The sequence below is a fragment of the Arachis hypogaea genome, chromosome 6, assembly GCF_003086295.3.
Source record: "Arachis hypogaea cultivar Tifrunner chromosome 6, arahy.Tifrunner.gnm2.J5K5, whole genome shotgun sequence".
NCBI lineage: Eukaryota > Viridiplantae > Streptophyta > Magnoliopsida > Fabales > Fabaceae > Arachis > Arachis hypogaea.
In genome coordinates this window covers 14150606-14214876 of record NC_092041.1, presented here as the reverse complement: position 1 = coordinate 14214876, position 64271 = coordinate 14150606, and the positions used below count along the sequence as shown (strand labels likewise).

Genomic DNA, 64271 nt, shown 5'->3' with positions numbered 1-64271 from the left:
TGGGGAGGTTCCTATAGGAGTCTTGAATGCTGTTCTGTATGCCCACAGAGCATCATCCAAGCTCTTTGCCCAATCCTTTCTTCGGGCTATCACAGTCCGTTCCAGGATTCTTTTTAGCTCTCTGTTAGAGACCTCAGCTTGCCCATTTGTCTGTGGATGATACGGAGTTGCCACTTTGTGGCTAATTCCATATCTAACCATAGCAAGGTGTAGCTGTTTATTGCAGAAATGAGTGCCCCCGTCACTGATTAGCACTCTGGGAACGCCAAACCTGCTGAAAATGTTTTTCTGGAGGAATTTCAGTACGGTCTTGGTATCATTAGTGGGTGTAGCAATTGCCTCTACCCACTTAGATACATAGTCCACTGCCACCAGAATGTAAGTGTTTGAGTATGATGGTGGGAATGGCCCCATGAAGTCAATTCCCCATACATCAAACAATTCTATCTCTAATATCCCTTGTTGAGGCATGGCATATCCATGAGGCAGGTTACCAGCTCTTTGGCAACTGTCACAGTTACGCACAAACTCTCGGGAATCTTTATAGAGAGTAGGCCAGTAGAAGCCACATTGGAGGACTTTAGTGGCTGTTCGCTCACTTCCAAAATGTCCTCCATACTGTGATCCATGGCAGTGCCATAGGATCCTTTGTGCTTCTTCTCTGGGTACACACCTGCGGATCACTCCGTCAGCACATCTCTTAAAGAGATATGGTTCATCCCAGAGGTAGTACTTGGCATCTGAAATTAATTTCTTTCTCTGCACGTAGCTGTACTCTTTGGGAATGAACCTCACAGCTTTAAAATTTGCAATATCTGCAAACCATGGAGCTTCCTGAATGGCAAATAGTTGCTCATCTGGGAAAGTCTCAGAGATCTCAGTAGAAGGGAGGGACGCCCCAGCTACTGGTTCTATTCGGGACAGATGATCAGCTACTTGGTTCTCTGTCCCTTTTTTGTCTCTTATTTCTATATCAAACTCTTGCAGAAGCAACACCCACCTTATAAGCCTGGGTTTTGAATCCTGCTTTGTGAGTAAGTATTTAAGAGCAGCATGGTCAGTGTACACAACCACTTTGGACCCCACTAGATAGGATCTAAACTTGTCAATGGCATAGACCACTGCAAGTAACTCTTTTTCTGTGGTTGTGTAGTTCTTCTGTGTGTCATTTAGAACACGGCTGGCATAGTAAATGACGTGTAGAAGCTTGTTATGCCTCTGTCCCAACACTGCACCAATGGCATGGTCACTGGCATCACACATTAGTTCAAATGGCAATGTCCAATCTGGTGCAGAGATGACTGGTGCTGTGACCAGCTTAGCTTTCAGGGTCTCAAACGCCTGCAGACACTGTGTGTTAAACACAAATGGTGTGTCAACAGCTAACAGGTTACTCAGAGGTTTTGCAATTTTTGAAAAATCCTTTATAAACCTTCTGTAGAACCCTGCATGGCCCAGAAAGCTTCTGATTGCCTTAACATTGGCAGGTGGTGGTAATTTTTCAATTACCTCTACCTTTGCCTTATCCACCTCTATTCCCTTGTTTGAAATTTTGTGCCAAGGACAATTCCTTCAGTCACCATAAAGTGACATTTCTCCCAGTTTAAAACCAGGTTAGTCTCTTGGCATCTTTTCAAGACAAGTGCTAGGTGATTAAGACAGGAGTTAAATGAGTCTCCATATACTGAAAAGTCATCCATGAAGACTTCCAGAAATTTCTCTACCATATCTGAGAAGATAGAGAGCATGCACCTCTGAAAGGTTGCAGGTGCATTGCACAGACCAAAAGGCATCCTCCTATAGGCAAACACGCCAGAAGGACAAGTGAATGCTGTTTTCTCTTGGTCCTGAGGATCTACTGCAATTTGGTTGTAGCCTGAATAGCCATCCAAAAAGCAGTAATAGTCATGACCAGCTAGTCTTTCTAGCATTTGGTCTATGAATGGTAAAGGAAAATGATCCTTTCTGGTGGCTGTATTGAGCCTTCTGTAGTCAATACACATGCGCCACCCTGTGACTGTCCTTGTAGGAACCAGTTCATTTTTTTCATTATGAACCACTGTCATGCCTCCCTTTTTGGGAACAACTTGGACAGGGCTCACCCAGGGGCTGTCAGAAATAGGATAAATAATTCCAGCCTCTAGTAATTTAGTGACCTCTTTCTGCACCACCTCCTTCATGGCAGGATTTAGCCTCCTCTGTGGTTGGACCACTGGTTTGGCATTATCCTCCAACAGGATCTTGTGCATGCATCTAGCTGGGCTAATACCCTTAAGATCACTTATGGACCACCCAAGAGCTGTCTTGTGTGTCCTTAGCACTTGAATCAGTGCTTCCTCTTCCTGTGAATCTAAAGCAGAGCTTATAATCACTGGAAAAGTGTCACCCTCTCCCAGAAATGCATATTTCAGGGATGGTGGTAGTGGTTTGAGTTCAGGCTTGGGAGGCTTATCCTCCTCCTGAGGAATTTTTGAAAATTCCTTTACCTCCTCTAGTTCTTCTTGATCAGGTTGAGTATCTTTGAAGATGTCCTCAAGCTCTGATTCTAGGCTTTCAGCCATATTGATCTCTTCTACCAGAGAGTCAATAATGTCAGCGCCCATGCAGTCAATTGGTGTGTCTGGATGCTGCATAGCTTTTACAGCATTCAACTTGAACTCATCCTCATTGACTCTCAAGGTTACTTCCCCTTTTTGTACATCAATGAGAGTTCGCCCAGTTGCTAGGAAGGGTCTTCCCAGAATGAGAGTTGCACTCTTGTGCTCCTCCATTTCCAGCACCACAAAGTCAGTTGGAAAGGCAAATGGCCCAACCTTGACAATCATGTCCTCAATTATGCCTGATGGGTATTTAATGGAACCATCAGCAAGTTGGAGGCATATCCGGGTTGGTTTGACTTCTCTAGTCAACCCAAGCTTTCTGATAGTGGATGCAGGTATTAGATTGATGCTTGCTCCAAGATCACATAGAGCTGTCTTGGTGCAAGCACCTTCTAATGTGCATGGTATCATAAAGCTTCCTGGATCTTGAAGCTTTTCTGGTAAGCTCTTTAAAATGACTGCACTGCATTCTTCAGTGAGAAACACTTTTTCAGTTTCTCTCGAATCCTTCTTATGACTTAAGATCTCTTTCATGAATTTAGCATAAGAAGGTATTTGCTCAAGTGCCTCTGCAAACGGAATCTTTATTTCAAGAGTCCTTAGATAGTCTGCAAAGCGGGCAAATTGCTTATCCTGTTCCGCTTGGCGGAGTTTTTGAGGATAAGGCATTTTGGCTTTATATTCTTCAACCTTAGATGCTGCAGGTTTATTCCTTACAGAAGTGGTTGAAGAAGCCTTGTTAGAGGGATTACTGTCAGCACTCTCAGGTGTCTGAACGCCAGGATTGGGAGGAAATTGGGCGTTTAACGCCAACTTTTCTCCCTTTTCTGGCGTTTGAACGCCAGAACTGGGCAAGGAATGGGCGTTTAACGCCAGCTTTCCTTCCCTTTCTGGCGTTTGAACGCCAATGACATTCCTCTCTGGGCTCTTTCTGTCCTCAAAGGGATTTTGAACAGTGGTTTGGTTGTCCTCTGTCAATTGTTCCTTGTTTGGCTTTTTACTCTTTTGAGCAGTGTTATTCAGGGTCTTCCCACTCCTCAATTGAACTGCTTGACATTCCTCTGTTATCTGTTTAGATAATTGCTGTTTTGCTTGATTCAACTGCAGTTCTATGCTCTTGTTAGCAACTTTAGTCTCATGGAGCATCTCTTTAAAGTCTGCTAACTGTTCTGTCATCAGGAGCAATTGTTGATTAAGCTCAGTTATTTGTTCTTGAGGACTAGGGTCAGTGACTACTGTCATGACTTCCTCTTTTGGAGAGAACTCATTGCTAGAGTACAAATATTGGTTTCTAGCAACAGTGTCTATAAGCTCTTGAGCTTCTTCAATTGTCTTCCTCATGTGTATAGATCTACCAGCTGAGTGGTCTAAAGACATCTGAGCTTTTTCTGTAAGCCCATAGTAGAAAATGTCTAACTGTACCCACTCTGAAAACATTTCAGAGGGACATTTCCTTAGCATACCTCTATACCTCTCCCAGGCATTATAAAGGGATTCATTATCCTCTTGTTTAAAGCCTTGGATGTCCAGCCTTAACTGTGTCATCCTTTTTGGAGGGTAAAAATGATTCAGGAATTTGTCTGACAACTGTTTCCATGTTTTTATGCTTGCTGTAGGTTGGTTATTCAACCACCTTTTAGCTTGATCTTTTACAGCAAATGGAAACAGTAATAGTCTGTAGACATCTTGATCTACCTCTTTATCATGTACTGTGTCAGCAATTTGTAAAAACTGTGCCAGAAACTCAGTAGGTTCTTCCTGTGGAAGACCGGAATACTGGCAGTTTTGCTGCACTATGATAATGAGTTGAGGATTTAGTTCAAAGCTGCTTGCTTTGATGGGGGGTGTACAGATGCTACTCCCATATGCAGCTGTAATGGGGTTAGCATATGACCCCAGAGTCCTTTTGGACTGATTGATCCCACTTAAGTCCATAATGGACAAAAGGGAAATGATAATGATTGCAAAGAGATAAATTTTGTTTATTTTATTTTTTTTATTTTTTTTTGAATTAACGAAAAAAATAAAATAAAATAAAATAAAATAAAGTAAAATTAAAATAAAAATTCGAAAATCAAAAAGAAAATAGAATCAAAGCAAATTGAAAACTGAATCAATTAGTTAATTAAAAAGATTTTGAAAACAGCAATTAAAAAGATATGATTGAAAAATTTTTATGAAAAAGATTTGATTTTTAAAAAGAGGAAAGAGAAAAACAACAAAAAGACACCAAACTTAAAATTTTAGAAAATCAAACACAAAATTTTCGAAAATCTTTAAGGGAAAAACACAAAGAGGACACCAAACTTAGAATTTTTATGAATCAAAAAGGGACTAAGAACATGCAAAAAAAATCGAAAATTAAAAGAAAAACAAAAGCATGCAATTGACACCAAACTTAGAATATGAAACTAGACTCAACTAAAAGACTCTAAACCAACAAAAATAAAACAGTCCTAATCTAAGCAACAAGATAAGCCGTCAGTTGTCCAAACTCAACAATCCCCGGCAACGGCGCCAAAAACTTGGTGCACGAAATTGCAATCACACTTTTGCAATCCCGCACAACTAACCAGCAAGTGCACTGGGTCGTCCAAGTAATACCTTGCGTGAGCAAGGGTCGATCCCACGGAGATTGTCGGCTTGAAGCAAGCTATGGTTATCTTGTAAATCTTAGTCAGGATATCAGAAATTATCAGGATTGATTGTGAAAAGCAAAAGAACATGAAATGATTACTTGTTTTGCAGTAATGGAGAATAGGTTGAGGTTTGGAGATGCTCCATCTTCTGAATCTCTGCTTTCCTACTGTCTTCTTCTTCAAACACGCATGTCTCCTTCCATGGCAAGCTGTATGTAGGGTTTCACCGTTGTCAATGGCTACCTCCCATCCTCTCAGTGAAAGCGATTGCATATGCTCTGTCACAGCATAGCGGAATTCATCTGTCGGTTCTCAATCAGGCCGGAATAGAATCCAGTGATTCTTTTGCGTCTGTCACAGTCATTCAATAACGCCCTGCCTTCAGGAGTTTGAAGCATGTCACAGTCATTCAATCATTGAATCCTACTCAGAATACCACAGACAAGGTTTAGACCTTCCGGATCCTCTTGAATGCCGCCATCAATTCTAGCTTATACCACGAAGATTCCGGTTAAAGAATCCAAGAGATAACTACTTAATCTAAGGTAGAACGGAGGTGGTTGTCAGGCACACGTTCATAGTTGAGAATGATGATGATTGTCACGGATCATCACATTCATCCGGATTAAGAACAAGTATTATCTTAGAATGGAAGCAAGCATGATTGAATAAGAAACAGTAGTAATTGCATTAATCCATCAAGACACAGCAGAGCTCCTCACCCCCAACCATGGGGTTTAGAGACTCATGCCGTGGAAAGTACACAAAGAAAGGTGTAAAATGTCATGAGGTCATAAGGTACTGATACAATGTCAAAAGATCCTATTAATAGTAAACTAGTAACCTAGGTTGTACAGAAATGAGTAAATGACGTAAAAATCCACTTCTGGGTCCACTTGGTGTGTGCTTGGGCTGAGCAATGAAGCTTTTATGTGTAGAGACGTTTTCTGGAGTTAAACGCCAGTTCTCATGCCAGTTTGGGCGTTTAACTCCAAGTTTTATGCCAGTTCCGGCGTTTAACGCTGGAATTTCTGAGGGAGACTTTGAGCGCCGGTTTGGGCCATCAAATCTTGGGCAAAGTATGAACTATCATATATTGCTGGAAAGCCCAGGAAGTCTACTTTACAATGCCGTTGAGAGCGCGCCAATTGGGCTTCTGTAGCTCCAGAAAATCCGCTTCGAGTGCAGGGAGGTCAGAATCCAACAGCATCTGCAGTCCTTTTTGGTCTCCGAATCAGATTTTTGCTCAGGACCCTCAATTTCAGCCAGAAAATACCTGAAATCACAGAAAAACACACAAACTCATAGTAAAGTCCAGAAAAGTGAATTTTAGCTAAAAACTAATAAAAATATACTAAAAACTAACTAGATTATACCAAAAACATACTAAAAACAATGCCAAAAGCATACAAATTATCCGCTCATCAAGCACTTGAGCAAATACCCTCTTATGCTAAGTTCATGAAAGTGATCTTAAGTCATAAGAAGGATTGGAGGGAGACTGAAAAAGTTTACCTCACTGAAGAATGCAGTGCAGTCATTCTGAAAAGCTTACCTGAGAAGCTTAAAGATCCCAGGAGCTTTATGATACCATGTACATTAGAGGGTACTTGTACCAAGCAAGCTTTATGTGATCTTGGGGCAAGTATCAACCTAATACCTGCATCTACTATCAGAAAGCTTGGTTTGATTGAAGAAATCAAACCAACCAGGATATGTCTTCAACTTGCTGATGGCTCCATTAAATACCCGTCAGGCGTGATTAAAGACATGATTGTCAAGGTTGGGCCATTTGCCTTTCCTACTGACTTTGTGGTGCTGGAAATGGAGGAGCACAAGAGTGCAACTCTCATTCTAGGAAGACCTTTCCTAGCAACTGGCCGAACCCTCATTGATGTCCAAAAAGGGGAAGTAACCTTGAGAGTCAATGAGGAGGAGTTCAAGTTGAATGTTGTCAAAGCCATGCAACATCCAGACACCCCAAATGACTGCATGAGCGTTGATATTATTGACTCTCTGGTAAGAGAGGTCAATATGACTGAGAGTCTCGAATCAGAGCTAGAGGACATCTTTAAAGATGTTCATCCTGATCTGGAGGAATCAGAGAGAATAGTAGAACCTCTGAAAATCCCTCAGGAAGAGGAGAAACCTCCTAAACCCGAGCTCAAACCATTTCCACCATCCCTAAAATATGCATTCTTGGGAGAAGGTGATACCTTTCCTGTAATCATAAGCTCTACCTTAGAGCCACAGGAAGAGGAAGCACTAATTCAAGTGCTAAGGACACACAAGACAGCTCTTGGGTGGTCCATCAGTAACCTCAAGGGCATTAGCCCAGCCAGATGCATGCACAAGATCTTACTGGAGGGTGACGCCAAGCCAGTGGTTCAATCACAAAGGCGACTGAATCCAGCCATGAAGGAGGTGGTGTAGAAGGAGGTCACTAAGTTACTAGAGGCTAGGATTATTTATCCTATTTCTGATAGCCCCTAGGTAAGCCCTGTCCAAGTCGTCCCTAAGAAAGGTGGCATAACAGTGGTTCATAATGAAAAAAATGAACTGGTTCCTACAAGAATAGTTACTGGGTGGCGTATGTGTATTGGTTATAGAAGGCTTAATACAGCTACCAGAAAGGATCATTTTCCTTTACCATTCATAGACCAAATGCTAGAACGACTGGCAGGTCATGAATACTACTGCTTCCTGGATGGATATTCAGGTTATAATCAAATTGCAGTAGATCCAAAAGATCAGGAAAAAACGGCATTCACATGCCCATCTAGAGTATTTGCATACAGAAGGATGCCATTTGGCCTGTGCAATGCACCTGCAACCTTCCAGAGGTGCATGCTCTCAATTTTCTCTGATATGGTGGAAAAATTTCTGGAAGTCTTCATGGATGACTTTTCAGTATTTGGAGACTCATTCAGCTCCTGTCTTGACCATTTAGCTCTTGTTCTAAAGAGATGCCAAGAGATTAACCTGGTTTTAAACTGGGGAAAATGTCACTTATGGTGACTGAAGGAATTGTCCTTGGGCACAAAATTTCGAACAAGGGAATAGAGGTGGATCAAGCTAAGGTAGAGGTAATTGAAAAATTACCACCGCCTGCCAATGTTAAGGCAATCAGAAGCTTTCTGGGGCATGCAGGATTCTATAGAAGGTTTATCAAGGATTTCTCAAAAATTGCAAAACCTCTGAGCAATCTGCTAGCTGCTGACACGCCATTTATCTTTGATAAGGAGTGTCTGCAGGCGTTTGAGACCCTGAAAGCTAAATTGGTCACAGCACCAATCATTTCTGCACCAAACTGGACATTGCCATTTGAACTAATGTGTGATGCCAGTGACCATGCCATTGGTGCAGTGTTGGGACAAAGGCATGACAAGCTTCTGCACGTCATTTATTATGCCAGCCGTGTTCTAAATGACGCACAGAAGAATTACACAACCACAGAAAAAGAACTACTTGCAGTGGTTTACGCCATTGACAAATTCAGATCCTATTTAGTAGGATCAAAAGTGATTGTGTACACTAATCATGCTACTCTTAAATATCTACTCACAAAGCAGGATTCAAAACCCAAACTTATAAGATGGGTGTTGCTTCTGCAAGAGTTTGATATAGAAATAAGAGACAGAAAAGGGACAGAGAATCAAGTAGCAGATCACCTGTCCCGAATAGAACCAGTAGAAAGGGCGTCCCTCCCTCTTACTGAGATCTCTGAAACTTTTCCAGATGAGTAACTCTTTGCCATCAAGGAAGTGCCATGGTTTGCAGATATTGAAAACTATAAGGCAGTGAGGTTCATACCCAAAGAATACAGTAGGCAGCAATCAAAGAAATTGATCACAGATGCAAAGTACTATCTTTGGGATGAACCATATCTCTTCAAGAGATGTACAGACGGAGTAATCTGTAGATGTGTGCCTAAAGAAGAAGCGCAGAAGATCCTTTGGCACTGCCATGGATCACAGTATGGAGGACATTTTGGAAGTGAGCAAACAGCCACAAGAGTCCTCCAATGTGGTTTCTACTGGCCTACTCTCTATAAAGATTCCCGAGTGTTTGTACTTAATTGTGACAGTTGCCAAAGATCTGGCAATCTGCCTCACAGTTATGCAATGCCTCAACAAGGGATCTTGGAGATTGAGTTGTTTGATGTATGGGGTATTGACTTCATGGGACCTTTCCTACCATCATACTCAAATACTTATATTCTGGTGGCAGTGGATTATGTATCCAAATGGGTGGAGGCTATTGCAACACCCACTAATGACACTAAAACAGTGTTAAAATTCCTCCAGAAACACATCTTCAGCAGATTTGGTACCCCTAGAGTATTAATCAGTGATGGGGGCACTCATTTCTGCAATAAACAGCTTTACTCTGCTCTGGTTCGCTATGGAGTTAGCCACAGGGTAGCTACTCCATATCACCCACAGACTAATGGGCAAGCTGAAGTCTCAAATAGAGAACTCAAAAGAATCCTGGAACGGACTGTAAGTAACCGTAGAAGGGATTGGGCAAGAAGCTTAGATGATGCTCTGTGGGCATACAGAACAACATTCAAGACCCCTATAGGGACCTCTCCATACCAGCTTGTGTATGGAAAGGCATGTCACTTGCCAGTGGAACTGGAACATAAGGCCTACTGGGCAACCAGATTCCTGAACCTTGATGCCAAGTTAGCTGGAGAAAAATGATTGCTTCAGTTAAATGAGCTAGAAGAATTTAGACTCAATGCTTTCGAGAATGTAAAAATATACAAAGAGAAAGCGAAAAGATGGCATGATAAGAAATTGTCAACCAGAGTCTTTGAGCCGGGGTAGAAAGTTCTACTATTTAATTCTAGGCTCAAATTATTCCCTGGGAAACTAATATTCCGGTGGAGAGGTCCATATGTAATTACAAGTGTATCACCATATGGATACGTAGAGCTTCAGGGTAATGAATCTAACAAAAAGTTCATTGTTAATGGACAGAGAGTTAAACATTATCTTGAAAGCAATTTTGAGCAAGAAAGCTCAAAATTGAGGCTTGATTAAAAAGCTCAATAATAGTCCAGCTAATGACATTAAAGAAGTGCTTGTTGGGAGGCAACCCAGCCATTCACAAAATTTAATTTTATTTGTTTTTGCTAATTAATTAATTTTTACAGGTATATGTCAGAGTATCTTCAAAAGGTAAAATAGCAATTGATTGAATTCACAGAGTTACAGGGAAATTTGGAAAGCTCACTGGCATCAAAAAGCCAGTAAGAAACGTTTTGGGCGTTGAACGCCCAAAAGAAGCACCCACTGGGCGTTCAACGCCAGTAAGGGTAGCCATCTGGGCGTTAAACGCCAGAAAGGAGCATCTTCTGAGCGTTGAACGCCAGAAAGAAGCACCTTCTGGGCGTTTAACGCCAGATTGATAGCATCCTGGGCGTTTAGAAAAATGCCCAGTGACAAAGGACTTCCTGGCGTTCAACGCTAGAAAGAAGCAACAGCTGGGCGTTGAACGCCCAGGAGAAGCAACAATTGGGCGTTAAACGCCCAAAACATGCAGCATTTGGGCGTTTAACGCCAGGATGGTGAGGAGGAGGTAAAATTCGTTTTTCTTAACAAATTTTCTAATTTTTATGTTTCAATTCATGATTTCTTGCATAAACATGTTTCCAAATATCATCCTTCAATTTCAAAAATTTTAATCCTAATTTCTGAAATCTCTAATTTCTGAAATCCCTATTTCAAAGATTTTACATGCATCTTAATCCATAAAGACAGTTGATTTTCAATCCAATCCAACTCTTTTTCCAAGCTCTTTCCCAACTTAATTATCTTTTAAAATCTTTTTCAAATTATAAATTTCAAATTTATTTTTAAATATCATTCATATCTTTTTAAATTATATCCTTTTCTAGTCATATTTATCTTTTATCTCTTTCTTATTTTCGAAAACCCATCCCCCTCCCTTTATATCCACTTTTGGCGCCCCTCTCATCCTCCACCATTCCACACTTGCTCTCCTCCTATTCCTCTTCTCTCTTTTCTTTTCCTTGAGGACAAGCAAACCTCTAAGTTTGGTGTGCTTATCCGTGATCACAAAAACATTCTCACTTTGATCATGGCCCCTAAAGGAAAACAACCCAACCCAAGAGGCAAGAAAGAGAATACTCCCAAGCCACTTTGGAATCAAGGGAAGTTCTTAACTAAAGAACATTCAGACCATTACTACAAAATAATGAGTCTAAGATCAGTGATCCCGGAAGTCAAGTTCGATATGAAAGAAGATGAATATCCGGAGATCCAAGAACAAATTCGAAACAGGAACTAGGAAATCCTAGCTAATCCTGAAACGAAAGTGGGAAGGAATATGGTTCAGGAGTTCTATGCAAATCTATGGCAGACAGACAGGCAAAGAATAATTGGAGCTGCCCTCTATGATCATCGGACCTTAGTCAGAGGAAAGATTGTTCATACCCATCCTGACAAAATCAGGGAGATCTTTAAGCTCCCTCAACTGAAAGATGACCCAGACTCCTTTAATAGGAGAATGATGAGGGTAAACAAAGGTTTGGACAAGATTCTAGAAGATATATGCATCCCTGAAGCCAGGTGGACCACCAACACGATTGGCATCCCAAATCAACTCAAAAGAGAAGATTTCAAACCAGTAGCCAGAGGCTGGCTGGATTTCATTGGGCGTTCCATACTGCCCACCAGCAACCGTTCTGAAGTTACTGTTAAAAGAGCAGTGATGATTCACTGCATCATGTTGGAAAAAGAAGTAGAAGTCCATCAACTGATCTCGTGCGAACTATACAAAATAGCAAATAGGAATTCCAAGGATGCCAGATTAGCCTATCCAAGCTTAATTTCTATGCTCTACAGAGATGCTAGAGTGAAGATGGGAATAACAGAGTATATCTCAGTTGAAAGGCCAATCACTAAAATATTAATGGAAAGACAACAGCTGCAGGATGATCCAATCAAGAGGAGAGCACAGGAAGTCCTCCCAGAACTTCCTCAATTCGAATATTGGGAACATCTTGAAGCATCTATTTCCAAATTGCAAGAAGTTATGAACCAAATAAAGGAAGAACAGAACAATCAAAGTAGCATGCTTTGCAAACTGCTTAAGGAACAGGAAGAGCAAGGGCGTGATTTAAGGGAGCTGAAGCGCCAGAAATTAATCCTTGAAGGACCAAGCACCACACAAATCAGAGGAACATCTACTTCTCAAAACACAGGTTGTTGAGTTCTAATTTTAGTTTTAACTCTGTGATAGTGTTATTATAGAAATTTACCTTAGGAGATATATATAGTAGTAGTAGTAGTAATTAGTATATCTAATCTGGTTTTATTTCCAATTAAGTTATAATTTATTTTTCTCATCATTATCAGGCATGAATAAAATAGTAGATAATTAGAATAAAGAAGTAATTTATTTTTTCGAGTTCTTAATAATAAAAATTATAATTAACTATATGTGGTGGCAACACTTTTTGTTCTCTGAATGAATGCTTGAACAGTGCATAATTTTTATCTTGAATTTTATGAATATTGGCTCCTGAAAGAATGAGGAACACAAAAAATATTATTGATGATCTGAAAAATCATGAATTTGATTCTTGAAGCAAAAAAAAAAAATATATATATATATACAAGAAATCATTGGATCAAGAAAAGGAATAAAAGCCAACAGCCCTTAAAACCAAAAGGCAAGGGTAAAAAGGATCCAAGGCTTTGAGCATCAATGGATAGGAAGGCCCAAGGAATTAAATCCAGGCCTAAGCGACTAAATTAAGCTGTCCCTAACCATGTGCTTGTGTCATGAAGGTCCAAGTGAAAAGCTTGAGACTGAGTGGTTAAAGTCGTGATCCAAAGCAAAAAGAGTGTGCTTAAGAGCTCTGGACACCTTTAACTGGGGACTCTAGCAAAGCTGAGTCACAATCTGAGAAGGTTCACCCACTCATGTGTCTGTGGCATTTATGTATCCGGTGGTAATACTGGAAAACAAAGTGTTTAGGGCCACGGCCAAGACTCATAAAGTAACTGTGTTCAAGAATCAACATACTACACTAGGAGAATCAATAATACTATCTGAATTCTGAGTTCCTATGGATGCCAATCATTCTGAATTTCAAAGGATAGAGGGAGATGCCAAAACTATTCTGAAACAAAAAGCTACAAGCCCCGCTCATCTAACAAGAATCTGAGCTCCATTTAAAACTCTAAGATATTATTACTTCTTAATTTCTTTTCATCCTAGTTTATTTATCTAGTTTCTTGAGGACAAGCAACAGTTTAAGTTTGGTGTTGTGATGAACGGATATTTTATATGCTTTTTGGGGGTAATTTCATGTAGATTTTTAGTATGTTTTAATTAGTTTTTAATAAAATATTATTAGTTTTTAGGCAAAAATCATATTTCTGGACTTTATTATGAGTTTGTGTGTTTTTCTGTGATTTCAGGTATTTTCTGGCTGAAATTGAGGAAGTTGAGCAAAAATCTGAGTTGGGATGAAAAAGGACTGCTGATGCTGTTGGATCCTGACCTCCCTGAACTCGGAATGGATTTTTTTGAGTTATAGGAGTCCAATTGACGCGCTCTCAACGGCGTTGGAAAGTAGAAGGGCTTTCCAGCAATATATAATAGTCCATACTTTGCGCGAAGATAGATGACGTAAACTGGCGTTCAACGCCAGTTTCATGCTGCTGTCTGGCGTCCAGCGCCAGAAACAGGTTACAAGTTGGAGTTCAGCGCCCAAAACACGTTACAACCTGGCGTTCAACTCCAGAAATAGCCAAGCATGTGAGAAGCTTTAGTCTCAGCCCCAGCACACACCAAGTGGGCCCCAAAAGTGGATTTCTGCACCAATTATCTTAAGTTACTCATTTTCTGTAAACCTAGGCTACTAGTTACTATTTAAACAACTTTTAGAGACTTATCTTGTACCTCATGACATTTTCAGATCTGAATTTTATACACTTTGACGGCATGAGTCTCTAAACTCCATTGTTTGGGGTGAGGAGCTCTGCAGCGTCTCGATGAATTAATGCAATTGTTTCTATTTCTCCATTCAAACGTGTGTGTTCCTATCTAAGATGTTCATTCGCACTTAATTATGAAGAAGGTGATGATCGGTGACACTCATCACCTTCCTCAATCCATGAACATGTGCCTGACAACCACCTCCGTTCTACATCAGATTGAATGAGCTTCTCTTAGATTCTTTAATCAGAATCTTCGTGCTATAAGCTAGATTGATGGCGGCATTCATGAGAATCCGGAAAGTCTAAACCTTGTTCATGGTATTCCGAGTAGGATTCCGGGATTGAATAACTATGATGAGCTTCAAACTCCTGAAGGCTGGGCGTTAGTGACAGACGCAAAAGAATCATTGGATTCTATTCCAACCTGATTGAGGACCGACAGATGATTAGCCGTGCTGTGACAGAGCATTTGGACCATTTTCACTGAGAGGATGGGAAGTAGCCATTGACAACGGTGACACCCTACATACAGCTTGCCATGGAGGGAACTTTGCACTTATCCATGGATGGAATATTACATTACAGGAATAAATCAGACAAAGCATCTCCAAAACTCCAACATATTCTCTATTACTGCATAACAAGTATTTATTTTATGCCCTTTTCCCTTTCTTCACTGAACTTGAAAAACACTGTTGTTGGCATCCTGACTAAGAATAATAAGATAAACATAGCTTGCTTCAAACCAACAATCTCCGTGGGATTCGACCCTTACTCACGTAAGGTATTACTTGGACGACCCAGTGCACTTGCTGGTTAGTTGTACGGATTACAAATTCGTGCACCACCAACTCATCATCACTACTAGAGCTGGCCTCCTGCACAGGGACATAAGAGTCATCCTCTGAAATTCCTTCATCACTGCTTGATCTGGTTGCAGTTAAATCCACATGAGAAGTTTGCTTCCCTTTGTTACCACTCCTTAATCCCCTTTCCTGAGATCTTGTGATTCTTTTAGGTGGGTTAAATTTGGTCTTGGATTTTGAAGTAAACTTGGGCTTGGGCTTTGGTTGGGTTTTCATGGGCTTCTGGTTCTGCTTGGGTTTTGGATTCTGCTTGACAGTTGGGGTTGTATTGGGCTTTGTAGTAGATTTTAGGTTGGATATATGATGGAGTATGGGTTTCTCATGATCAGCCATGGACTTGGTGTCATCATGGATAGGTCTTGTGGTGGGGGTGTTAGCAGGAACTAGAATTGCAGTTGGACTGTTTGGAATAGGGATTGGAGTAGGAGGAACTGGGTCAGGATCACATTTGTCATGTGGCATCTCATTTAAGGTCTCTTCAGGGGTGTTCTTCTTGTTTAAGTCACCACCAGCCTCCTCTTCTTGAATATAATCCAGACACAGAACAGCTTCTTTCCCCTCCATCAGTTCAGGTGTCGAAACTCCATGTTTGAAATAAACATCCATTACACCATCATTCCTCTGTGCATGGAAGCACATCTCCCTTAATTCATCATCAGTGGACAAAGCAGCTCTCAATCCAACCTCCAAACTCCTCTCTGGAACCAGCCACCAGCACTCAACTACCTTGTCATAACCCAACTCCTTGAAATAGTTCCTAACGAAGAAGACATCAAGTGTATCATCATCTAAATCACCTAAGCAAGCTCTATTGTCAGGTGAGTAAAATAACTTCCCATCAACATTCTTCTTAAACGTTTCCCCATGATGAAACATTATATCTAGCAACCTCTCCATCTATATCAAAAAAAAAAATATACAACATTTTTACTAAAATATAAAATCAGCAAATACCAACAGATCATATTCCAAATTTTCTAACTAACAACTACTGCAGTCACTATGCCATTATATAAATGTCCATATTTTTGGTTTGAAAACAGAGCATTCCGATAACCTCTACTCGCACCACCCAATGCAAAAAATCCTAGCTACTAACATAGCATCCATGGTTTCCCATCAATTTACACCAATTTCCCAAGTAAAATCCATAATGATGGATACCTTACCACTACGTAGAACAGAACAAAACTATCTACTATTCTGCATGCCTACCTCTGTCATAGGGGATTCCACGCAGAATCTTTGCTCCTTCCTTCACTGATCTTCAGCTAACGATGACCAGGTTCCTCTGAACTCCAGATTGTTTCACTCTGAAAAGCCACGCCAGGACTCTAGAATGCCAGGGTTTGGTGCTTTTAGTTCGCAGAAGGTGAAGAAGACGAAGTGATCTTTGAATAGTGGGAGAGGGGGGTTTGAAAATTTTGTAGATGCTTACTTGAAACGGTGTCGTCTATTAATGGGTTTAGCGCCAAAACCCAATACGACGTCGTTTTAGACACTCCAGCGTGGCACTCATTAGCCACGTCACTCCCGTCGGCAAGGAATCTGACCGGAAAATATTAGGGGGATCACGTTGATGCATTTTTTTCAATTTGGAGGACTTAATTAGTGTAATTGGAAAATCAGGGACTAAATCGGTGCATTTTGTGAATCTCAGGGACCAATTTAGTGTTTAACTCGACTATATCTGATTTCATAACTCGAGCATGTCGGCCCATAAAAGACATAGTCCAATTATATGATCGTATCCACACAAGATTCCGCATATATTTTACAAAAAAATTTTCGAATCTTTACAGATTTCTCTTCAAACTCTATAAATATAGGCTTGATACAAGCCCAAAATATCACGTCTAATCTTAATTCTAATCCTAATATCTCTTAGACTATATTAACTCTATTATCAGGAATCTTTTGGAGGTACACCTCCACCCATGTGGAGATGCCGACCCAAAAGATGTCGACCCAAAACAAGAAGATTTGCTGCATCTTTGTATTTTGATCTATAAATTCAGGTTCGACCACTATGAGAGGTGTTACGGTGGGTAACCGAAGATTAATAGAATAGATGGCGCTAGTTGGCTCAATCGTCTGCGGATGGTAGTCTCCGAGCTGGTTCGCACGCTGGAGCCTCCTTCCGACTTGTATACGTGAATGAATGGGGGGTGGTACCTGCAAAGACACTCCGATGCTTAAGTTAGCAAGGGTGTTAGCAGGTCTGGAGAGTATTGGGCTTAGAGATACCTGAGGGGTGTCAGTGTATTTATAGTGGTGAGCCAATAACCACCGTTGGAGTAGTGCCGTATCTTTTGGGTGTTAACCGTCCCTCTATCTTAGGGAGGTTAAGATATGGCTCGATGAAGCGGTTACAGAGATTTTAGGGGCGGTTACTCATTTGAATGAGTGTTTATCTGCCAGCTAATCTCATGTCCGACTTCTTTAGAGTAAGTCGCAGTTAACACCGACTTCTTAATATGAAGGTCGGTGCTTAACAAGGCTCAATTCTTCGGATTAGGCCTTTTATTTGGACCTGGGCCTTTATCATTGGGCCAGGGTATGAACAGTGCCCCTACTCGAGCCCAAGATCTGTATAAGACTTGGGTTCGAGTATTTTACTCGGGGTCGTAGTCGACTTGTTGGAGGACTGACGTGATTTTCTGAAACCGACGTGACTTTTTCGCGTCTTTTTGGTTCTGACAGTTACGTCTAATCAAGCGTTGTGTCCATTAGGGATGTGCGTAGACTTTGGTAACGGTGCATTCTCATTAATGACTGCCCCGTTTTTACCATTATGCCCCTTAGCATATTTATAAATACTTTCCCTCTCTTTCATTTTTTCGTTTCTGCAATTTTTCAAATTTCTTCTTTCTTTGTTCTTCATTCATTCGTACTGCGTTCTTGTGCTCCGGAGACTTCTGCTTCTTCCAACCTTCATTTTTGGAAAGAGGTTAGTTTCTTTTTTTCTTCTTCGCACTTTTCGTATGACTTTACTTTGTAGAAAAATAGGTTTGTGGACTTTTGCTTGGTTCCTTTTTCTCCTCTCTAGAGACCTTTGTTTTTGATTTTTTCTTTTCTTTTTCCCTTTGTAGGTTTCCTCATTTTTCTTTAGAAAAAGAAAATGGCCTCCGTAGATTGGGTTGATGTTACTGTTCTAGGGGAGGAGCCGTTGGTTGATGCGGAGTTTATTACTCATCTTCGCACCCACCACCGGCTCTGTACTTCGGATGAGGATGAGCCTAAGTATGAATTGCTTATCCCAGGTTCAGAGGACCGAGTTTGCCATGGGAAAGCCAACGAAATGGCTCCCCATTTCTTCTTTATGTATGAGTGCATGATCACCCGTCTGGGCGTCTTTCTACCCTTTTTAGATTTTGAGATGTCTGTTTTGCAGCATTGTCGGGTTGCCCCTACCCAGCTTCACCCCAACTCTTGGGGTTTCTTGAAAATTTATCAATTTATTAGCCATGCTCTGGATTTCCCGACCTCTCTGAAAATCTTTTTCTTTCTTTTTCATATGACTAAGCCCTTTAGTGGGCTAAATAATAAACAACAATGGGTCTCCTTCCGAGCCATACAAGGTCGGAGAATTTTCACCCTTTTTGATGAATCCTTCCATGACTTCAAAAATTATTTTTTCAAAGTGCAAGCTGTAGAGGGTCACCACCCCTTTTTTCTGGATGATGACTCTTCTCCTCGTTTTCCCTTATATTGGCTGGAGGCCTCCCCTTGTGAGAAATATGGTCTGGATGACCTGGATGAGGTAGAGGCTGCCGTTGTGGGGTTCCTCCGAGAAGTGTGGGGGAGGGCCCCATATTTGGATACTAAAAAGTTTCTTCAGGGGTCTCGAACCTTTATCCAATCACAGCTAGGTAGTTTTCTCTTGTCTGTTAGATTCCCGACTTGTTAACTGATCATTCCGACTTGCTTGATTCTTTAGCTATTGTTTTCTTTTTCAGAAATGGCAAAGATAAACGCTCAAGAATCTTTCCAGAGAGTTCAGGAGGCTAAAGCTAAGTCTCGCGCTCGGGCTGGTGGTGCCAGGGTTATCTCTCCTCCTCCTCCTCCTCGGAATGTTGGGACTCTTTCCAAGCCCATGGTGATTTCTTCTTCAGCTCCCTCTCAGCCGCCCCCCGTCGTCCGACCTTCCCCTGATCCAAAGAAGCGCAAGACCTTAGAGTCTGGTTCTTCTGGTGAGGTTAAGGCGGACGCTCTTGCGTTCGTCCGAAAGAATATCTATCCTCATGCTCGTATAAGCATGGATGATATGTCTGTTCGGAGCCACCTTACCACTATGATTGAGGAGAGTCTCAAAGCGGCGGGGGTTTGTGGCAAGCTCTTGGATATTTTTGAGAAGGCTCCTCTCAGCTCTTTAGGGATGACCTCGAGGGTCGAGGAGCTGGAAGGAAGGCTTCGTTCATACCAAGAGCATGAGGGAGAGTTGAAGAAGGAAATCGCCAAGCTGAGGGAGGAAAGGGATACCCTCCGGGAGAAAGGGAAGGTTTTGCAGGCCCAATGCAACATGGAGATGGATCTGAGGAAAACAGTGCAGGCCAGCTATCAAAGTTTATTCAAAGATCTTGTGTCTGTGAAGACTGATCTGTTGAATTCTCGGAAAGCATATGATGAGTTGGAGGACTCTATTGCTGATGGCGCCGAGGAGTCTTGGAGGATCTTCCTGGAGCAGGTCAGAGTTATTGCTCCCGACTTGGATCTTTCTCCTTTACATCCCGACAAAGTTGTTATTGACGGTGCCATTGTAGATCCTCCTGCCCCGTAATCGTTTTTGAGTCAGAGTTGAAGACTCGGGGGCAGAGGATTATTGAGTCTCCTCCTCGTTCTAAAGACGCTCCGAGTTCTTCAGTAGTTCCTCCGATCTCTTCATCTCCCATGGATGCTTCTGATGGCGCTCCTCCTGACTCCGGTGGTGGTGATCCGTCTACTCTTCTTCCTAAAAAATGATCTGTGGCTATTTGGGGGGTCCGGCCTGTGGGCCCCCCGTTTTTAAACTCTTTATTTATTTATTTTTGGTGGTGTTGGTTGGACAATTTCTTCTGGCCTTTCCAGGCCGTAAACAAAATATTAAAAAATACCCCTTTTTGATAAGGGTTTTTAAGTTAACGAAGTGGTTACCCTTTTTTTTGGATAAGGGTTTAGATTACCTTATGCGTGTATGCTTTTTGGTTTTCTGAAGTCCCCTTGATCTTTTCTTGAAAACCTTTCCTTTTGGCTTATTTGTTTTTCTGAGCTTTTTGTTTAAGGACTTTTGGGACAGCCTTTAAACTTTTTCCTAGGTTTTCCAATCTCTTTTTGTTATCCCCTATACTCGACTTTGTTTTAGCGAGTCCTTATGACTTAGGTTATTTTTGCGATGCGTTTTTCTTCTACTCGATTCTTCACTCCGATTTACGGGTCGGAGTATTTCCGAGCTTTTCTACTCGGGTTCTCATTTCGACTTATGAGTCGGATTGTTCCCGAGTTTTTATGATCAACTTACATAACCTCTTTACACCGACTTGTACCTCGTCGTTTTATCCTGACGACCATCTAGGTCAATTCATGGGATTTTCACGTTTTGTCGAGCTTAAGTCGGCGCGTTTCGTAGAAAGACTTAGGAAAATAAAAAGGATTTTATAAGAGATATTGTAGATGAAAAAGATCTTTATTTATTGGGTAGGTACCTTCTTGCTACTAAGGGTTTTAATAGCCTATTTTCCCTTAGCCTCTACTATGATGCCTCGTTAAAAACCCTTCTTCAGAAAAAACCCTTTTGGGAAAAAATCATGAAGCTGGGAAAAGAGTACATCAGGGAGTAGAGTTCGCTTTTAACTGTAGTACCTCTTCATATTACAAGCATGCCACGACCTTGGTAACTCAGTGCCGTTCAGGTCGGTTACTTTATAATAACCTTTTCCTAAAACTTCATTGACTTTGTATGGTCCCTTCCAATTTGCGGCGAGCTTTCCTTCTCCTGATTTGTTGACTCCAATGTCATTTCTGATTAAGACCAAGTCATCCGAGGCAAATGTTCTTCGAATGACGTTTTTGTTGTACCTTGTAGTCATCCTTTGTTTCAATGCTGCTTCTCTTATCCGGGCATCTTCTCGGACTTCGGGGAGCAAGTCGAGCTCCTCTTTGTGTCCCCGTATGTTGCCGACCTCATCATGGAGAATTACCCTTGGGCTTTGTTCATTGATTTCTATTGGTATCATGGCTTCTACGCCATAAACTAGTCGAAAAGGTGTTTCTCCTGTGGCGGATTGGGGGGTTGTCCTATAAGCCCATAGCACCTGAGGGAGCTCTTCAGCCCAAGCTCCTTTTGCTTCCTGCAGTCTCTTCTTTAGCCCTGCCAGTATGACTTTATTGGCTGCCTCGGCTTGCCCATTGGCTTGTGGGTGCTCTACCGAGGTGAACTGATGTTTGATTTTCATACTGGCTACTAAGCTTCTGAAGGTAGCGTCGGTGAATTGGGTTCCATTATCTGTAGTAATGGAATAAGGTATCCCATATCTTGTGATGATATTTTTGTAGAGGAACCTGCGACTTCTTTGAGCGGTGATGGTGGCCAATGGTTCTGCTTCTATCCACTTTGTGAAGTAATCTATTCCCACGATCAGGTATTTGACTTGTCCTGGCGCTTGGGGAAAAGGACCTAACAAATCCATTCCCCATTTTGCAAAAGGCCATGGAGAAGTGATACTGATGAGCTCTTCTGGTGGAGCCACATGGAAATTCGCATGCATCTGACATGGTTGGCACTTTTTCACAAATTCTGTGGCATCTTTCTGCAAGGTCGGCCAGTAGAATCCAGCTCGGATTGTTTTTCTGGCTAGTGACCTTGCTCCGAGATGATTTCCGCAGATCCCACTATGTACTTCCTCCAATACCTCGGGGATTTTTGAGGTCGGTACACACTTTAACAATGGTGTTGATATCCCCCTTCTATAGAGGATATTTCTCACCAAGGTGTAGTATTGTGCTTCCCTTCGAATCGTTTTAGCTTCTTTCTCATCCTTAGGGAGGATGTCGAATTTTATGTATTCAATTAGAGGGTTCATCCATCCGAGGTTTAAACCTGTTACCTCAAGTACTTCTTGCTTGTCTTCTGTTTTTGCTACTGAGGGTTCTTGGAGGGTTTCTTGAATCAGGCTTCTGTTGTTCCCTCCTGGTTTGGTACTTGCTAACTTGGACAGGGCATCTGCTCTGCTGTTTAAATCCCGAGTTATGTGTTTAACTTCGGTTTCTGTAAAATGCCCAAGGTATTCCAAAGTTTTTTCCAAGTACTTCTTCATATTTGGGTCTTTGGCCTGATATTCTCCACTTATCTGGGAGGTCACCACCTGTGAGTCGCTGTATATCATCACCTTTGTAGCACCGACTTCTTCTGCCAGCTTCAATCCAGCAATCAAGGCTTCGTATTCTGCCTGATTATTTGAAGCTGGAAATTCGAATTTTAGGGAAACCTCTATTTGGGTCCCTCTTTCATCTACCAATATTATGCCTGCGCCGCTTCATGTTTTATTGGAGGATCCGTCTACATAGAGTTTCCATGTAGTCGGTTTTTCCTCTTGATCCCCTGCGTATTCTGCAACGAAGTCAGCGAAGCATTGAGCTTTGATCGCCGTCCGAGTTTCATATCTTAAGTCGAACTCGGAGAGCTCTATTGCCCATTGAACCATTCTCCCCGCAACATCCGTCTTTTGGAGGATTTGCTTCATGGGTTGGTTCGTACGGACTCTTATTGTGTGAGCTTGAAAGTAAGGTCGTAGCCTTCGTGAGGCTACTACTAAGGAGTAGGCAAACTTTTCTAGTTTGTGGTACCTTAGTTCAGGGCCTTGTAGAACTTTACTGATGAAGTAGACTGGATGTTGTCCGACCTCGTCTTCTTTTATCAGGGCTGATGAGACAGCCTTGTTCGCTACGGATAAGTACAGGACGAGGTCTTTCCCAGGTACTGGTCGGGTTAGGATAGGAGGTTGGCTTAAAAACTTTTTGAACTCTTGGAACGCCTCCTCGCATTCCGGAGTCCATTCGAATTGGCATCCCTTTCTTAATAAGGAAAATAGTGGAAGGGATTTTAGTGCCGATCCTGCCAAAAATCTGGAGAGGGCTGCAAGTCGGCCATTGAGCTGCTGGACTTCTCTCAAACAAGTCGGACTTTTCATCTCTAGGATGGCTCTACACTTATCGGGATTGGCTTCAATCCCTCTTTGTGTTAGCATAAACCCTAGAAACTTCCCTGCCTCTACCGCGAAGGCACACTTTGCGGGATTTAATCTCATCCCGTGCAGCCTTATGGTATCAAAGACTTGCGAGAGGTCTGATAGGAGGTCGACTTCCTTCTTGGTTTTTACTAGCATGTCGTCGACGTATACTTCCATTAGGGTCCCTAGGTGAGGGGAAAACACTTTGTTCATCAACCTTTGATATGTGGCTCCTGCATTCTTCAATCCGAATGGCATGACCACGTAGCAAAAGTTAGCTCTGAGTGTGATGAATGATGTTTTCTCCTGGTCTGGCTCATACATCGGGATTTGATTATATCTCGAGTAGGCGTCCATGAATGATAAGTGTTGGTACCCCGAGCTGGAATCCACTAGGGTATCAATACTTGGTAGGGGATAAGGGTCCTTGGGACATGCCTTATTTAGGTCGATATAGTCGACACACATTCTCCATTTGCCATTCTGCTTCTTGACCAGCACTACATTGGCTAGCCATGTTGGGTACTTGACTTCTCTGATGAAGCCAGCTTCCAGAAGCGCTTGTACTTGTTCTTCTACTATCAGGGCTCGTTCTGGCCCGAGCTTGCGTCTTCTTTGTTGTACAGGTCGGGACCTTGGATAAACCGAGAGCTTGTGGGACATGAGCTCGGGGTCAATCCCAGGCATGTCAGAGGCCTTCCAGACGAAGAGGTCGGAATTATCTCTTAGGAGTTTAGCCAACTCTTGTTTTAGAGTTTCCCCTAGGTTGGCTCCTATATAAGTGTTTTTCCCTTCCTCTTTGCCGACCTGTATCTCCTCGGTTTTTCCTCCCGGTTGTGGTCGCAGCTCTTCTCTGGCTCTTGTACCGCCGAGCTCTATTGTGTGAACTTCTCTGCCCTTTCCTCTCAGATTTAGGCTTTCATTGTAGCATTTCCTCGCCAATTTTTGGTCTCCCCTTACCGTTGCTATCCCCGCTGAGGTCGAAAATTTCATGCAGAGGTGGGGAGTGGATACCACTGCTCCGAGCCGATTAAGGGTAGCTCTGCCGATCAAAGCATTATATGCTGACCCTACGTCAATGACTATAAAGTCTATGCTCAGAGTCTTTGATTTTTCCCCTTTTCCAAAAGTGGTGTGAAGGGGCAAAAATCCTAGTGGTTTTATTGGCGTGTCCCCTAATCCGTATAGGGTGTCGGGATAGGCTCTTAGCTCTTTCTCATCTAACCCTAGCTTGTCGAAAGCAGGCTTGAAAAGAATGTCCGCCGAGCTTCCTTGGTCTACTAGGGTTCTGTGGAGATGGGCATTTGCCAGGATCATGGTTATTACTACTGGATCATCGTGTCTAGGGATTATTCCATGCCCATCTTCTTTTGTAAATGAGATGGTAGGAAGGTCGGGTGATTCCTCCCTGACCTGGTAGACTCTTTTGAGATGTCTCTTGCGGAAGGATTTGGTAAGTCCCCCTCCCGCAAACCCTCTTGAGACAATATGAATGTGTCTCTCTGGAGTCTGCGGTGGTGGGTCTCTTCTATCCATATCATCTCGCTTTCTCTTTCCATGGCTGTCCGACCTTTCTATGAGATATCTATCAAGCCGACCTTCTCTAGCCAACTTTTCTATCACATTTTTAAGGTCGTAGCAGTCGTTTGTGGAGTGACCATATATTTTATGGTACTCGCAGTAATCGCTGCGGCTCCCCCCTTTTTTATTTTTAATGGGTCTAGGGGGTGGCAGTCTTTCGGTATTGCAAATCCCTCTGTATACATCCACTATAGAAACTTTCAGAGGAGTATAAGAGTGATATTTTCTTGGCCTTTCGAGACCGAGTTCTTCCTTTTTCTTGGTTTCCCTTTCCCTCTCTTTTGTTGAGGGAGGGGGCCCAGGTCGCCAACTCAGGTCTCTTAATTTGGCGTTTTCTTCCATGTTGATGTACTTTTCAGCTCTTTCCTGCACATCACTTAGAGAAACGGGATGTCGTTTAGATATGGACTGCGAGAAGGGACCTTCTCTAAGTCCATTGACTAATCCCATTATGACTGCCTCTGTGGGCAGGTCTTGGATCTCCAAACAGGCTTTGTTGAACCTTTCCATATAGGCTCGTAAAGATTCTCCGACCTCCTGTTTTATTCCCAGGAGGCTCGGTGCATGTTTCACCTTGTCTTTCTGGATTGAGAACCTCATCAAAACTTCCTTGAGAGGTCTTCGAAACTGGTAACCGACCTTGGGGGGGAGGCTATCGAACCACTTCATCGCTGCTTTCGATAGAGTGGTCGGGAAGGCTTTGCATCGCGTAGCGTCGGAGGCATCAACTAGGTACATCCGACTTTTGAAGTTGCTCAGATGATGCTTTGGATCCGTGGTTCCATCGTAGAGGTCCATATCGGGGCTTTTGAAGTTCCTCGGAACTTTTGCCTTCATTATGTCCTCGCTAAAAAGATCCTCTTCACCCAAGAGCGGCTCTTCTTGTTCGTCATGGGAGTTGCGACTTTTGAGGGAGGATTCCAACTTTAAGAGTTTTCTTTCTAACTCTTTTCGTCGTTCCATCTCCTCTTTTAGGCTCTTCTCAGTTTCCTTTTGCCGCTCTCGCTCTTGCTCTAACTGTTCCAGGCGGCTGTGGACTAATCCCATGAGTTCAGTTACATGGGGTGGTCCTTCTTTTTCTGACTCGCGCCCTTCTGAGGAGTTCACCTTTGGGTTTTTTACTCCGGAGGTGCCTTCCCTGTGTTGGTTATCGATTTCCTTGTGGAGGGTGAAATCTACATCGTTATTGCCTGTGTCCAGATTCTCTTGTTCAGAATCTGTCTCCACATGGCCTTCTTCGTGGGATCTGTCCGCCATCGATGGATGATCTCTCGGGTCCCCGGCAACGGCGCCAATGTTACGGTGGGTAACCGGAGATTAATAGAATAGATGGCGCTAGTTGGCCCAATCGTCTGCGGATGGTAGTCTCCGAGCTGGTTCGCACGCTGGAGCCTCCTTCCGACTTGTATACGTGAATGAATGGGGGGTGGTACCTGCAAAGACACTCCGATGCTTAAGTTAGCAAGGGTGTTAGCAGGTCTGGAGAGTATTGGGCTTAGAGATACCTGAGGGGTGTCAGTGTATTTATAATGGTGAGCCAATAACCACCGTTGGAGTAGTGCCGTATCTTTTGGGTGTTAACCGTCCCTCTATCTTAGGGAGGTTAAGATATGGCTCGATGAAGCGGTTAGAGAGATTTTAGGGGCGGTTACTCATTTGAATGAGTGTTTATCTGCCAGCTAATCTCATGTCCGACTTCTTTAGAGTAAGTCGCAGTTAACACCGACTTCTTAATATGAAAGTCGGTACTTAACAAGGCTCAATTCTTCGGATTAGGCCTTTTATTTGGACCTGGACCTTTATCATTGGGCCAGGGTATGAACAAGAGGTAATCCTAATCTCACGTCCGGAACACTTACATTTTTATTATTTAACTACCAAGTATAATTACGTCACATAGTCATAGTATAGAAATTAAATCCTATATTATTTAAAATATTTTAACCCTTTCATTCTTTTGTAATGTTTTAAATTGGTTCAAGTGTTTTACAAACATGAAAATATAACGTAAGGGGGAAAAAACATACAAAATAACATGAGCCATGACCCATGAGTGAATACGCAATTGTATTGATGTTTATTTGCACTTGAGACCTTCAAGATCGATTACAAATAGAGTAAAACAAATAAGGGATCTATTATTTTAAATACTCTGTGTTGCGTAAAAGTTTTGTTTATATCCCATTAATCATTAGTTGAGAAACATAGCAATCATGATAACGGACAAACACAAAAGGTATTGCTATAAAGATGCTTGGCACGCGTTGATACGGTGGCTTTCAATAAAGAACGCATAAAAAAGAGGTATTGGCAACATCATCGCCATAGCTAAATGGAAAGATAGGGAGAATTTCGTCAGAGGATACCTTTCTAACGTCTCTAAGATGATAACAGTAAAAGAATGCATGAACTCTGAACAGACGCTGACTGATCAGTGATCACTACTTTCAGACACGTTTCTTTCAACGAAAACTAAAACGAACTTGAAGGCATTACAGAAGACTACACAATCAAACGGAGCATTGATAGTACAACACTATCACAGATTACATTACATTTACGTCTCATACACATGAATAAGCTAAGAATTAAAAATTGACTCTAAATCCTATAAAGCTTATCTCGCTATCCTTTTTAAAAAAGGGAGAGTGAAAGAAGACTTTACAGAGAGCAATTCGAGTTGAGTACAGTGTACACAGACTTAGTTATTATAAAGCCTTTGCTTCACCCGCCTCCCATTTATGTCGCTGCCATCAAGGAGTACATCATTCCTGTGCTTGAACATCAAGTCCGAATGCTCAGTGAATCTAGCCACATACTCCAGTAGCTCTGTCAGTACAGAAGGGCAACTTTCCTTCAAGTAGTCAAACCCATCAGTTTGCATCACGGCTGAAAGTCCCAAACGGGGGAAAATACTTTAGTTTATTAAGAAATAAAGGTGGATCAATATTTCTATTCAAATCAATCCAGATTAAATTAACAAAATAATTTCCGGCATTAGGAAGCTTGCAAACCCTTTTATGAGGTGTTTGCTTACTATTATCAATGATCTCTGCACTCAAACGTTTTATATTTCTGATAAATTTTAACTTTTATAGCGGAACAACGATTTACAATTCCTAATAATCTAGTTATTTATTCTAATATTTGTGAGCAGAGCAGTAGAAATCCATGGAAGAAAATACACACCTCTGAGGTTTTCGGAGGTTGCAATAAACTTGAGACAGACTGCTTTCAGCTGAAAACAATGATGCTGCTCTGCTAAAGCTAAAGTCGTAGCCACAGTGTTTATTGCAACATCTTCACAGAGACTTGCTTCACACATCAACCTAAGCCTCTCTAAGGCATACCGATCAGCTGCCGCTAGCAGATGTTGAGCCATCAAGGTAGTTGCCCATTTTGTGTTCAGTCCAGTTAGCTCATGCAAATCAGGTAGTGTGTCCCAGTACATATAATGAAGTGATGCCTGCAGAAAACATTTCACAGCTTACAATAATACACAAACCCGGAGTCCCAGACCTTAACCCAAAGCATATGTACATCCCCCCCAAAAAGAAAACACCCCGATGTCCAAAACCATATTTGCCAAGCATGCAGAAACACAAAGCAAATTGAAAAAGAATAGCAAAACAGCATTTACTCATGCCTTAAAGACTGGAGCCTCCATATCTTCAACTCTTATACAATCAGTATTCTGATCTTTCATAGGACCAAAAAGTTGGGCTCTGAAAACGGGTGATCGTGCAGCTAGTACCAATTTATGGGCCGCAAAAATTTCTCCATTCACTTCAAAACTCACATCAGTTCCTCTTCCGCTTTCCAGTAGTTGACCAAATTGCTCACCAATGTTAGATGGAGGAATTCCTATAGAATAGATTCTAGGGCCTTCTGTGTGTGATCTCACCACACCAACACTACAATTCACAGATAGGCAATCATCTTTAAGGTAGTCAGATGTTTCTAGAGCCGTTCTCTTAAAGAATCGTTTGTAACCCCTGAAACACACAGCATCAGACAACCAATCAGCATTTAACAAACTCTTTGGACTGGCTTTAGGACAAAAAGTTTTGTGTGCATGGGTGCAAATAAACCAGAACAACAAAACAACAACAAAGCCTTATCCCACCTAGTGGGGTTGGCGATATAGACCAAACGATGTCATTGCGCTCTATCATGTATCATGTCTACGTAGGTCTCCTGTAACCACCTCGTGTATGGTCTTCTTGTGCATATAAACCACAACTGAGACAAATAAATTCATAACACAGAGAGAAGACAAGGGTCTGTTTGTTTTTTATTTCACTTTTAGTGTTTTCTATATCATAATTTTATGAGCTAAAAGGGAATAAGACAGTAAAAGAAATAAAATCTTGTTACACTATTTCCTCCATAAGACTCAAACCCCAAAAGCAGAGAAAACTTAGAAACATGAAATGAAATAAAAACCAACTAGTCCCCAAGAGCTCCCGTAACATGAATGCCTACAAATAATCATACACGTGACAAATTTGCATATCATCGAAGTAATTGTTTCAAATGGCACAAAATTACTCATAAAACAACATGAGAATCACCTCTTCCTCTTCCTCAAATTATTATTCCATTATCTGTTTCCACAACATCAACACAAAAAGCCAGTCACACAGTTAAACCTTCTCCACACGCATATAAAACGCATACCAAATGATCAGATAACATAAATTGGTAACAACAGCATCAATCAAAATAAATAGATGCAATAAACTTCAAGCTCTAGAACTCAAATTACATAAAATTTAGCATACCACATGCTACCCCGGTACTTCAACGTGTACGGCCCGCTTTCGAGCGTCCTCTCGAAATGGCTATGGACCTTGTGCCTCTCCTTCCCGCTCTGATCCAAAAGGGTCAGCTCAAAAAGCGCCCTAACGTCGGTACCGTCGCTGGCGAGAGCGATGAAGAGAGAAACGTAGGTGGCATTGTCCTCAACGCTCTTTCCATCAGGGTAAAAGTAGATCGCCCAATCGTACCCACCAACCGAGAACGTATCCGAGGCCACGTATTTCCCAATTCCAATCCCCTTTGAGAGAGAATACCCCGTGATCTTGAAATGATGAGACCCCCTAACTGTTTCGGTCACGGACGTAGACGACGTCGTTGCCGGAGCTGAAGACGATGACGGCGAAGCAGTACTGGAGGACGGTTTCCCGGTTTCTCGGAGAATCTTACCCATGCGCGAGAGCCACGGTAGCTAAATTGATCGAATTGTTCGGAAACTCACGCCGGTCGAGGGTTTGGAGACGAACTGGGAATGGAAAATTCGGGGCGTGGATTAGAGTATGTGAACTCGATTGGGTGAGTAATTTGATCAGGATGCTGAGAAAATCTAGGGTTCCGTTAGGGGAATTGTCAGGTTCTGGAAGCTGAACTTCTAGGGTTTCGAATTTGGATTCCCAGAACCTAAGAGAGGGAGAAGAATAGAATAGAGAGAAAGAAAGAGAGAAGGGCACGGATTCCGTGCACAACTTAAGCTCTTGTGATTAATTTGGTTCTATGTAATATGTATAATGATATCATTTATAATTTTAGATATCAACATCCAAATATTTTTTTGATGAACTACTTTTTGCATTATTTATTTAATGGGAAGAAATTGCTTCCTTCATTGACAGATTGATTTGGAGACTACTACCTTAGGCATTCTCTTCATTCTGTATAGAAAAAAGTATTTAATAGTGATGATTAAATTCTAGTGATGTTAGATATTTCTCTTTATTCGGTTGTTTTTGTAGGATTTTGCATGCATTTAACTGTTCAAGGTGGTTTATGTCTGTATTTTGTCGATTTTTTGCAAATCGATGATAGTTCGATATCTAGTGGTTTGGAAGCGAAACCTACTTCTTTGTGCGAGTACTTGTTTTTTAGAAGTGTATCAAAGCGTCTTTGATTAGACAAATTTTGATAATAAAATAAAATAAATTTGTAAATTGATAAAATGCGATTTAAAAATTAAAGTTTTGAAAACTAAATAAATAGTAAATGAACAGATTTGCATAAACACTAAAAGAAAAAAATAATAACAATGTCTTCGATTAAATTAAAAGACTTTAACGTAAAGAATGAAAACGTAGAAAGATAAATTAGATGAAGAATATAAAAAATACTTTGTAAATAAAGTTAATTGAAAAGTCAAATTTACAGAAAGATTAAATTGAAAGAAGAACGTGGAAGGAGCCCTACAGAAAGTGTAACTCGATTGCAATCTCAAGGATTCGCTGGGATGTGAGAATGCTTAGAGTATTTTTTTGAGTAAAAGTTCCAACATTTATTCCCTAACACTTCACAGTATTTATAGACTATCTTACATAACGGTAAATTGGATTATAATTAATTACAATTAAATGAAAAATCACAAATTTGAAATGCAATTACTCTTGGTAACCGTTTCCATTGTGAGATTGTGGATATTTCCAATATTTTCCTCGTGTGATAAAAGCCACGAATTTTCCGCTTCCATCAACACTCGAACAGCTCTTCGAAAGCTCTTTCTAATTCTTCGAATTGAGACTCTTACTCGATTTGGCTTTTCCAATCGGCAGCACATTCGAAACCTAAATTAGAGCCGATTACTTTCAACTTCATCTCGACCCTGTATCTTCTCGAAAAGGCCATACAACTTGTTTCGATTTATCTTACTTGTATCGAAAATATTTTTTCGATCAACAAATTGCCCATTTGGATTAATGTGGTTATTTTCGACAAAATTATCGAAAATTAAAGCACTTAATCCAAAAATCACCAGTTTTTAAATCAGCAATAATTATCATTAAAATCCTATTACTACTGTTTTACTCGACACGTCTCCCGAGGCTTGCGCTCTCTCTCTCACCACCTCACCTTCCCCACGAAGTTACTTCTATTCACATTCCTTCTCTAGTAACAGCTACAGTGTGTTTAAATTCATCATTCTTGTCTTTGTTCAAACTTCCTTAACCCTATCATTCTATGAGTTCTCTCTACACCTTAAAATTTCCTCACAAAATCTTCAGTCTTTACTCTTCACTGAAAATGGCTGGTTCTTCTTTCCAAACCACCACCCAAGATAAGGGAAAAGGTCACGAAACAACAACGTCATCTCCGCCAACTCTTCGCATTCTCAACCAGGTCAATGACGAGGTCATCGACGATCCCCATCTATTATCTAAAGACACTAGAATGCTAATTCCTTTTACCATTGGAGCCGAGACACACTGTTTCTTTGGACCAATTGAATCTCAGAAAAAAGCGAACAAAAAACTCTCTTTCTTCCCCAGTGCCAAAGGAGAAGCTTTGTTGATAAGCCATTCCTTCAATATTTCTCATTTTATCAACCAAAAAACTTTCAGGAATAATTCAAAGATTAGTCCTAGGGGCTACGATTTCACAGCCTGGTATCGACGTCTTGAGCCCACAAAAAATGCTGATTAGAGATCTTCAGGAATTCATGAATTGTTTCTGGAATAGGACGACTAACAATTTCCACCTTTCATGTGGAATGATTGGAATGTCCCTTCTAAATGTGGCTGCCATTACAGGGCTTCCAATTAATTCTCCAAACTGTACTCCTAACATGCAGTCAAAACGTCAGTACAATGTAGTTCTGACCACCTCCTACAGTGACTTTATTGTCCACAACATGGGTGCGAAAGGTACAAAAATCACTGATAATGAACATGTTGCCTTCTTATTTTACTGGTTGAATGCGATCTTATTCTGCTCTCGAAGCGTCCAAATGTCAAAAGTTTATCTTTCTTTAGCCACTCTTCTTCACGAAGGAAAATTCCTCAATCTGGCCAAACTTCTTCTAGGACACATTTTCGAAGAGCTTGGTCAATGTTTGTGACCTCTGAGACAACAAACTCATCCGTGTAGGAGGCCCTCTATGGCTCCTCCAATGTGGCTTAACGCCATTTTCGAAAACTTCATGACAAAACCTGAAGGTGGTAATACTGACAAACAATACATTGGTGGCTTTCGATTGTCTGAATACAAACCAAATTTTCTAGATACTGAATCAGATGAAGATAGATTTTGGGTTATTTTCTCCCTTCTGCATTCTTGCAAAGATTTTGACAATAACCAACTCAATTTCACTCCCAATTTTGAATGGTGGGCTGCTCACTACTCTAGGTACACCCGTACCTTAGAAGAAATTCAACAAGCTGTGATTCGAACCACTCCTATTGCTGAGAGTTTCCAAAAAAAACTCAAAAAAGAAAAGCTGAAATTGCTCAACCACCACCATATAAAAGTAGAAGAACTCCTACCAGGACTTCTCGAAAGGTAATAATTTCACAACTTCCTTTTCTAACTTAAGATGTATCTTAATTCATATTTCCTTAACTATTTTCAACTCTGAATTTCTTATCAGTTGATACTACAGTCATTAACTGAGAGTTCTGAAGAGAGCGAGCAGGTCAACAAGGACACTCCTACTGTCTCCTCCCAATCAGAAGATGTAGTCAACTCTGATTCTGGTTCTCAATTAAGACACAGATCCAAAATCTCCCAAGTAACACAATCATTATGTAACGAATATTAGTGGGCTTGGGCACGTAAAAGAAGGCCATGCTGCCCATTCAGAGTTAGTTACGAATCAGGGACCACGCAGGAGCACAAGAGTGAAAGCTACTAATAGGAGACTGGAGAATTATGTTTGATAGCGTATTGTGGTATTCTCTTGTTCCCTCTCATAATTGTGGATTCAATATCCTTCTATTCCCCATTCTCCTTCCTCTGCTCTCCTATACTAAATCCCTCAGCTAAATTCTATTCTCACATTCTTGACAGGTTCAATTAATTGGAAGAATGCATGGTCATATCCCTTTGGTGCTGATGTTACTGGAATATATCATTTTTCCTTTCTATACATTCTCATTGTTTCATTAGTTTATTACTTCATTATACTCATGATGCTGCATCACACTACTACTGTACTGGTTTAATTTTGCTTTTCAATAAAATTCATCAATCACCCTTCCAATTGGTGCTTTCATTGCCCATGTCCATAGCCGACGGCACGAGAATGAAAGGCGTGGAGGCCGATATTAAGAAGCTCTACCAGATGATTGAGACGACGGCGGAGGAAAATCAAGCAGAGCGGGCCAGAGCCTCTGAGGTGATGAATCTGAAATTTGATGCACTTCAATCCTCCATCACACAACTACTTCACACTCCGCGTTGCTCCAACTCTCCTTCTCGTGAACTCTCACATGGCACGAGCTCAATTGGAGACCAGCCGTTTCGTGCGGGCTTGCAACCCCGAAGAGTGAACTTCGATCTACCGAAATTCGATGGGAATGATGCCTTGGGTTGGATTTTTTTCATGGATCAATATTTTGATTTTTTTTCTGAGTTCCTAATGAGGAGCAAGTGGGTTTGGCAGCGCTTCAAATGTTGGGTCTGGACATCCCATGGTTCCAGATGTCACAGAGGGCTGTCCAGTTTCGCTCATAAACGCAACTCAAATGGGCGATTGAGCTTGAGTTTGGACCTTCCTTGTTCGAATCTCCTAGGGAATTGCTCTTCAAGTTGGAACAGCAAGCTTCGGTGGGTGAGTATTACACCGAATTTGTTGCGTTAGCTAACCGTACTCAGCTTGAACCCCCTGACGCCCTTAAGGATTGTTTTATTAGTGGCTTAAGGTCGGATATTCGGCGGGAGGTGAAAGCCCAGTGTCCCCCAAGTTTGATGTGTGATGTGACTCTGGCGGGATTATATGAGGATAAATTTAACCCCAACCCCCGTCACTCTTCAGGGCCGGCTTCCCATTGTCCCCAATTTGCTACCCATGCTTCAAGCACTGCTCCGCGACCGACCACACGTTCATCCCTCCCTCCCCTCCTTCTTACACCACCACAACGCCCACCTGTGACCTCAAACCGAGATGCCACTCGGCGTCTTACTCCAGCTGAAATCCAGAGTAGAAGAGAGAAGGGCTTATGCTATTGGTGTGATGAGAGGTTCTCAACCACACACAAGTGCACCAACCGCCAATTCATATCTCTCCAGCTTGAAATGGAAGATGATATAGAGCCACAAGTGAATATGGATGAGGTTTTGTGTGATGGGGAAGTTGTGCCATAATTGGAGCAGCAGGTCTTGGGGCACCATTTATCTTATAATGCCATGCACGACACCTCTAGTCCAGCGATGATTCGTATTAAAGCTCATGTCCATGGGTTGGAAGTTCAAGCCCTTATTGATGGTGGCAGCTCCGATAGCTTCATCCAGTCGTGGATTGCAAAATTCTTAAATCTTCCAATCGAGCCAGCTCCTGGTATCAAAGTAATGGTAGGTGATTTTGATGTGTTGGAAGTGGAAGGTTATATCCCAGCCTTTGAGGTAAATTTGCGTGGGTGCACAGTGACTATTCCCGATGTGTTTGTTCTTCATGCTGTCAGAGGTGATTTAGTGATTGGGACGACGTGGCTGAGGACTTTGAAGGCTCATATTGTTGATTATGATTCCTCGTTTCTCAGGTTCTTACATAATGGCCAATTTGTTATGGTACAAGGCGAAAAGTCTCATACCCCGGCGCAGGCTCAATTTCATCACATCAGACGCTTGATTTGTACCGATTCTATAGCTGAAGTTTTTACTCTTGAGGTGCAACCAGCCGAAAAGTCCTTGATACCACAGCTACAACTCCCTGAAACTTTGGCTCCAGAATTAATTTTGCTTCTCAACACCTATTCAGGAGCTTTTGCCCAGCCATCAGGTTTACCCCTGCAACGTTCTCATGATCACGGCATTCCCTTGGTCCAGGGTGCAGCACCGGTCAAGGCTCACCCCTATCGATATCCGCATTACTAGAAAACTCAAATTGAGTTGATGATTAAGGACATGTTGGAAGAAGGCATCATCCAACCTAGCAAGAGCCCCTTCTCCTCCCCAATCCTTTTGGTAAGAAAAAAGGATGGCACATGGCATTTTTGTACAGATTATAGAGCCCTGAATAATATCACTATTAAAGATAGCTTTCCGATACCCACGGTGGATGAGTGGTGGACGAAATTGTGATCCTCAAAGTTGGTCTCTTTGTACTTGCATGAAATTTAAATATTGGCTCTATCAAAAATACCCCAAAGAGATCATGGTGTGATGAATTGGGATCTTAATAATCCCTGGTGTGATCATAACTTCGTTCAACTTAACCAGCAAGTGTACTGGGTCATCCAAGTAATACCTTACGTGAGTAAGGGTCGATCCCACAGAGATTATTGGTATGAAGCAAGCTATTGTTACCTTGGAAATCTCAGTTAGGCAGATTAAATGGTTTATGATAAGTTCGACAATAAATAATAAACAGAAAATAAAATAAGATAGAAATACTTATGTAGATCAATAGTGGGAATTTCAGATAGGCGTATGGATATGCTGTGCTCCTCTTGAATTTCTACTTTCTTATTACATTCATCCAATCCTTCTTACTCCTTTCCATGGCAAGCTGTATGTAGGGCATCACTGTCGTCAATGGCTACTTTTCATCCTCTCGGGAAAATGGTCCTATGCGCTGTCACTGCATGGCTAATCGTCTGGAGGCATCACCCTTGTCGATGGCTACATCCCATCCTCTCAGTGAAAATGGTCCTATGCTCTGTCACAGCACGGCTAATCATCTGTCGGTTCTCAATCAGGTTGGAATAGAATCCCTTGATTCTTTTGCGTCTGTCACTAACGCCCAGCCTTCAGGAGTTTGAAGCTCTTCACAGTCATTCAATACCGGAATCTTACTCGGAATACCACAGACAAGGTTAGACTTTCCAGATTCCCGGAATCCTACTCGGAATACCACAGAAAAGGTTAGACCTTCCGGACTCCCATGAAGCCGCCATCTATCTAGCTTATACCACGAAGATTCTGTTGGGGAATCTAAGAGATATGCGCCCGGCCTAAGGTAGAACGGGAGTGGTTGTCAGTCACGCACGTTCATAGGTGAGATTGATGATGAGTGTCACAGATCATCACATTCATCAAGTTGAAGTGTAACGTATATCTTGGAATAAGAATAAGGAGAATTAAATGGAAAATAATAGTAATTGTATTGAAACTTGAGGTACAGCAGAGCTCCACACCCTTAATCTATGGTGTGTAGAAACTCCACCGTTGAAAATATATAAGTGAAAGGTTCAGGCATGGCCGAATGGCCAGCCCCCAAAACATGATCAATAATCTCCTAAGATGAAGAATAAAACAAAACTGAGACCAAAGATGTCTAATACAATAGTAAATTATCCTATTTATACTAGACTAGCTACTAGGGTTTACATGAGTAAGTAATTGATGCATAAATCCACTTCCGGGGTCCACTTGGTGTATGTTTGGGCTGAGCTTGATCTATCCACGAGCTGAGGCTTTTATTGGAGTTGAACGCCGAGTTATAGCGTGTTTCTAGCGTTCAACTCCGGGTTGTGATGTGTTTCTGGCGTTTGACTCCAGACAGCAGCATGTACTTGGCATTGAGCGCCACTTTACGTCGTCAATTCCTGAATAAAGTATGAACTATTATATATTGCTGGAAAGCTCTGGATGTCTACTTTCCAACGCCATTGAGAGCGCGCCATTTGGAGTTCTGTAGCTCCAAAAAATCCATTTCGAGTGCAGGGAGGTCAGATTCCAACAGCATCAGCAGTCCTTTGTCAGCCTCCTTATCAGAGTTTTGCTCAGGTCCCTCAATTTCAGCCAGAAATTACCTGAAATCACAGAAAAACATACAAACTCATAGTAAAGTCTAGAAATGTGAATTTAACATAAAAAATAATGAAAACATCCCTAAAAGTAGCTTAAACTTACTAAAAACTACCTAAAAACAATGCCAAAAAGTGTATAAATTATCCGCTCATCACAACACCAAACTTAAATTGTTGCTTGTCCCCAAGCAACTAAAAATCAAATAGGATAAAAATATGAGAATATACTATAAATTCCAAAATATCAATGAATATTAATTCTAATTAGATGAGCGGGACTTGTAGCTTTTTGCTTCTGAACAGTTTTGGCATCTCACTTTTTCCTTTGAAGTTTAGAATGATTGGCATCTCTAGGAACTTAGAATTTCAGATAGTGTTATTGATTCTCCTAGTTAAGTATGTTGATTCTTGAACACAGCTACTTTTATGAGTCTTGGCCGTGGCCCTAAGCACTTTGTTTTCCAGTATTACCACCGGATACATAAATGCCACAGACACATGATTGGGTGAACCTTTTCAGATTGTAACTCAGCTTTGCTAGAGTCCCCAGTTAGAGGTGTCCAGAGCTCTTAAGCACACTCTTTTGCTTTGGATCACGACTTTAACCACTCAGTCTCAAGCTTTTCACTTGGACCTGCATGACACAAGCACATGGTTAGGGACAGCTTGATTTAGCCGCTTAGGCCTGGATTTTATTTTCTTGGGCCCTTCTATCCATTGATGCTCAAAGTCTTGGATCCTTTTTACCCTTGCCTTTTGATTTTAAGGGCTATTGGCTTTTTCTGCTTGCTTTTTCTTTTTCTTTCTATATTATTTTTTTCGCCATTTTTTTTCGCAAGATTTTGTTTTTCACTGCTTTTTCTTGCTTCAAGAATCAATTTCATGATTTTTCAGATTGTCAATAACATTTCTCTTTGTTCATCATTCTTTCAAGAGCCAACAATTTTAACATTCATAAACAACAAGATCAAAAATATGCACTGTTCAAGCATTCATTTAGAAAATAAAAAGTATTGTCACCACATCAATATAATTAAACTAAATTCAAAGATAAATTCGAAATTCATGTACTTCTTGTTCTTTTGAATTAAAACATTTTTTATTTAAGAGAGGTGAAGGATTCATGGAATTATTTATAACTTTAAGACATAGTTACTAAACACTAATGATCATGAAGTAGAGACACAAAACATAAATGAACACAACATAAAAACCGAAAAGCAGAAAGAAATAAGAACAAGGAATGAATCCACCTTAGTGGCGTCTTCTTCTTGAAGGACCAACAATGTCCTTAAGCTCTTCTATGTCCCTTCTTTGCCTTTGTTGCTCCTCCCTCATTGCTCTTTGATCTTCTCTTATTTCATGGAGAATGATGGAGTGCTCTTGATGTTCCACCCTTAATTGTTCCACATTGTAGCTCAAATCTTCTAAGGAAGTGTTGAGTTGTTCCCAATAGTTGTTGGGAGGAAAGTGCATCCCTTGAGGCATCTCAGGGATTTCTTGATGATGAGCTTCCTCATGCGTCTCTTGAGATCCGTGGAGGGTCTCTCTTGCTTGCTTCATCCTCTTCTTGGTGATGGGCTTATCCTCCTCAATGGAGATGTCTCCTTCTATGATAACTCCAGCTGAGTAACATAGATGGCAAATAAGGTGAGGAAAAGTTAGCCTTGCCATGGTGGAGGGCTTTTTGGCTATTTTGTAGATTTCATTGGAGATGACTTCATGAACTTCTACTTCCTCTCCAATCATGATGCTATGAATCATGATGGCCCGATCCACAGTAACTTCAGATCGGTTGCTAGTGGGAATGATGGAGCGTTGAATGAACTCCAACCATCCTCTAGCCACAGGCTTGAGGTCCAGTCTTCTTAGTTGAACCGGCTTGCCTTTGGAGTCTCTTTTCCATTGAGCTCTTTCCACACATATGTCCATTAGGACTTGGTCCAACCTTTGATTAAAGTTGACCCTTCTAGTGTAGGGGCGTACATCTCCTTGCATCATGGGCAAGTGGAACGCCAACCTCACATTCTCCGGACTAAAATCTAAGTATTTCCCCCGAACCATTGTGAGATAATTCTTTGGACTCGGGTTCATACTTTGATCATGGTTCCTAGTGATCCATGCATTGGCATAGAACTCTTGAACCATTAAGATTCCGACTTGTTGCATGGGGTTGGTTATGACTTCCCAACCTCTTCTTCGGATTTCATGTCGGATCTCCGGATACTCATTTTTCTTGAGCTTGAAAGGGACCTCAGGGATCACCTTCTTCTTTGCCACAACATCATAGAAGTGATCTTGATGGCTTTTGGAGATGAATCTTTCCATCTCCCATGACTCAGAGGTGGAAGCTTTTGTCTTCCCTTTTCCTTTTCTAGAGGATTCTCCGGCCTTAGGTGCCATTGATGGTAATGGAAAAACAAAAAGCTTATGCTTTTACCACACCAAACTTAAAATATTGCTCGCCTTCGAGCAATAGAAGAAAGAAGAGAAGAAGAAGAAGAAGAAAAGATGGAGGAGAGTGAGGGAGTGTAGGTTTCGACCAAGGTATATAAGAGGGGAGTGTGTTGTGTGAAAATGAAGTAGAATGGAAGGGTATATATAGGGAGGGGGGAGGGTGAAGTTTCGGTCATGTAGGGTGGGTTTGGGTGGGAAAGTGTTTTTGAATTTTGAAGGTAGGTGGGGTTTATGGGGAAGAGTGGATGGATGTGAGTGGTGAAGGGGGTGATTGGGAAGAGAGATTGAAGTTGTTGGGAAGTGTGACATGGGGAAGAGTGTTATAGGATTAGGAGGTAAGGTGGGAATATGTTAGGTGGGGATCCTGTGGGGTCCACAGATCCTGAGATGATCCTGTGGGGTCCACAGATCCTGAGGTGTCAAGGAATTACATCCTTGCACCAAATAGGCATGTAAAATGCCTTTGCATACCATTCTGGCGTTTAAACGCCGAGTTGATGCACGTTCTGGGCGTTCAACGCCCATGTGAAGCATGTTCTGGGCGTTCAACGCCCATATGTAGCATGTTTCTGGCGTTGAACGCCAGTTTCATGTTTGTTACTAGCGTTCAGCGCCAGCTTTCCTTAAGGCACATTCCTGGCGTTCAAACGCCAGAATGTTGCTTGTTTCTGGCATTCAGCGCCAGATTCATGCTCTGTTCTGGCGTTGAACGCCAGCCAGATGCTTCTTACTGGCGTTGAACGCCAGTCTATCCTTCCTCCAAGGTGTGATTTTTCTTCTGCTGATTTTGATTCTATTTTTAATTTTTATATTTTTTTTTGTGACTCCACATGATCATGTACCTAATAAAACACAAAATAACAATAAAATACAATAAAATAAAAATTAGATAAATAAAATTGGGTTGCCTCCCAACAAGCGCTCTTTTAATGTCATTAGCTTGACAGTGGGCTCTCATGGAGCCCCACATGTGATCAGGTCAATGTTGTATAGTCCCAACACCAAACTTAGAGTTTGGATATGGGGTCTTAACACCAAACTTAGTGTTTGGTTGTGGCCTCCCAACACCAAACTTAGAGTTTGACTGTGGGGGCTCTTCTTGACTCTAAACTGAGAGAAGCTCTTTGTGTCACTCTCTTTTGTCACAGAGGGATGGCCATGTGCCTTAAACACAAGGTAGTCCCCATTCAATTGAAGGACTAATTCACCTCTATTGACATCTATCACAGCTCCTGCTGTAGTTAGGAAAGGTCTTCCAAGGATGATGCATTCATCATCTTCCTTCCCAGTGTCTAATATTATGAAATCAGCAGGGATGTAAAGGCCTTCAACCTTTACTAACACGTCCTCTACTACTCCATAAGCTTGTCTTAATGACTTGTCTGCCAATTGTAATGAGAACAAGGCAGGTTGTACCTCAATGATCCCCAGCTTCTCCATTACAGAGAGTGGCATAAGATTTATCCCTGACCCCAGATCACATAGAGCTTTTTCAAAGGTCATAGTGCCTATGGTACAAAGTATTAACAACTTGCCAGGATCTTGTCTTTTTTGAGGTAAAATTTGCTGAATCCAGGTATCTAGTTCATTAATGAGCAAGGGAGGTTCACTTTCCCCAGTCTCATTACCAAACAACTTGGCATTCAGCTTCATGATAGCTCCTAAATATTGAGCAACTTGCTCTCCAGTCACATCTTCATCCTCTTCAGAGGAAGAATAGTCTTCAGAGCTCATGAATGGCAGAAGGAGATTTAATGGAATCTCTATGGTCTCTATGTGAGCCTCAGATTCCTTTGGATCCTTAATAGGAAACTCCTTCTTGCTTGAGAGACGTCCCAGGAGGTCTTCCTCACTAGGATTTTCGTCCTTCTCCTCCCTTGTGCATTCGGCCATATTGATCACATCAATGGCCTTGCACTCTCCTTTTGGATTCTCTTCTGTATTGCTTGGGAGAATACTGGAAGGAGTTTCTATGACTTTCTTACTCAGTTGGCCCACTTGTGCCTCCAGATTTCTGATGGAGGATCTTGTTTCACTCATGAAACTGAAAGTGGCTTTTGACAGATCAGAGACTAGATTGGCTAAATTAGAAGTGTTTTGTTCAGAATTCTCTGTCTGATGCTGAGAAGATGATGGAAAAGGCTTGCTATTGCTCAGCCTATTGCGTCCACCATTATTAAAGCCTTGTTGAGGTTTTTGTTGATCCTTCCATGAGAAATTTGGATGATTTCTCCATGATGAATTATAGGTGTTTCCATAAGGTTCACCCATATAATTAACCTTTGCCATTGCAGGGTTCTCAGGATCATAAGCTTCTTCAGAAGCTGCCTCTTTAGTACTGTTGGATGCATTTTGCCATCCATTCAGACTTTGAGAGATCATGTTGACTTGCTGAGTCAACACTTTGTTCTGAGCCAATATGGCATTCAGAGCATCAATCTCAAGAACTCCCTTCCTTTGAGGCATCCCATTATTAATGGAATTCCTCTCAGAAGTGTACATGAATTGGTTATTTGCAACCATGTCAATAAGCTCTTGAGCTTCTGCAAGTGTTTTCTTTAGGTGAATGGATCCACCTACAGAATGGTCCAATGACATTTTCGAAAATTCAGATAGACCATAATAGAATATATCTAATATGGTCCATTCTGAAAACATGTCAGATGGACACCTTTTCGTCAGCTGTTTGTATCTTTCCCAAGTTTCATAGAGGGATTCACCATCTTTTTGTTTGAAGGTTTGAACATCCACTCTCAGCTTGCTCAGCTTTTGAGGAGGAAAGAATTTATCCAAGAAGGCCGTGACCAGCTTCTCCTAGGAGTCCAGGCTATCCTTAGGTTGTGAATCCAACCATATTCTAGCTCTGTCTCTTACAGCAAAAGGGAAAAGCATGAGCCTGTAGACTTCAGGATCCACTCCATTCGTCTTAACAATCTCACAGATCTGCAAGAACTCAGTTAAAAACTGATAAGGATCTTCAGATGGCAGTCCATAGAACTTGCAGTTTTGTTGCATTAAGGCAACTAGCTGAGGTTTCAGCTCAAAGTTGTTTGCTCCAATGGCAGGAATGGAGATGCTTCTTCCATCAAATTTGGACGTGGGTTTGGTAAAGTCAAGTAGTTGCGTAGATTTTTGGGCTTAACTGGCTACTATCGCCGCTTTATCAAAGGCTACGTGACCATTGCTGCACCGCTCACAAACCTTCTGAAAAAGGAAGCATTTGAGTGGGGCCATAGGGCTGAGTTGGCTTTCAACCAACTAAAACATGCTATTTCTTCTGAACCAGTGTTAGTATTACCGAACTTTGCCCTGCCTTTTGAGATTGAGACTGACGCTTCCGGTTCAGGAATTGGAGCTGTTCTGGCTCAAGCTAAGCACCCCATAGCTTACTTTTCTAAGAAGTTGTCTCTTAGTATGCAACAACAATCTGCGTACACTCGAGAGTTCTATGCGATTACTGAGGCGATTGCCAAGTTTCAACACTACTTGTTGGGGAAGAAATTCGTGATCCGCACAGACCAGCAGAGTTTAAAGGTGCTACTTGAACAAAATTTGCACACTCCTGAGCAGCATAAGTGGCTGCATAAGCTCCTCGGGTATGACTTTGAAATCCACTATAAGCCTGGCTTTAAGAACATCGCCGCAGATGCTTTATCACGCTCCTATCTCGCGGCATGGTCAATGCCTAAATCTGAATGGTTGCAGAGTCTTAAGGAAGAGATTGCGATGGACACCTTCCTTAAGGATCTTGTACACCAGTGCACCACTGGTACGGTATCGGACAAGAACTATACTTATCGGCAGGGCATTTTATTGTGGCGGGACAGAGTGGTAGTTCCACAGAGCAGCAAACTCATTGGTCTCATCATGAAAGAATTCCATGATAGTGCTGTGGGAGGGCATGCGGGCATTACTAAAACAGTGGAACGCATTTGCTCCATATTTTACTGGCCTAAAATGCAGCAGCAAATACAAGAATATGTCCTCTCTTGTGGTACTTGTCAGCTAGCAAAAGTAGAGACAAGATTGCCAGCAGGATTGTTGCAACCCCTGCCTATTCCTTCTAGAGTTTGGGAGGATATTTGCATGGATTTTATTATAGCTTTGCCTCCAATTCATGGTTTTTCTGTGATCTTGGTTGCAATTGATCATCTTACTAAATGAGCTCATTTCATTGCACTTAAGAATGAATTTAATAGTAAGAGTGTTGCAGAGGTTTTATTCAACATGTTGTGAAGCTGCATGGTTATCCCAAATCAATAGTCTCGGACCGCGACAAAGTCTTTGTTAGCAAATTCTGGCAGCACCTCTTTAAGCTACAGGGGACCACCTTGGCCATGAGCTCCGCTTATCACCTGCAAACTGATGGTCAGAGTGAAGTGTTGAACAAAACGCTGGAAATGTACCTTTGGTGTTTTTGTTTTGATACCCCGAGACGATGGATGGATATGCTTCCTTGGGCAGAGCTTTGGTATAATACTTCTTGGCATAATAGCATTAAAATGGCCCCCTTTAAGGCTCTATATGGTCAGGATCCGCCATCTCTGGTTAGGTATGAATTTTGCCATGCGGATGATCCTTTCTTACAAGAAATGTTGACTCTGCGGGACCAGACTCTAGAGCAGCTGAAGCACAATCTGACTCATTCTCAACAGTTTATGAAGTACCATGCCGATAAGCAGCGTCGCCAAGTTGAATTGGAGGAGGGTGACTTAGCTTTAGTAAAGCTCTAACCCTATCGACAACATTCGGTGGCTTTACGTAAGCATCAGAAATTGGGCATGCATTATTTTGGACCATTTAAGATCCAACAAAAGCTTAGTACGGTGGCTTATAAGTTGGCACTTCCTCCGGAGGCAACGATTCACAATGTCTTTCATATCTCTGCTCTGAAGAAATTTCGTGGTGACCAAGAGACTCACTACCTTCCTTTCCCTCTACGTACCACTGAAATGGGTCCAGTTTTAGAACCTCATGCAGTTCGAGCCAAACGAACGGTGATTAAAGATGGCAAAGAGATTCTTCAGCTCCAGGTACAATGGGGTAAAGGTCCAGTGGTAGAATTGACATGGGAAGTTGCTGATAACTTCTGCCGTGCTTTCCCGGATTTCAACCTTGAGGACAAGGTTGATGTTGATCTGGGGGGTAATGTAACGAATATTGGTGGGCTTGGGCACGTAAAAGAAGGCCATGTTGCCCATTCAGAGTTAGTTACGAATCAGGGACCACATAGAAGCACAAGAGTGAAAGCTACTAATAGGAGATTGGAGAATTATGTTTGATAGCGTATTGTGGTATTCTCTTGTTCCCTCTCGTAATTGTGGATTCAATATCCTTCTATTCCCCATTCTCCTTCCTCTGCTCTCCTATACTAAATCCCTCAGCTAAATTCTATTCTCACATTCTTGACAGGTTCAATTAATTGGAAGAATGCATGGTCATATCCCTTTGGTGCTGATGTTACTGGAATATATCATTTTTTCGTTCTATACATTCTCATTATTTCATTAGTTTATTACTTCATTATACTCATGATGCTGCATCACACTACTACTGTACTGGTTTAATTTTGCTTTTCAATAAAATTCATCAATCACCCTTCCACATTACTACACATTTTATTTAGTCCAAAATAAAGTTTAAACTCAAAAACTGATGTGTACCTTTTATACTAGTCTGTCCATATTAGTCATCCAACTCCAACTATTGAAGCACTTGGCCAATCAATTTTGCAACAACAACATGGTTAAGAACAATCCACATCACATGACTATTCAATTCACAGGACCTACTCAACCAATTCCAGCTGCTTTTCCACCTGCTTTTCAATCAACGCAAGTGATTGATTCCACGGCAAATCCCCTGCAGCATTCTTCAGAAGAAACTCATAGACTTGAGTCATCCTCACCAAATCATCAAGCTGCCTTTACTAAAGAAAATCAAGCAGTTCCAGATTCTGATTTTGCTTCTAAGGCCGCTGACACTACCAACTCTGATTCCTCTCGATCCAAAGTTTTCGAAACCCCTCCAGAATTGCAACCTGATCCTTCCCCCCAGGCTAATCTCCAGACTCCTCTAGGATCAAGACCAGGGACATCAAATGTTTCTACCACTCCAACTAGTGCTACCTTGGAGGATTTGACTTCTGTTTTGAATAAAATTATTCAAGAACACAAAGTACCAGTGCCTGTACCAGCAATTACAAGACTTGCTATATCAAAGCCTCCGATCAAATTAGACCCTGACACTCGAAAACGACTTCGATCACTTATCAAACTTTTGGATCATCCACCTACTACATGGGTTAATGATCCAATCCTCAACAAACTTTTGGAAGATTGCTTGAATTCTTCTTTTAACTTGCCAATTAGCACACCACATTCTGCTTCAATCCAAGAATTTAAACAACTTCTCAATGATAGTGTTGCATCTCAGTTTTAACTCCAAGAAACTGAAAAAGAGGAAGTTACAGCCAAAACCAAAATAGAGAATTGTCTTACAGTTGCCCAACCAATCCAAGTTTCCCGTGAAGATTTCGATCTAAAGATCTTTCATGCTATTTCCATCCAAGCCTTTCATGATCAAGAAGAAGCAAGACTTGAAGCAAAATTAACTCAAATTCAGGAACAACTTGCCACTATACGCTAAGATCGAGCCACTTTCACCAAACCTCTAGCAGCAGGCCAACAAGAACAACATCTCCTTATTCAGAAACTTGTCTCAATTGACACTGAGCGGGAAGCATATGAGAAATAACTTGAAAGAATTCAAGCTAACAAGTTCAAACAGATTGAAATGCTGACCACCTTGGAAAACAAAAGGACAAAGCTGCACTCCGATTTGGCTAAATTATTGGCACCTTAAGCTTTTTTTTTATTCCAGCTTTATTTTGTAGTGATTTCCATCCTTTCCGAACTTTAAGATATGCTGTTGAACTTTTAAGTTTGCCAACAATAAAATAGTTTCAGATATTTTCCATTGATTGAATTAATCACTTTTCCTGATTCAATATCTTTGACTTGATAGGCATTTTCAGAAAATGTCCCTATCACTTGAAAGGGACCTTTCCAACTATGGGACCACTTACCCAGAAATTTCGATTTCTTTTCCATTGGTAAAATAACTTTCAAAACCAAGTCGCCTATCCTGAAAGACTTTTCTTTAATTCGACGATTATAACTTCGAGCAACATTTTCTTTCTGTCGAATTACATTTTCCAGCGCCAAAATTTGCTCTGAATCTAACTCATTCAACTCATCAAACATTGCATTCCAATAATCATCGACTGGCAAATCATTCTGTTTTGATACTCTTAAAGTATTCAAATTAATTTCTAATGGTAACACTGCATCATGGCCATACACTAATTTATAAGGTGAAGTTCCTGTCGAACCTCTTGGTGAGTTTCGATAAGCCCATAATACTTGACTTAAAGTCTCATGCCATGTTCGAGGCCTATTCCCGATATGCTTTTTAATCAAGCCTATCAATATCTTATTAGCTGCTTCTACTTGCCCATTAGCTTGTGCATAATAGGGAGTCGAAGTAACCATATTAATGTTTCTCGAAGCCGCAAAATTTTTAATTCGTTGGCCAGTAAACATGGTTCCTTGGTCAGTACTTAATGTCTGAGGAATTCCAAATCGATGGATAATATTTTCCTCGATAAAGTCAATTATCTCATTTTGACCAACTTCTACTAACGGAATAGCCTTAACCCATTTTGTGAAATAATCAATAGCCACCAAAATAAACTTGTGCTGTTTCAATGAAGAAGGGTGAATCAAACTAATTAGATCCAAAGCCCAACCTCTAAATGGTAATGGCTTTATTATTGAATGTAGTTCAGCTGCTGGAATTTGTTGTATTGAACCATGTTTTTGACATTTTTGACATGCCTTTGCATAATCAATACAATCTTTTATCATAGATGGCCAATATACATGATTTCGATATAACACCCATCTCATTTTCTTTCCTGCCTGATGAGCACCACATGTTCCATTATGAACTTCACCCAAAGCAATATTCTGATCTTCTCGACTCAAACACCTCATCAAACTTCCATCGATCCTTTTTTTATATAACTTATCGGCTAATAAAACAAAGTTCATTACTCGTAATTTTATTTTTCTGTCGACTGTGATATTGGGATCTTTTAAATACTGAGCAATAGGCTTTCTCTAATCAGAATTCTCCCATACATCCATACACAGCACTTCTCTTTCATTTGCTGGTACTAAAATTTGATGAATACTAGATAATTTCTTAATAGTTTCCAGACCAATTCGATACCTCAAAGCAATTTGAGCCAATTCATTAGCAATTTCATTACGAATTATAGGGATATGCACCAAAGAAACCTTCTGAAAAGATGTTAACAACTCCCAAGTAGTTACTAGATATTTTTGCAACGTCTCATTATTACATCTAAATTCCTTTGACAACTGCTTTAAAACCAACTGTGAATCCCCTAAAATTTTAACTTCTAAAGCTCATTTGCCGATTAAAATTTCGAGACCTAAAATTAAAGCCTCATATTCAGCAACATTATTAGAGCAAGGATACTTTAATTCGAACAAGAATTCCAACGGGATACCCTTTATTGAAATAATGAGGATTCCAACCCCTGCACCATCTTTGTGCTTAGATCCATCGAAATACAATTTCTAATAGTTAACCTCTACATCAACTATATTTGCCCCTTGGTCATTCAGATCTTTCGAATTATCCACAAGAAAATCCCTTAACAGCCTTTGCTGGGACATACTGCAAATCAAATTCTGTTAATGCTAACATCCATTTCCCCAAACGTCCCCTTAACATAGGAAAACTAAGCATATACTTAACAACATCGGTTTGTGCTACAACTTTCACTGATTTAGCCACCATATAACACTTTAACTTCATACAAGCATGATATAATGACAGACATGATTTTTCAATAGGAGAATACCTTGTCTCGATATCAGTTAAGACTCGACTAAGGTAATAAACATCCCATTCATGCCCATTTTCATCATCTTGGGCTAACATACATCCTGTAGTATTTTCAGATGCTGCAATATACAATTTCAGAGGTTCAAACGAACGAACATTTGCCATAATCGAGGCTTAGCCAAATAAGTTTTGATCGAATCGAACGCTAATTGATGTTCCATAGTCCATTCGAATTTTGAACCATTTCTTAATTTTACTAAAAGTGCAAACACTCTTGTTCGATCCAAAAGATTCGAAATGAATCTTCAAAAATAATTTATTTTACCCAAAAATGATTGTACTTCTTTCTTCGATTTGGGAGCAGACAGAGCTAATATTGCATCTACTTTATTTTTATCGATAGCTATCCCCTTTTTATGAACAATAAAGCCTAAGAAGTTTCTAGCCGATACCCCGAAGGCACATTTCAAAGGATTCATTTTTAATCCTTTCTCTCTCATAGTTAAAAATGCCTTTCTTAAATGATCTATATGTTGATTCACAGAAATCGATTTGACAATTACGTCATCGATATACACTTCCATAAATTTTCCAATAAACTCATGGAAAATGGCATTCATTGCCCGTTAATATGTTGCTCCAGCATTTTTCAAACTAAAAGGCATAACTACCCACTCATACGTACCCAAGGCTCCAAGACAACGGAAAGCAGTTTTAGCCACATCATCTTTTGCAATAAAAATTTGGTTATATCCAGCATAACTGGTGCACGAAATTGTGATCATCAATGGCGCCATCAACATGGTACGCACAATTGTAATCTCACTTCTTTATCACAACTTTGCACAACTAACCAGCAAGTGTACTGGGTCGTCCAAGTAATAAACCTTACGCGAGTAAGGGTCGATCCCACAGAGATTGTTGGTATGAAGCAAGCTATGGTCACCTTGTAAATCTTAGTCAGGCAAACTCAAATGGATATGGGTGATATACGAATAAAACATAAAGATAAAGATAGAGATACTTATGTAATTCATTGGTGGGAGTTTCAGATAAGCGTATGAAGATGCTTGTCCCTTCCGTCTCTCTGTTTTCCTACTGTCTTCATCCAATCCTTCTTACTCCTTTCCATGGCAAGCTTATGCAAGGGTTTCACCGTTGTCAGTGGCTACCTCCCATCCTCTCAGTGGAAATGTTCAAGGCACCCTGTCACGGCACGGCTATCCATCTGTCGGTTCTCAATCAGGCCGGAATAGAATCCAGTGATTCTTTTGCGTCTGTCACTAACGCCCCGCCCTCAGGAGTTTGAAGCTCGTCACAGTCATTCAATCATTGAATCCTACTCAGAATACCACAGACAAGGTTAGACCTTCCGGATTCTCTTGAATGCCGCCATCAGTTCTAGCCTATACCACGAAGACTCTGATCTCACGGAATGGCTGGCTCGGTTGTCAGGCGATCAACCATGCATCGTGTATCAGGAATCCAAGAGATATTCACCCAATCTAAGGTAGAACGGAGGTGGTTGTCAGGCACACGTTCATAGGTGAGAATGATGATGAGTGTCACGGATCATCACATTCATCAAGTTGAAGAACAAGTGATATCTTAGAACAAGAACAAGCGGAATTGAATAGAAGAACAATAGTAATTGCATTAATACTCGAGGTACAGCAGAGCTCCACACCTTAATCTATGGTGTGTAGAAACTCCACCGTTGAAAATACATAAGAACAAGGTCTAGGCATGGCCGTGAGGCCAGCCTCCCAAAGTGATCAAAAGATCTAAAGATCAAAAGATTCCAAAGATCAGAAGATTATCAAAGGATCTAAAATAATCCAAAGATGAAAATACAATAGTAAAAGGTCCTATATATAGAGAACTAGTAGCCTAGGGTGTACAGATATGAGTAAATGACATAAAAATCCACTTCCGGGCCCACTTGGTGTGTGCTTGGGTTGAGCATTGAAGCATTTTCGTGTAGAGACTCTTCTTGGAGTTAAACGCCAGCTTTTATGCCAGTTTGTCCTCAAGCAACTGAAAATCAAATAAGATAAAAAGAAGAGAATATGCAATGAATTCCAAAAACATCTATGAAGATCAGTATCAATTAGATGAACGGGGCTTTTAGCTTTTTGCCTCTGAACAGTTTTGGCATCTCACTCTATCCTTTGAAATTCAGAATGATTGGCTTCTTTAGGAACTCAGAATCCAGATAGTGTCATTGATTCTCCTAGTTAAGTATGATGATTCTTGAACACAGCTACTTATTGAGTCTTGGCCGTGGCCCAAAGCACTATGTCTTCCAGTATTACCACCGGATACATACATGCCACAGACACATAATTGGGTGAACCTTTTCAGATTGTGACTCAGCTTTGCTAGAGTCCCCAATTAGAGGTGTCCAGGGTTCTTAAGCACACTCTTTCTGCCTTGGATCACAACTTTATTTCTTTCTTTTGTTCTTTCTTTTACTTTTTCTTTTTCTTTCTCTTTTTTTCGAATTTTTTTTTTGTATTCACTGCTTTTTTCTTGCTTCAAGAATCATTTTTATGATTTTTCAGATCCTCAGTAACATGTCTCCTTTTTCATCATTCTTTCAAGAGCCAACATTCATGAACCACAAATTCAAAAGACATATGCACTGTTTAAGCATACATTCAGAAAACAAAAGTATTGCCACCACATCAAAATAATTAAACTGTTATAAAATTTAAAATTCATGCAATTCTTCTCTTTTTCAATTAAGAACATTTTTCATTTAAGAGAGGTGATGGATTCATAGGACATTCATAACTTTAAGGCATAGACACTAAGACACTAATGATCACAAGACACAAACATAGATAAACATAAGCACCAAAATTCGAAAAATAGAAAATACAGAACAAGGAAATTAAAGAACGGGTCCACCTTAGTGATGGCGGCTTGTTCTTCCTCTTGAAGATCTTATGGAGTGCTTGAGCGCCTCAATGTCTCTTCCTTGTCTTTGTTGCTCCTCTCTTATGATTCTTTGATCTTCTCTAATTTCATGGAGGAGAACAGAGTGTTCTTGGTGCTCTACCCTTAGTTGTCCCATGTTGGAACTCAATTCTCCTAGGGAGGTGTTTAGTTGCTCCCAATAGTTTTGTGGAGGAAAGTGCATCCCTTGAGGTATCTCAGGGATTTGATGATGAGAGGGGTCTCTTGTTTGCTCCATCCTCTTCTTAGTGATGGGCTTGTCCTCATCAATGGGGATGTCTCCCTCTATGTCAACTCCAACTGAATAACAGAGGTGACAAATGAGATGAGGAAAGGCTAACCTTGCCAAGGTAGAGGACTTGTCCGCCACCTTATAAAGTTCTTGAGCTATAACCTCATGAACGTCTATTTCTTCTCCAATCATGATGCTATGAATCATGATAGCCCGGTCTATAGTAACTTCGGACCGGTTGCTAGTGGGAATGATTGAGCGTTGGATAAACTCCAACCATCCTCTAGCCATGGGTTTGAGGTCATGCCTTCTCAGTTGAACCGGCTTTCCTCTTGAATCTCTCTTCCATTGGGCGCCCTCTTCACAAATGTCTGTGAGGACTTGGTCTAACCTTTGAACAAAGTTGACCCTTCTAGTGTAAGGATGTTCATCTCCTTGCATCATGGGCAAGTTGAATGCTACCCTTACATTTTCCGGACTAAAATCCAAGTATTTCCCCCGAACCATAGTAAGCCAATTCTTTGGGTCCAAGTTCACACTTTGATCATGGTTCTTGGTGATCCATGCATTGGCATAGAACTCTTGAACTCTTGAAGGGTGAGGTAGGTGGGGTTTTATGAAGGATAGATGTGAGTGGTGAAGAGAAAGATGGGATTTGATAGGTGAAGGGTTTTTTGGGGAAGAGGTGTTGAGATGATTGGTGAATGGGTGAAGAAGAGAGAGAGTGGTAGGGTAGGTGGGGATCCTGTGGGGTCCACAGATCCTGAGGTGTCAAGGAAAAGTCATCCCTGCACCAAATGGCTTGCAAAAATGCGTTTTTAGCCAATTCTGGCGTTAAACGCCGGGCTGGTGCCCATTTCTGGCATTTAACGCCAAGTGCTTGCCCTTTTCTGGTGTTTAACGCCAGTCTGGTGCCCCTTTCTGGCGTTAAACGCCCAGAATGGTGCCAGACTGGGCGTTAAACGCCCATCTGCTAGCCTTACTGGCGTTTAAACGCCAGTAGGTTCTTCCTCCAGGGTGTGCTGTTTTTCTTTCTATTTTTCATTCTATTTTTGCTTTTTCCATTGATTTTGTGACTTTTCATGATCATCAACCTACAGAAAACATAAAATAACAAAAGAAAATAGATAAAATATAACATTGGGTTGCCTCCCAACAAGCGCTTCTTTAATGTCAGTAGCTTGACAGAGGACTCTCATGGAGCCTCACAGGTGCTCAGAGCAATGTTGGAACCTCCCAACACCAAACTTAGAGTTTGAATGTGGGGGTTCAACACCAAAATTAGAAGTTGGTTGTGGCCTCCCAACACCAAACTTAGAGTTTGACTGTGGGGGCTCTGTTTGGCTCTGTTTTGAGAGAAGCTCTTCATGCTTCCTCTCCATGGTGACAGAGGGATATCCTTGAGCCTTAAACACCAAGGATTCTTCATTCACTTGAATGATCAATTCTCCTCTATCAACATCAATCATAGCCTTTGCTGTGGCTAGGAAGGGTCTGCTAAGGATGATGGATTCATCCATGCACGTCCCAGTCTCTAGGACTATGAAATCAGCAGGGATGTAATGGTCTTCAACTTTTACCAGAACATCCTCTACAAGTCCATAGGCTTGTTTTCTTGAATTGTCTGCCATCTCTAGTGAGATTTTTGCAGCTTGCACCTCAAAGATCCCTAACTTCTCCATTACAGAGAGAGGCATGAGGTTCACACTTGACCCTAAGTCACACAAGGCCTTCTTGAAGGTCATGGTGCCTATGGTACAAGGTATTGAAAAACTTCCCAGGATCCTGTCTCTTTTGAGGCAATTTCTGCCTAGACAAGTCATCCAGTTCTTTGGTGAGCAAAGGGGGTTCATCCTCCCAAGTCTCATTTCCAAATAACTTGTCATTTAGCTTCATGATTGCTCCAAGGTATTTAGCAACTTGCTCTTCAGTGACATACTCATCCTCTTCAGAGGAAGAATACTCATCAGAGCTCATGAATGGCAGAAGTAGGTCCAATGGAATCTCTATGGTCTCATTTTGAGCCTCAGATTTCCATGGTTCCTCATTGGGGAACTCATTGGAGGCCAGTGGACGTCCATGGAGGTCTTCCTCAGTGGCGTTAACTGCCTCTTCCTCCTCTCCAAATTCGGCCATGTTGATGGCCTTGCACTCTCCTTTTGGATTTTCTTTTGTATTGCTTGGAAGAGTACTAGGAGGGAGTTCAGTAATTTTCTTACTCAGCTGACCCACTTGTGCCTCCAAATTTCTAATGGAGGACCTTGTTTCAGTCATGAAACTTTGAGTGGTTTTGATTAGATCAGAGACCATGGTTGCTAAGTCAGAGTGGTTCTGCTTAGAACTCTCTGTCTGTTGCTGAGAAGATGATGGAAAAGGCTTGCCATTGCTAAACCTGTTTCTTCCACCATTATTATTGTTGAAACCTTGTTGAGGTCTCTGTTGATCCTTCCATGAGAAATTTGGATGATTTCTCCATGAAGGATTATAGGTGTTTCCATAGGGTTCTCCCATGTAATTCACCTCTTCCATTGAAGGGTTCTCAGGATCATAAGCTTCTTCTTCAGATGAAGCCTCCTTAGTACTGCCTGGTGCATTTTGCATTCCAGACAGACTTTGAGAAATCATATTGACTTGTTGAGTCAATATTTTATTCTCAGCCAATATGGCATTCAGAGTGTCAATCTTAAGAACTCCTTTCTTCTGATTAGTCCCATTGTTCACAGGATTCCTTTCAGAAGTGTACATAAATTGGTTATTTGCAACCATTTCAATTAGTTCTTGAGCTTCTGTAGGCGTCTTCTTCAGATGAAGAGATCCTCCAGCAGAGCTATCCAAAGACATCTTGGACAGTTCAGAGAGACCATCATAGAAAATTCCTATGATGCTCCATTCAGAAAGCATATCAGAGGGACACTTTCTGATTAATTGTTTGTATCTTTTCCAAGCTTCATAGAGGGATTCGTCTTCCTTCTGTCTGAAGGTTTGGACTTTCACTCTAAGCTTACTCAATTTTTGAGGTGGAAAGAACTTTGCCAAGAAGGCATTGACTAGCTTTTCCCAAGAGTTCAGGCTTTCTTTAGGTTGTGAGTCCAACCATGTCCTAGCTCTGTCTCTCACAGCAAAAGGGAATAGCATAAGTCTATAGACCTCAGGGTCAACCCCATTAGTCTTGACAGTGTCACTGATTTGCAAGAATTCAGCTAAGAACTGATGAGGATCTTCCAATGGAAGTCCATGGAACTTGTAATTCTGTTGCATTAGAGAAACTAATTGAGGCTTAAGCTCAAAGTTGTTTGCTCCAATGGCAGGGATAGAGATGCTTCTCCCATAGAAGTCGGGAGTAGGTGCAGTAAAGTCACCCAGCACCTTCCTTGCATTGTTGGCATTGTTGTTGTTTTCGGCTGCCATGTGTTCTTCTCCTTTGAAGATTTCTGTTAGGTCCTCTACAGAGAGTTGTGCCTTAGCTTCTCTTAGCTTTCGCTTCAAGGTCCTTTCAGGTTCGGGATCAGCCTCAACAAGAATGCTTTTGTCTTTGCTTCTGCTCATATGAAAGAGAAAAGAATAAGGAAATATGGAATCCTCTATGTCACAGTATAGAGATTCCTTGAGGTGTCAGAGGAAAAGAAAAATAGAAGGCAGAAGTAGAAAATTCGAACTTATCAAAGAAGATGAAGTTCAAATTTTGCATTAAGGAATAGTGTTAGTCCATAAATAGAAAGATGTGAGAAGAGGGGAAGCAATTTTCGAAAATCAAGTAAAAGATTTTGAAAACATTTTGAAAAACACTGATTAATTTTCGAAAATAAAAGTGGGAAAGAAATCAAGTGATTTTTGAAAGAGAATTTGAAATTAGAAATCAAAAAGAATTGATTGAAAATTATTTTGAAAAAGATGTGGTTAAGAAGATATGATTAGTTTTAAAAAGATGTGATTGAGAAGATATGATTTGAAAAAGATTTGATTTTGAAAAATTTTGAAAACTTGAAAAAAATTTGCATTGAAAACAAAATCTTCCCTCTTGTGCCATCCTGGCGTTAAACGCCCAGAATGGTGCACATTCTGGCGTTTAACGCCCAAAACTCTACCCTTTTGGGCGTTAAACGCCCAACCAGGCACCCTGGCTGGCGTTTAAACGCCAGTTTGCCCTTCTTCATTGGGCGTTTTGAACGCCCAGCTTTTTCTGTATAATTCCTCTGCAGCATATTCTGAATCTTCAATTCTCTGTATTATTGACTTGAAAAGACACAAATTAAAAATATTTTTGGATTTTTAATAATAAGGAATAATCAAAATGCAACTAAAATCAAATAACAATGCATGCAAGACACCAAACTTAGCAGTTTGTATACTACTGACACTGATAAAATGAGAATGCATATGAGACACAACAAAACACTCAAGTCAAGAGAATTTAAAAATCAGAGTAAGTAAATCATCAAGAACAACTTGAAGATTAATGAAGACACATGCATGAGTGCAAGAAGAACAGAAACATGTAATTGACACCAAACTTAAAATGAAACACTAGACTCAAACAAGAAATATTTTTGGATTTTATGATTTTGTAATTTTTTTTGTGCTTTTTCGAAAATTAAGTGGAAAAGAAAATAAAGGTATCAAAATTCTTAATGAGAACTCCAGGAATCATGCAATGTTTAGTCTAAGACTCCGGTCCAGGAATTAGACATGGCTTCACAGCTAGCCAAGCTTTCAAAGAAAGCTTCGGTCCAAAACCCTAGACATGGCCAATGGCCAGCCAAGCCTTAGCAGATCACTGCTCCAACAGCAAGATTGATAGAAATCAACATGCTCTTGTGATGATAAGTTGAAACCTCGGTCCAATAAAATTAGACATGGCTTCACAGCCAGCCAGACTTCAACAGATCATCATGAAATTCTAGAATTCATTCTTAAGAACTCTGAAGAAAAAATACCTAATCTAAGCAACAAGATGAACCGTCAGTTGTCCATACTCAAACAATCCCCGGCAACGGCGCCAAAAACTTGGTGCACGAAATTGTGATCATCAATGGCGCCATCAACATGGTACGCACAATTGTAATCTCACTTCTTTATCACAACTTCGCACAACTAACCAGCAAGTGTACTGGGTCGTCCAAGTAATAAACCTTACGCGAGTAAGGGTCGATCCCACAGAGATTGTTGGTATGAAGCAAGCTATGGTCACCTTGTAAATCTTAGTCAGGCAAACTCAAATGGATATGGGTGATATACGAATAAAACATAAAGATAAAGATAGAGATACTTATGTAATTCATTGGTGGGAGTTTCAGATAAGCGTATGAAGATGCTTGTCCCTTCCGTCTCTCTGCTTTCCTACTGTCTTCATCCAATCTTTCTTACTCCTTTCCATGGCAAGCTTATGCAAGGGTTTCACCGTTGTCAGTGGCTACCTCCCATCCTCTCAGTGGAAATGTTCAACGCACCCTGTCACGGCACGGCTATCCATCTGTCGGTTCTCAATCAGGCCAGAATAGAATCCAGTGATTCTTTTGCGTCTGTCACTAACGCCCCGCCCTCAGGAGTCATTGAATCCTACTCAGAATACCACAGACAAGGTTAGACCTTCCGGATTCTCTTGAATGCCGCCATCAGTTCTAGCCTATACCACGAAGACTCTGATCTCACGGAATGGCTGGCTCGGTTGTCAGGCGATCAACCATGCATCATGTATCAGGAATCCAAGAGATATTCACCCAATCTAAGGTAGAACGGAGGTGGTTGTCAGGCACACGTTCATAGGTGAGAATGATGATGAGTGTCACGGATCATCACATTCATCAAGTTGAAGAACAAGTGATATCTTAGAACAAGAACAAGCGGAATTGAATAGAAGAACAATAGTAATTGCATTAATACTCGAGGTACAGCAGAGCTCCACACCTTAATCTATGGTGTGTAGAAACTCCACCGTTGAAAATACATAAGAACAAGGTCTAGGCATGGTCGTGAGGCCAGCCTCCCAAAGTGATCAAAAGATCTAAAGATCAAAAGATTCCAAAGATCAGAAGATTATCAAAGGATCTAAAATAATCCAAAGATGAAAATACAATAGTAAAAGGTCCTATATATAGAGAACTAGTAGCCTAGGGTGTACAGAGATGAGTAAATGACATAAAAATCCACTTCCGGGCCCACTTGGTGTGTGCTTAGGCTGAGCATTGAAGCATTTTCGTGTAGAGACTCTTCTTGGAGTTAAACGCCAGCTTTTATGCCAGTTTGGGCGTTTAACTCCCATCCTTGTGCCAGTTCCGGCGTTTAACGCTGGAAATTCTGAGGGTGACTTTGAACGCCGGTTTGGGCCATCAAATCTTCAGAAAAGTATGGACTATCATATATTGCTGGAAAGCCCAGAATGTTTACTTTCCAACGCTGTTGAGAGCGCGCCAATTGAGCTTCTGTAGCTCCAGAAAATCCACTTCGAGTGCAGGGAGGTCAGAATCCAACAGCATCTGCAGTCCTTTTTAGTCTCTGAATCAGATTTTTGCTCAGGTCCCTCAATTTCAGCCAGAAAATACCTGAAATCACAAAAAAACACACAAACTCATAGTAAAGTCCAGAAAAGTGAATTTTAACTAAAAACTAATAAAAATATACTAAAAACTAACTAGATCATACTAAAAACACACTAAAAACAATGCCAAAAAACGTACAAATTATCCGCTCATCAATAACCATCCATGAAACTAAGGATTTCATTCCTTGCTACAGAATCAATTAACATATCCGCAATTGGCATGAAATATTCATCCTTTGGGGTAGCATTATTTAAATCTCAAAAATCGATACATACCCTCAATTTTCTATTTTTCTTCATCACTGGAACAATATTCGACACCCACTCCACATAACGAGCAGTTCGAATAAATTTTGCCTTGATCAAGCATTCTATCTCTTCTTTAATTTTTACATTGATTTCAGGAGCTAAATGTCTAGGGGTTTGTTTCACAGGTCGAGCATTGAGTTTCAATGCTAATCGACGTTCTACTAATGATCGATCAAGACTAGGCATTTCATGGTAGTCCCAAGCAAAACAATCCTTAAACTCATGTAATAAATTGATAAGATTAGTTCGAAATGGATCAATAAGATCTTTACAAATATATGTAATTCGAACATCATCATGAGTCCCCAAATTAATTTCTTCTAAAGGATTCTGAGATTCGAACCCCTTATAATGATCATCTTCGATTGAATTATTTTCAAATCCCAAAGGCTCTAAATCATAAATACAATCAAAAGTAAAATAAATAGCATGATGAGACAGAGTAGAAACTTGATCTTTGATTAAATCATCACAACTTTTATTTTCTACACAATGAGCCTCTGCTATTAAATCGACAGTCCGACTCATATTATAAGTTTCTTTACAAGTAATAGAAAAATCATAACTAAATTCGACTGGGGTGTCGAATCGAACATACTACAACTAGTATATTTACTAATCCTATCTGATTCAACTTCATCAGAAGAATCGTCTTTATTTTCTAAAACTTGGAAATTCTTTAAATAATTACGTAAAGTTATCAGGTAGTCCGAAACTTCCCCAACCTGGTCCATAGTTCAGCATTCGAGGTCTTTAAGAAAGACAATCCCAACCTGTTGGTTCGAAAGGCATATCTAGATAACGCAGCTTCACCGAAAGTCCTTCTAAAGTTAAATAACACCCTTCACAATTGTAAGGATTCAGAGATCGATCAACATTCAAAGGCTTCAATTTATGATTATATATCCTAAATCGACATGCATTTGTTTGACATATAGACTCGAATCTGCTTTCACAATTTCAGGTTTGCCCTCTTTAGTCTATAGAAGCACCCTCTGATGCACTGTAGATGGTACAACACCTACTCCATGGATCTAATCTCTCCCAAGTAAGGCATTATAATGAGCCTTTGATGGCACCACCATAAACACAGAATGTCTCTCCGAAGACCCTACCTTTACAGTCAAGGTAACCAGCCCTCTCGCTGGCGTGGAATTTCCACTAAAATCAGTTACAACAATATTCGTAAGGACCAACTTGTCAACATGTTTCCTTACTTTTCCTAGCATCCTTTCAGGTAGTAGACTAATCGCTGCCCCACCATCAATCCATACCTTGTTTATTTTGAACCCATTCACAACAGCAACAATGTGAAGGGGATGCAGATGAGACATTTGTCTCTCAGTAGGGCTAGGAAAGAAACTTGGCTCATCTTCTATGCGAATAAAAGAGAAAGCATCTTCATCCTCTTGATCATAATCCTCATCCAGATTACTTTTGCATTCCCCAAGGTACTCAGTAGGAATTATCGAAATTGTTCCTACCATATTATCATCTCATTCATCGAAGTATTCCTTATCGACATCAACATCTTTATGTTTGTTAACCCCAGAGGACTGAACAACTGCCTTTCCTTTTTGCATCTTTGCTGGTGACGGAATCTCCTTAGGATAAGTCTCTCCATCAGAAGGGAAGACAATTCTGGAATGCACAGAAGGAGTTGCCCCTGGTGCACGAAATTGTGATCAATACTTTTCACAACTCAAATAATCCTCGGTAATGAATCCAAAAACTTGGTGTTCAATACCATGGCATAAACACAACTTCGCACAACTAACCAGCAAGTGTACTGGGTCGTCCAAGTAATAAACCTTACGCGAGCAAGGGTCGATCCCACAGAGATTGTTGGTATGAAGCAAGCTATGGTCACCTTATAAATCTTAGTCAGGCAAACTCAAATGGTTATGGATGATGAATAAAACATAAAGATAAAGATAGAGATACTTATGTAATTCATTGGTGGGAATTTCAGATAAGCGTATGAAGATGCTGTGTTCCTTTCGTCTCTCTGCTTTCCTACTGTCTTCATCCAATCCTTCTTACTCCTTTCCATGGCAAGCTGTATGCAAGGGTTTCACCGTTGTCAGTGGCTACCTCCCATCCTCTCAGTGGAAATGTTCAATGCACCCTGTCACGGCACGGCTATCCAGCTGTCGGTTCTCGATCATGTCAGAATAGAATCCAGTGATTCTTTTGTGTTTGTCACTAACGCCCCACAATCGCGAGTTTGAAGCTCGTCACAGTCATTTAATCATCGAATCCTACTCAAAATACCACAGACAAGGTTTAGACCTTCCGGATTCTCTTGAATGCCGCCATCAGTTCTAGCTTATACCACGAAGATTCCGGTTAAAGAATCCAAGAGATATCCACCCAATCTAAGGTAGAACGGAGGTGGTTGTCAGGCACACGTTCATAGGTGAGAATGATGATGAGTGTCACGGATCATCACATTCATCAAGTTGAAGAACAAGTGATATCTTAGAACAAGAACAAGCGGAATTGAATAGAAGAACAATAGTAATTGCATTAATACTCGAGGTACAGCAGAGCTCCACACCTTAATCTATGGTGTGTAGAAACTCCACCGTTGAAAATACATAAGAGCAAGGTCTAGGCATGGCCGAATGGCCAGCCTCCCCAAGAGGGTTCAATCATAAAAACATGATCAAAAGATGATCTAAGGATCAAAAGAAATCCAAAGATGAAAATACAATAGTAAAAGGTCCTACTTATAGAGAACTAGTAGCCTAGGGTTTACAAAGATGAGGAAATGACATAAAAATCCACTTCCGGGCCCACTTGGTGTGTGCTTGGGCTGAGCATTGAAGCATTTTCGTGTAGAGACTCTTCTTGGAGTTAAACGCCAGCTTTTGTGCCAGTTTGGGCGTTTAACTCCCATTCTTGTGCCAGTTCCGGCGTTTAACGCCGGGCAGTTTTGAGCTGATTTGGAACGCCGGTTTGGGCCATCAAATCTTGGGCAAATATGGACTATCATATATTTCTGGAAAGCCCAGGATGTCTACTTTCCAACGCCGTTGAGAGCGCGCCAATTGGGCTTCTGTAGCTCCAGAAAATCCACTTTGAGTGCAGGGAGGTCAGAATCCAACAGCATCTGCAGTCCTTTTTAGTCTCTGAATCAGATTTTTGCTCAGGTCCCTCAATTTCAGCCAGAAAATACCTAAAATCACAGAAAAACACACAAACTCATAGTAAAGTCCAGAAAAGTGAATTTGAACTAAAAACTAATAAAAATATACTAAAAACTAACTAGATCATACTAAAAACAATGCCAAAAAGCGTACAAATTATCCGCTCATCACAACACCAAACTTAAATTGTTGCTTGTCCTCAAGCAACTGAAAATCAAATAAGATAAAAAGAAGTGAATATGCAATGAATTCCAAAAACATCTATGAAGATCAGTATTAATTAGATGAGCGGGGCTTTTAGCTTTTTGCCTCTGAATAGTTTTGGCATCTCACTCTATCCTTTGAAATTCAAAATGATTGGCTTCTTTAGGAACTCAGAATCCAGATAGTGTCATTGATTCTCCTAGTTAAGTATGATGATTCTTGAACATAGCTACTTATTGAGTCTTGGCCGTGGCCCAAAGCACTCTGTCTTCCAGTATTACCACCGGATACATACATGCCACAGACACATAATTGGGTGAACCTTTTCAGATTGTGACTCAACTTTGCTAGAGTCCCCAACTAGAGGTGTCCAGGGTTCTTAAGCACACTCTTTTTGCCTTGGATCACAACTTTATTTCTTTCTTTTTTTTTCGTTTTCGTTTCTCCCTTTTTTTGTTTTTCTCCTTCTCTTTTTTTTTTTTGTATTCACTGCTTTTTCTTGCTTCAAGAATCATTTTTATGATTTTTCAGATCCTCAGTAACATGTCTCCTTTTTTATCATTCTTTTAAGAGCCAACATTCATGAATCACAAATTCAAGATACATATGCACTGTTTAAGCATACATCCAGAAAACAAAAGTATTGCCACCACATCAAAATAATTAAACTGTTATAAAATTCAAAATTCATGCAATTCTTCTCTTTTTCAATTAAGAACATTTTTCATTTAAGAAAGGTGATGGATTCATAGGACATTCATAACTTTAAGGCATAGACACTAAGACACTAATGATCACAAGACACAAACATAGATAACCATAAGCATAATTTTCAAAAAAAAAACAGAAAAATAAAGAACAAGGAAATTAAAGAACGGGTCCACCTTAGTGATGGCGGCTTGTTCTTCCTCTTGAAGATCCTATGGAGTGCTTGAGCTCCTCAATGTCTCTTCCTTGTCTTTGTTGCTCCTCTCTCATGATTCTTTGGTCTTCTCTAATTTCATGGAGGAGAATGGAATGTTCTTGATGCTCCACCCTTAGTTGTCCCATGTTGGAACTCAATTCTCCTAGGGAGGTGTTTAGCTGCTCCCAATAGTTTTGTGGAGGAAAGTGCATCCCTTGAGGCATCTCAGGGATTTGATGATGAGAGGGATCTCTTGTTTGCTCCATCCTCTTCTTAGTAATGGGCTTGTCCTCATCAATGGGGATGTCTCCCTCTATGTCAACTCCAACTGAATAACAGAGGTGACAAATGAGATGAGGAAAGGCTAACCTTGCCAAGGTAGAGGATTTATCCGCCACCTTATAAAGTTCTTGGGATATAACCTCATGAACTTCTATTTCTTCTCCAATCATGATGCTATGAATCATGATAGCTCGATCTATAGTAACTTCGGACTGGTTGCTAGTGGGAATGATTGAGCGTTGGATAAACTCCAACCATCCCCTAGCCACGAGCTTGAGGTCATGCCTTCTCAATTGAACCGGCTTCGCTCTTGAATCTCTCTTCCATTGGGCGCCCTCTTCACATATGATTGTGAGGACTTGGTCCAACCTTTGATCAAAGTTGACCCTTCTAGTGTAAGGATGTTCACCTCCTTGCATCATGGGCAAGTTGAATGCCAACCTTACATTTTCCGGACTAAAATCCAAGTATTTCCCCCGAACCATAGTAAGCCAATTCTTTGGATTCGGGTTCACACTTTGATCATGGTTCTTGGTGATCCATGCATTGGCATAGAACTCTTGAACCATTAAGATTCTGACTTGTTGAATGGGGTTGGTAAGAACTTCCCAACCTCTCCTTCGGATCTCATGTCGGATCTCCGGATATTCACTCTTTTTGAGTTTAAAAGGGACCTCAGGGATCACCTTCTTCAAGGCCACAACTTCATAG

The 64271-nt window shown here is 41.0% G+C and overlaps 1 protein-coding gene across 1 annotated transcript; it reads right to left on the bottom strand.

Moving 5' to 3' along the window:
• Positions 1-27374: 27374 nt before the first annotated feature.
• LOC112696177 (BTB/POZ and MATH domain-containing protein 2) lies at positions 27375-30594 on the bottom strand. The gene is made up of 4 exons (XM_025748798.3): positions 29656-30594; positions 28518-28866; positions 28061-28337; positions 27375-27760 (listed from the first exon to the last, which is right to left on the bottom strand). The coding sequence occupies exons 1-4, from the start codon at positions 30081-30083 to the stop codon at positions 27573-27575; spliced, it is 1242 nt and encodes a 413-aa protein (XP_025604583.1). The 5' UTR covers positions 30084-30594; the 3' UTR covers positions 27375-27572.
• Positions 30595-64271: the final 33677 nt, after the last annotated feature.

Bases quoted from the DNA above. Each gene is read 5' to 3' on its own strand.
- LOC112696177 (XM_025748798.3), bottom strand. From the start codon at position 30,083: ATGGGTAAGATTCTCCGAGAAACCGGGAAACCGTCCTCCAGTACTGCT. The intron at 28,867-29,655 runs GTATGCTAAATT...TGTGTGTTTCAG, and splicing joins AAGTACCGGGGTAGCATGTG to GGGTTACAAACGATTCTTTA. The intron at 27,761-28,060 runs GTGTGTATTTTC...TGGGACTTTCAG, and splicing joins AACCTCCGAAAACCTCAGAG to CCGTGATGCAAACTGATGGG.